Genomic DNA, 72,089 nt, shown 5'->3' with positions numbered 1-72,089 from the left:
TCCATAATTTTGCGGGTTTACCTGTAAAATCCCGTTCACCTTCAATTTTTCTTCCCAAGACTTTAGATCACAAGAGATTGGAAGCAAACATGTGGATCAAGCTCCGACGCGGTTTCGTCCAGCGATTATCAAACACTTGCAGTCAGCTCAAAGCTTCAGATTTTCGCAAGTCTCCCAAACCACAGCAGCTTTCAAACCCCAAACTCCTGTCTTCAGCTGACTCCGTCTTGACAGTTGCGGCAAGATCTAAACTCGCAGCTCATTCGACCAAACCCAGGACTGACCGAAGTTCGCCTCAAATCCGACACTGCCACCCAACTCCCGAATCCTCACACTCACACACCCCGATCAAAGCCTGCCCTCACCTTCCTCCCGGCTCTTATTCACAAACTCAAAACAACCGAAACCAAGCTGCATATGTTCAAAACCCACACACTCGCGTTCATCTCAACCAAATTCCGATCAGACCTTGCTAAAAGAAACCTTTCGACCCACATTTATTCATTCAAACTCAGCATGCTCCCAGTTTCCTTCCCTCACCTCAACCAGACCGATCAAACCCCAATCAGCGGTCAGTCTTTTCTCTCAAAACCGGCACCATCGACCCAGCCCTACAAGATCCGATTTCTCACTCCCCGAAACCAAAACCCGAGTGCGGAGAGCCTGCCGCAACCTCAAGCTGGTTTCCTTCAAGTTCAGTCTTTTCAGATCATGTCGAAGAAATCGTCTCGAATCCTTGCAGCTGCTCTCAAGCCCAAAACAGTCACCTCACAAACTCTAACGCCTAATCCCTGTACAAACCAATCACATAACTCCCCTCACACTCCTCCAACCTAAGGAGGAAAGAAAATTAACGGAAGAAAACATGGTGGAGATGTAGCAATGGTGCCATCACCAAGACCAGATGAATATAAAGTATTACAGAAAAAACAAGTTGTTGAGAAGAAATGTTCATGAGTGAAGCTTCCAAAGTTGTACAAGGAGCTCACCAAAATGTGGAGATTTGAACATTTTTATTGATGGAGTTGTCAAGATATAATGCAAGAATTGCCAATCAATGGTGATAAAAAGAAGTACTAATGTTGTTGTACTAAATAAGGTGAGTTTTGAGGTTGCACAAGACTTATAGGCATTTTTTAGGGACCGAAATATATACAAAGGTTGTGGATGCAAAATTATTGCTTCATGTAAGGATTTGGCCTTAATTTATATTATTTTTTGTTCCATACTATTGTACATAAGAAAAGTTTATGTAATGGTAGATTTTACTACCATATGACTATGATCATCATATTTGTATTAATAAATATTAGATGTCTAATATTTTTTAAATTTATTTATTTATTCTAAATAATGAATATTTAAAATCAAGAATACCAAATTGCAAATGTCAATTGTGAGCATGACTTAGATGGTTATGTTTCAATAATACATTTTATGAAAAAAAAAACAATGACTAAAGAATCAAAAAAAAATTCACTATTATGTAACATAATTAATCCATATTGTTAACTTTCATCATATTATTAATCATATTACAATCAATAATTTTTTTCACCACCATAAATTTATTAGAAACATCAATGGTTGTGCATAGCATTTCAAGCTTTAAAATATTAGATATCTACATATGCTTTACAAATATATAAATTATCATAAAATACAAAATATATTGATTTTAGTATTTTTTGAGGATTCTTCATGAATAAAAAGCATGGAAATTCTTTCAATGCCATAAATAATCTCTACATTGCAATTGAAGTTATTGCAATTGAAGTTATTGTTGCATCCATTTTATAAAGATTTGGAAGTAAATGCCATGTTGAATAATGCATAAAGATTGAAAAATTAAATATACTCCAATCATATTTTTTTTCTCACCTCAAGGTTTTGGAGATTCATGATGTACTTGGATAAAAGCTTTTATCTTGTATACAGATCCATGTGTCAAGGACAAGAACTTGATGAAAAAACAATCCAGACAAGTGAGCCTTCACTCAAAGAAAGGTAACAAAATATAAATAAATAAGTATGTATATTGAAAGAGAAACTAGAATGACTATTGCCAAAAGACAAGAAAACTAGAGACCCTTGAAACTAGACTAGAAGCAAGAAAGGAGTTGACCAGAGTGAAGAAGGCTTCACTCTTGTTTCTATATATATTATCTAACTAGGGGCTACATGGCGATGTTTTATAGGACCTCGAATATGGGTTGACTTTGTAGGACACATGCCTTGACTTACAAGGCAAGTTTTTCTACGTGTGGGCCACATAGTTAGCTTGATCTTCAAGCTAATAACATGTGTGGCACATGGCCAAGGTGTTGACTACGTTTCTAATCCAAAAAGTCAATTAAAGACACCTATGAAGTCAAAGCAGCATCTATTAAGCTTCTAGGAAGCTTCCATATTAAATACTATAGAATTAACTAATTTTTACCTACTTTTACTTATTTCTACCTATTTGTATATGTAATTACTAGCTTACATGAGTATGTCCGTGACATTACCCCCCCTTTTAGGGACGAGTTCCACGAGGAGCGGTCATCATATGTTGAGGAAATTTATGATGCGACGAATTGTATTCGTCACATACTCTAATCTTTGTTTTCTTCGAAGATGATTGATAGGACCTCTCAACCATCAATAATGTCCCATACCAGGGCGGGAAGACCACCTAGTTATTTGATCATTGTTGAGGCCTTCATAACTTCCTTCGAATAGAACATTTGGAACACCATCAGGAGTTGTTCCTACCTCTAGCAAAATCATCAAACATCGGGAGTCCCTTCCCAAATCGTGATACCAAACACATTGTATCTCGCCATCTATTCGAGGAAGAACATGTCATTCTTGAAGATCTTCATCTCGATAACGTCGTCTTGAAGATTGTGACAATCGTAATGTCTCGTCCGGTAGGTCAGCAAAGGAAGACTCTTGAGTCAAATCCACTGGTTGTTGATTTTCCATCTCCTGAACATCACAACTACAAAGAAGCTACGAATAAGGATTGAAAGTAGAATGTTATCTTACCTAGATGTTGTTTTTTTTATAAAGAAGGTTTTCATCTTGATTTTGATGGATGTCGTCGATGAAAAGCCTCCACCGCCTTTGTTGCATTTACAAGATTCTTTATTGGCTCCCATGTGCGTTCACTAATACCATATCCATACCAATGGGTAAGATATTCTAATTTATTTCGGCATCGCCAAGAATCTAAGACTTCTTCTACTTCAAACTCTTCATTATTATCTACTTCTATAGGAGAAGGTGGAGCTTGTCGTCTTCTTGGTATGTCCACTATCTTGTATGATTCAAGAAGAGACATTTGAAATTCTGGATGGATTATCATTGACTCCGGTAGATGTAAAAGATATGCAACTGGATTGATTTGTGCAGAAATAGAAAATGGTCCTAGCTTTCGATAGTCCCACTTGTCACAAGGACAAGTGGTCTTAATATTGCGACGAAGTAGCCATACCTTATCACCCAAGGTGAATGGTGGTTGTTTCTTTCGATAGACATCCGCATTGACCTTTTGTTGTTCTTGAGCCTCTTTTAATTGCGCCTTCATTGTTGCATGTAGCTCTGATAAATGAATCGCCAAATCTTTCGCAGTAGGATTATCAACTTTTAAAAAGTCAAAAGTATGAAGTCGTGGATGATAACCATAATTAGCAAAGAAAGGTGTTTGTTTTATAGAAGAATGTATTGTGTTATTATAAACAAACTCTGCCAATAGCAAGAGAGTTGTCCAATCATCTTATTGGTAGTTAATAGTACATCTTAAATATTGCTCCAAAACTTGATTAACACGCTCCGTTTGTCCATCACTTTGAGGATGGAATGTCGAAGATAGTTTTACATCCACTTTTAGAATCTTGAAAAGAGTCCGCCAAAATCTTGATACGAATTGAGTTCCCCTATCTCATATAATATCCTTGAATAATCCATGATAGCAATAGATATTGTAAGGAAAGAGCTTAACTGTTTCTTCACCTGTGATAGATTTTATACATGATACAAAATGTGCCATCTTGGTAAAACGATCTACTATCACGAATATAGAATTAAAAGAACCTGAGATTGGAAGATCCATGATGAAGTCCATAAAAACAAAAGACCATGGTTGTTTTGGAATGGGTAATAGCTGAAGAAGTCCAAAAAGTCGATGACGAGGAGTTTTTGATCTTGAGCAAACATCACATGATTGTACAAAATCTTTGACTGTGTTCCACATTTGAGGCCACCAAATATCCCTAGATATCAGCTCCAAAGTCTTATTATATCCAAAATATCCTACTGCTGGTAAGTCGTGACAAGCTTGAAGAACATATAAACGTGCTTCTCTTTCTGGAACATATAGGCGTCCTTCAAAATAGAGTAGGTTGTTCTTGAATTCAAATTTAGAGGAATCATGAGATTAAGAAGAATTATTCTTGATATCATGAAGAAGAGGGTTTGAAGACATACTTAACTGGACTTGCTTAAGAAAAGTTAAATCAATAGTCAATATTGATTTTATTGCTCAAAGATGAAATTACTCTGGCTTCAAGAGAACCATTCTTTGTTGCTCAAAAGTTGCATCTCCTCCTTTTGATGTAAGATAAGAACGTCTAGACAAGGCATCGAACAAACCTTATTGTTTTCCTGGCCGATAAGTGATGATGAACTCGAATCTTGATAAAGACATGCTCCAATGAGCTTGACGACAATTTAATACACATGCTGACATAAAATATTCGAGGTTCTTGTGATTCGTATACATGGTGATTGGACTGGAAGCGCCTTCTAGATAATGATGCCATTGTTGAAAAGAATCCACAATTGCAAGAAGTTCTTTGTCGTGGATCTCATAATTGATTTTTGCTGCTGAGAATTTTCTTGAATGAAAGGCTACTAGATGAAGTTTGTCATCTGTTCTCATTTGTGATAAAATCGCATCCAGAGCAAAGTCTGATGCATCTGTTTCCATAAAGAATGTTTTGAAAAAATCAACACGATACAAGATTGGTGCAGAAACAAATGTTGTCTTCAAAGATTCAAAACCAACTTCTGCTTCTTGATTCCATTGGAGTTTGTCTTTACAAGTCAAACGTGTAAGTGGAGCTGCAACTCGAGAGAAGTCTTTGATGAAGATCTGATAGTAGTTGGCAAATCCCAAAAAATATTGGACATCTCTTACCATTTTTGGGATCTTCCAATCTATAATAGTTTGAACTTTCTTAGGATCCATCATAAGTCCATCATTTGAAATGATGTAACTTAAGAAATCGACTTGAGTAGTGTGGAATACACACTTTTCTATCTTGGCATAGAATCCTGCATCTCTTAATTTTTGTAACACAAGACGAACATGAATTTCATGTTCTTCTGGATTCTTAGAATAGATCAAGATGCCGTCTAGATAACATACCACAAAATTGTCCAAAAACTCTCAAAAAACATCATTCATTAGATGTTGAAAAGCTGCTGGTGCATTTGTAAGTCCAATAGGCATGACGTTGTATTCAAAATATCCATACTTAGTTCGAAACGCTGTCATATTACGTGCTTTCATGCTTGAGAACGCGCCGGGCGTCTGGCTGTAGAAGGTAGTATGGAGATCCGCCGATAGTCAAGCAGTCTATCAGTTTTTACTGCTGGAATATAAACGACTACAAGAATACACCGTAAATATTTACAGATGCCCTTCGACTGCTTGTCGAAGTCCTTTTTTTGCCCCAGCCGGTAGGTCTTTCATTTAAAAATCCCGATTCACCATTACAACACTGACTTCAGCAGCGATTGTCTCAGTTGTCCCAAAACTCTACGAAGAAGAAAAATCCAAATTCTATGTCTTTCCTTCCCCGACCCGAAGCATGAAGCTCCTCTCTCTAATTCCCTTGATCTTCCAAAAACCTCTAATGAAAAACCGAACTAGTAACCTTGCAAAAGCTTGAAAACTCGCTCCCCCCGATTCCCCCCGAAAAAAAAACCTCCCCCCTCAAAACTATATCCCCCCTAACCTTATCCTCTGAATTTCTTCAATCTTCCATCTTAGATCCGGAATTGGCTCCCACCTCAAGCTTGGATCCGAAATTGGCTCTCGCCGTCAAACTTTCTCCTCCGTTTTTACCTTTAAGAAATCCATTTACCGAAAACAACGTTCCTTGAAACGGCACAGAGAACAGGACAGCCTGAAACAGAATCGAACCCCGTAATCGGCACCACATTGAGTCGCCCGACCAATTTAGGTCCTATATTGGGAAAGATGCCCGTAGTAACCTGGATGTTCCCGTAATTGGGTCAAATTGGTCCTCGCGTCAGATTGGCTAAGACCCGTAGTAAGACCTGGATTTCTCGTAATTAGACTACATTGGGTTGCCCCACCAATACAGGTCTCATATTGGATAAGAGGACCCGGATTGGATTCTCGAAATTGGATCCAATTGGCTCCTCAAACCCGTCATGTGAATTGGTCCTTCTCTTCCTGCTGACTCCCGTTATTGGAATCGAATGGAGCATTTCAGTATGCCCCGGCTGACTGTAACAGAGTGACTGAACCTGACCACTCAATATTTGTACTGGAGTTGGTTGATGCTCCCAATATTCGAGGTAACTGAATATTAATAAAATTCCCCTTTCTTTTTATTTTCACTATATACTCGTGTTACAACACGACATCCACCCCCTCTGAACCTGAGCATCCTCCGGTATGCACCAATTTACCCAATTGCTGTTTGATTCAGAATATATCCCCTACGTCTTTGTCCAGTTCGTCTTCGTCACCTTCATTATCCATATCACTTTCATCTTCTTGCTGCGGAATCTTTGTACCTTCATTAAGGTCTTCCATATTCATCTCTGCATGTCTTCGTTTAAATATTTTTACTCGCTTCCCTGCAATTGGTATTTTCAATTTTGTACCATCTAACTCCCGTAATGAGTAAGTCGCATTATCATGAACAGTTGTTATAACATATGGTCCAAACCAACGTTTTGAAAATTTCCGCAAAGTACTATGTTGATTATCCAGATTATTGTCATAAACAAGTACCCAGTCACCTTCCTCGATTGCTTTTGGTCTCAATCGATGTTGCTTATCGAATCGCGCCTTGTTTTGTAACCTTGCTCTTTTTAACCTTTCCAATGCTATCTGGACATCTTCCGAACTTTGCTCCAATTGTCGAATCCTAATAGCCAGAAGTTCTTCTCTTGTCAATCCATCTTCCCATGGTAGCATACTCCAAGTAAGTACCTTTTCTTCAATCGGCATAATTGGTTTTTGACCTGTCATAAGTTCTACTGGCATATATCCTGTCACCGAACTATGTGTTGTTCGATCAGTCCATAATGCAAATGACAAAAGCCGTGGCCACTCTTTAACCTTCCCATTACAAGCTTTAACCAAAGCTTTCACAATCGGCGGGTGACCGCGTTCGCTTTTCGCATTCCCTTCCGGATTATAAGCAGTAGTCAGTGATAGTTTAACTCCACATTTTTCAAAGAACTTACGAGCTTCTTGTGCATTTAATTCTCTACAATCTGCAGTGATTTTTCCTACGCACCCGTAACAGCAAATGACATCTTCAAGCAAAAACCTACAAATCCCCTCTGTAGATTTTGTCCTCAATGCTCTTCCTTCTACTTGATTTGATAAATCTTCACGAGCTAAAACCAAATACCTCATCTGCCATAACCCAACCGGCATAATAACCAAATCAACAACCCATTTAAAATGAATAGCCAGAGGATACGTAGGATGAAGACCATCTCGATGTCGGATATTAGAATACGATTGACAGATTTCACATGACTCTACAAATGAGAGCACATCTCGATACATATTTTTCCACCAATATCGTTCCTTGAGTTTAGCAAAAGTAGCCCAGATTCCTCTATGCCCTGCCCATAAACTATCATGAAACTCCTTTAATAATTTTAGTTTTTCTTCCCTTTTGCCTATCACTCGTTGTGGCATCCCAATTCCTTTCTTCGGTCTCTTCCATAAGAATCCATCTCGAAGTAAAAATCCATATGCTTTTTTTCTTATTTGTTTGAATTTTTCTGTAGACCAATTCCCCTGCTTAGACAAGGTATTCAAATAATGACCAATATCCAATAATTCTCCTTCATAAGATTCTTCAAGAAATAGCTTGTCTTCTCTGTTGAGATTTGATATTGAATAAAATTTCAATCCAACATCATCAATGTCTTCAACCATTTCGTCCTCCCTCTCGTATCTTGCTCGAGATAGCATGTCTGCTACTAAATTGTCCTTTCCAGTGATATGCTTAAATTCTGGATTTAGTGACTTAATATAAGCAATCCATCTCAACATTGCAATATCTGGCGTTGAACAGTTAATAATCATTCCAAGCAATGGCAAGCAATCTGTTTCAATTACTACTACTGCCCCAATCAAATAGTCCTTTTCAGCTTTCATAGCCGAAACGACTCCCCAAAGTTCTCTTTTGACTTGCGAATATGCACGCTGACGAATACTTAAAACTTTAGCCCCAAATCGAACTGCAAATCTACTCCCATTCGAATCATCTTGACCCACCGCCCATCCAATGGCAATTGGACTAGCGTCTACAGTAAGAATCACTGGTCTATTGCACTTATAATCAACCTTCCTCAATATTGGAGGTGACATCAAAAATTTCTTCAATCTTTGCATTGTCTGAATATGCCTTTCTTCCCATTCAAATCGGTAACCCTTGCGTAACAGTTCATATAATGGATCCGCTATGTGAGCAAAATGAGGGATCCAGATTCGATAAAATACACATGCACCCAAAAACCTGCGAACCTCTGTTAAAGAACCACAATCCTCTTTCATCCTTCCAATTACATCAACTTTAGTCGGATCTGGTTTTCTTCCGTAAGATCCGCATAAATGTCCAACAATTACAACCTCTCGCACTCCAAATACGGACTTCATACCCGATAATGTAAGATGAACTTCTCCAAGCCGAGTTAAAATCTTTTCACAATCTTGTATATGATCAACAACATATCTGCGACACCCCCTCGTATCTAAAGTTTCATCCTTGTCTCCTTCTTTGCACCCTTTTATAGGAACATCATCCAGAAAAGGCATAGTCTTTTCCGGGATAAAATCTCTCAATACCTTATTCATCCCATTCATCATATGCGCAACTGAGTTGGTCGCGCCTTGAGGAAGAGTGCACATTCTAACCAATCCAAGCGGTGTCCTCATCGTTGTCATATCTCTACTTCCTTCGGCAAGTTAAAATTGATCATAACCTGAATACAAATCACCCATTGAATAGATCGCCCTTCCAACAAACGCCTCAGCAAATTCATCCACAATAGGTCCAATTCCTGCATTCCTGACAGTTACAGCATTCACCGGCTGCATATCTTGAATAAACCGCAGTGACCCATTCTTCTTAGGTACCGTAAACCATCGACTAGAATACGGTGCAAATGAAGGTTCTAATATTTTCATCTTTATCTTTTCTTTCAATAGTTCCACCAATTTAGGTAAATGTGCCCTCGGTACTGAAATCGGTCTTAGATTCCAAGGTACATGCGGTACAGTGAAGATAACCATAGGTGTTATAATATTTGGATCCACACACCCAATTTCATGAGATTCGAAGGTAAACGATCTACCTTGTTTAGCCAACATCTTTTTGAAGCAAGTAATTTCCTCCGGCAATAAAGAACCATCAGAACCAATCTTCAATTCTTCAAAAGTCTCTTCAGTAAACTGATGTCCAATACTCATTGGATCTTTTAAACTTGCTTCTTTTGATGCTTCTCCCATTTGTTCTTTAGAATCCTCTGGTAATGGTCCGGCAACAGGCTTTACCTTCTTATCTGCCGTTTTATATCTCGTCTCTACTGTGACTTCTGGTGCTTGAAAAGATTCAAGCATGGTATAAACCTCTCTCAAATGAATCTCAACAATCTTATCATTATTTCCTAACCCAATAGATGTAATCAATTCCAATGAATCTTCCAGCCCATTTTCTTCATAAACACCCAAAATCCTCTCATCATCTTGCAATGTACCTATCTTGCGTAACTGTCCTTCAATATCATATAATCTTTTTCTTTCTTTTCTTTTAAAATCTTCAACTTTCTTATACATAATATTTCCATTCTCCAATATACCAATAAAACTCGCATCAAAGATACCTTCATCTCGCAAGAGTACCTCCTCTTTTGTACCTCCATAATCTCGCTTTACAGTGGTACCTCCCCAAAATCCTTAAATCCTTCAACAATCTTTGGCAATGGTTTCTCCCTCAACCTATCTCGATTCCGTTCATGGTTAGGAGGTACTGTTAGAAATTGTACAGCTTTCCTCCCATCTTCGCTCCGTACCCTTGCATAAGCAGAACCATCGTCAAGTACCTTTGTTTCTATCCGTGTTGCCGTGATATAAGGTTGTCCTAAAATCAACGGATAAGACGTTGTATCTTGAACGAAGAAATGTTGCTCCGTAGCAACATCCCCAATCCGAATTTTGACATCTGGACAAGCTCCATATAATTTGCCTCGTGTGTTATTAGCTGCTCGTATTGCCCATCCATGTTCCATATCAATTGGCCATTTTTGCTTCTTATAAAGATCTTTAGACATGAGATTTACTTCAGAACCATAGTCGACTAAAGCAACAATTGGTTCTTCTATATCTCCTATTTTCACCAATACCTCAGTAGTTGCCCTTGCCCAAAGCTTTCGAGTATAATGGCTCAAAGTTTCTATTTCCTTATCAGTATAATCTTCGAAACGTACTTATTGATTATACCCATTCTTTGCATTTGTTGGTTGCTTGTAACTAATATCAACCTCTTCTTCTTCTTTATATATTCTTGCATCAATAGCATGACTCATTTCAGTTTCGCCCATTAATTGCCTCCTTTGCTTAATGCTGTCAATGATAACATCATGAAATTCCTTCTTTGCAATTCCCAAGACTTCTTTCAATGTAAATTCCACCTTAGCGTTTAATATACGTTCTTCCAACACCCCTTTCAAATTTGTTGCCACTTCAATGTCAGAAAGTAGCTTATAAGCAATTGATTTGCCCTTATCTTTTGTCTCCGTTGTTTTTTCTCCCAATGATGCTGAGGTATCCTTTAAAGGCAATTCTTGTGAAGCTGCCTCCCGAGCCTTGTCTCCTCGAGTTTGCCTCTTAAAAGAATTTCCTTCTCTAGTATCATCAAAATTTCCTCGTCTTTTTTCTTCCATCAAAGCTTCATGTTGGCTCTTAGCAATATATGCATGAACTGAAAGAGACTCAACAGGATCCTCCCAACCTGTTCTTCCTCGTATTGTAGCTGCAGTTCTCAATAACGCTTCTCGATGTAATTTCCCTTCTTGTATTGTAGAAACGGCAGAAGCCCAAAACTCACTAGTTTCCGTACTTCCACCAATTTCATCATCTACTCTAGCACCATAACTTGCACTTTCTCGTGCTGCTGTTTCATGCTCTTTTAAGTAATCTTGAACCAATGCTCTCATTCCTCCCTTGCCAAAATTGGTTTGAAGAAGATCCTCCCTATCTTTCAATGCTATCTTCCCATCTTTCCAGCAAATAATTCCCTGCCGTATCATATTATTAAATTCATTGCAATCTTTTCTAGTGTGTGAAGCATCATCACACCAAATGCATCTTTGTACATATCCTTGTTTTGAAACATTCTTCGAATTGTTTATAGAAGTATTCTCTTCAAGTCTTGCCAATTTGATTTGAAGATCTCGCATTCCTCGTATAATTTCTTCCATACCCATATCTTCTTTCTTTGACAAGGATGTGGAAGGTTGAACTGTAGGCATTGTCGGTGGTGTTGTACGTACTGGAGCTTTGGGTGCTTGTACTGTTCTCGGAATATTGCTCCTATCCTTCTTCCTTTCTTTTTTTGTAAGCAATCCCACTGCATCTTCAACGTTCTTCTACTTCGTTGTCAATCCTTCATCTTCTTCTTTGTCTTCAAGAAGGGGTTCTAATTTCTCTTGCAATTCTCCATCAGCAGCTTGAAGAAATAGATCAACTTTGTTCGGCTCCAATGTCAATTTTTCTACCTTCGATAATTGAGAGTACTGCCTCTCAAATTCCCTTAGTAGCTCTGTTGCTTACAAATTCTTATTGGGCCGTTCAATCCATCCTAGAAACAGCTTCTTAGTAACGCGATCAGCATCTTCCAAGATATATTCGTCTTTCAATGCATGTGAAAAAACCTCCCATGAATTCCCATAACGATCCGTATTCGATGTAATGTGGTCCCTTATCTCCGGTATCGTGGCAAGTCCAAATAGTGCAACCATTTTCTTCTCTGAAACCCGATTTAATTCCATTTCACGAACATAACATCTTAAATACCTTGAAATATTCCTCTCATCAAATTGATCAATTTTATTGACCACTGCTTGCAATGCTTTAGTTGCCAAAGCTTCCTTTTGATCATTGCTGTGCTGTTGCTGCATTGACAATGAGAAGGCTTGAAACAAACTAGCAATAGACGGATCCATGTGCATACCTTGTCCTTTAGAAGACTCCCCACCAGAAATTTCTCCCAAAAATCCTTCAAAATTTTTATTTTCGTTTTCCATAAAAAATAAAGATAAAATCAACCGAAATCCAATACCTTCCACCTCAAGCGTTTACGTCGGGTTCACCACTTATGTCGTATTACGTGCTTTCTTGCTCGAGAACGCGTCGGGCGTCTGGCTGTAGAAGGTAGTATGGAGATCCACGGATAGTCAAGCAGTCTATCAATTTTTATATCTGGAATATAAACGACTGCAAGAATACACCGAAAATCTTTATTGATGCCCTTCGACTGCTTGTCGAAGTCCTTTTTTTGCCCCAGCCGGTAGGTCTTTCATTTAAAAATCCCGATTCACCATTACAACACTGACTTCAGCAGCGATTGCCTCAGTCGTCCCAAAACTCTACGAAGAAGAAAAATCCAAATTCTATGTCTTTCCTTCCCCGACCCGAAGCATGAAGCTCCTCTCTCTAATTCCCTTGATCTTCCAAAAACCTCTAATGAAAAACCGAACTAGTAACCTTGCAAAAGCTTGAAAACTCGCTCCCCCCGATTCAACCCGAAAAAAAAACCTCCCCCCTCAAAACTATATCCCCCCTAACCTTATCCTCTGAATTTCTTCAATCTTCCATCTTAGATCCGGAATTGGCTCCCACCTCAAGCTTGGATCCGAAATTTGCTCTCGCCGTCAAGCTTTCTCCTCCGTTTTTACCTTTAAGAAATCCATTTACCGAAAACAACGTTCCTTGAAACGGCACAGAGAACAGGACAGCCTGAAACAGAATCGAACCCCGTAATCGGGACCACATTGAGTCGCCCGACCAATTTAGGTCCTATATTGGGAAAGATGCCCGTAGTAACCTGGATGTTCCCGTAATTGGGTCAAATTGGTCCTCGCGTCAGATTAGCTAAGACCCATAGTAAGACCTGGATTTCCCGTAATTAGACTGCATTGGGTTGACCGACCAATTCAGGTGTCATATTGGATAAGAGGACCCGGATTGGATTCTCGAAATTGGATCCAATTGGCTCCTCAAACCCGTCGTATGAATTGGTCCTTCTCTTCCTGCTGACTCCCGTTATTGGAATCGAATGGAGCATTTCAGTATGCCCCGACTGAGTGTAACGGAGTGACTGAACCTGACCACTCAGTATTTGTACTGGAGTTGGTTGATGCTCCCAATATTCGAGGTAACTGAATATTAATAAAATTCCCCTTTCTTTTTATTTTCACTGTATACTCGTGTTACAACACGACAACGCAGTCTTTCATTCATCTCTTTCTTTGATGCGTACTAGATTGTATGCTCCCCGATGATCTATTTTTGTATAGATCTTAGCTTGATACAGCTGATCAAGAAGTCTAGATATTAAAGGTAGTGGATACCTGTTCTTGATGGTAATCTTGTTGAATCCTCGATAATCAACACACATCTGCAATGATCCATCTTTTTTCTTCACAAATAGAATTGTAGCTCGTGCCGGAGATTTAGAATGGCTTATAAAATTCTTGGCTAGATTTTCTTCAATATACTCCTTGAGTTCAGCCAACTCATTTTGTGATAAACTATAGATTGGTCCGAATGGCGGTTGTGCTCCTTCTTGAAGGTCAATTGAGCAATGATAGGGACGATGTTTTGGAAGTGTATCTACATTCTTTTTTTCAAATACATCTTAAAATTCTTGATATTAGCTTGGAATGCCACTTGAAGTCTTTTAATCAGTAGGAATGGGTGTAGCATAAATAATATATGGTGATTCTTTCATAGCAGCATGCAAGAAAGCTTTTGCACCCATAAATACGGGTTTAATTGAACTGGACTTATGACTCTCTACTTGATTAACTACACTGTTAGTTATACTTTTAGAGAAATGTAAGAATTTGAGAAATCTAATCTATTTCAAGATTATATTTTTTTAACCACGATAAACCTAAAATGATTGGATTAGAGGGAGATCTAATGATATTAAATACTACAAAACTATTATGACCATTGATTATTACTTCTGTAGGAAGGGTTTCATGAGTAATATATCCAAAAGACAATGGACGACCATCTATGACTTCTACATGAATAGGTTTAATTTTCTTTACTAAAGATATGCTATGTCTTTTAATAAATTCTTCATCTAAAAAACACGCTGAGGCTCCAGAATCTAACAAGGCAGAGACTTTATAATATTTGGGTCCTAAAATAATATTTAATGTAAAAAAAAGAGAGGGCTCTGAGGAGAGAATAGGACCTTTACTTGATGTTGTGCAAGGTTCCAGCCGCACGGTCACTATTGTAGTTGGACAAACTCGTTTTCTGACATATTGTCTTCTTTCACAGCCATACTCCTCATTTTGTGATTACGTCGTTTCTTTGGATAATGTTGAGCAGTGTGCTTTGGTTCTCCACAATATAAACATAATCCTTCTTGACGACGACGAGTCTTTTCTTGCTCAGTAAGAGGTTTGAAACATACTGCATCAATTTACATATCCTCTACTTCCAAATGTATGTGTTGAAGAGGTGTTGGTGTTGCTATTGAATTATAGTAACGTTGAGGTATACTTGTACGGTTCTCAGATCGAAATTCATAAAGGTGATTGTCGCACTTCATAGCAAAGTCAATTGCTTGACTCAATGTTTGAGGATCAAGTAAGTTGAGCATTAATTTTTTTACCTCATATTGTAATCCATAGAGTAATTGGCTAATAAGTGCAGCATCATCCCACTTGATATCAATTGTAAGTTGTCAAAATTGTGAAGCATACAATGTTATTGATCAATTGCCTTGTCGTAAAATACAGATCTTATTGGTTACAATACGAATTATGTCATGTTCTTCATACATGGATCGAAACTCCGCTAGAAAAGCCTCTAAATTATCCAATATTGGATCTCGTCGTTCAAGAAAAGATGAAAACCACGATAGTGCTGAACCTGAAAGAAGCGTACCAATGAATCCAACTTGCGATCCTGGAGTTGGATAGCTTTGGGGTTGAAGTTCAATTACAAGTTGGACTTGATTGATAAATCCTTGAAACATAGATCTGGTGCCATCAAACTTCTCGGATAGGATAATTCTTGGTTCTCTAATATTGGAAGGGCGTTCCACCATAGGAAAAAGGACATGGTTTGGTACAGATGTTGAAGCAGCTCCAACCATTTCTATATCTTCACTTCCTGCCAATCTTGTTGCTCCTTGTAGTGGTAAATTGAATTGATGCATCGCAAGCATTAATTCTCTCAATTGCTCTTGCATTTGTGCCATTGCATTCTTCATTTCAACAAGTTCTGCCATGATAACACTTAGAGAAGATGTCTAATATCACTCAAGACAAATAGAAGAGAGGACTTGAGAACAAAGAAAATATTAAGGATAATATTAATTTTAGAAGAGGATAATCTGCAACTTCTAATATGCTTATATCTTATCAAGAAAAAGGGGTAATCCACTCTTAATCAAGATTAGACAAAGCTCTGATATTATAAGTGTACTCTTGTCAATCTGTCAAGGACAAGAACTTGATGAAAAAACAATCCAGATAAGTGAGCCTTCACTCAAAGAAAGCTAACAAAATATAAATAAATAAGTATGTATATTGAAAGAGAAACTAGAATGGCTATTGCCAAAAGACAAGAAAACTAGAGACCCTTGAAATTAGACTAGAAGCAAGAAAAGAGTTGACAAGAGTGAAGCAGGCTTCACTCTTGTCTCTATATATACTATCTAACTAGGGGCTACGTGGCGATGTTCTATAGGACCTCCAATATGTGTTGACTTTGTAGGATACATGCCTTGACTTACAAGGCAAGTTTTTCTACATGTAGGCCACATAGTTAGCTTGATCTTCAAGCTAAGAACAGGTGTGGCACATGGCCAAGTTGTTGACTACGTTTCTAATCCAAAAAGTCAATTAAAGACATCTATGAAGTCAAAGCAACATCTATTAAGCTTCTAGGAAGCTTTCATATTAAATACTATAGAATTAACTTACTTTTATCTACTTTTACTTACTTCTACCTATTTGTATATGTAATTACTAGCTTACATGAGTATGTCCGTGACACCATGTTATATAGAAGCCATATCTTTTGTACAAGTTAAGACTTTTTAAAATTTTTGGATTATATTGAATAAATTTACATTCAACAATTGATAATAATTTCCAATCTTCATTGTTAGTATTCTTAGACTTCATTTATTTTCATAACCAAGGGTTTTACACTAAGCTCTGATTCAAAAGAATCCCATAATGATTTGGTGTATAAGTGACATAGATTTGGAGGAAAATTCTTAGATCCATGTATGGATTTAAGGGTTTTTGAAGAGTGTATTGGTTTTGGAGAATCAACTCTTCTCTTTGGATTCAAGTTCAAAAAACCTTTAAATTGAAGCTATCATGAGATCCAACGACTTTACACTAGGATCCAAGTCCAATAAACATATGAATACTTTAATGAATTTTTTGAGTCCAAAAGGAGGTTTCTTAAATCCAAATAGAAGGATTTTGGAACTTAGTTTTTCTTGGACTGGGACCTTGGTTTAAAGCTGCCTTAACTTTGAGTATTTATTCCTTGAAGGTCTTGAAGGTATCATGTATATGGCACTATATTTGATTCTTAGAATATGAATTATATATTAAAATATGCAAAGATGTACATTAACAGATTAATGGATTGATAATTTGATAATCAACAACTTTCACTTGGATGTCATTCCAAAATCTTACCTTATCATGCTCAAATACAACACCATTCAAATAGAATACATGACAAAAATGTGGCTTCTCAGATCTGTAGGAGGTGCAATTGTGATCTAAATTGGACTTGGTCTGAATACAAACTTTCCTCACTACAAAATACCTCAATAGATGTGCCTTCCATGTTAAATAAGGTGCTAAGCCTCGTTTCGAGGGCTTCTTGGGAAAAAATATATATGGCAAGAGCCCGAGGGCATTTTTTTCCCAGCAAGCCTGAAGATAGAGGTTTAACCTGACGTTAGGCAAAGTAGCAAAATTATTTTTTTGGGTAGCGGTGCTATGCACCATCACGGACTCGCGATTTTATTGCTTCATTTTCTTCCAGAGAAATTCCACTGCGGTGCTTAACATATGCAAGTTTTCTCGCGATTTCATTGCTTCATTTTTTCTCAGAGAAATTCTGCTGCAGTGCTTAACATATGCCAAAAACACCATGCTACAATCCAAATTAGGCTTCTCAGACTTTTAAGGGTTATATTACAAACATATGTTGCTAACAATCGAGCTGCCCTCCGCACTCATCAATCTTTCCTCTCTTTACACCTCAGCTCCTTACGCAGCCTAGCTATATTAGGACTTTTGCAGGGAGTTGGTGTCAAAGTATATTGCTCGTCGGCGATGAATGAGGAGCCATCTCGCATTCTTGGTTTGTCAGTAAGTTTTCGATCCAAGTTGGGGTTTAGGTTTTTTAGCACATCGGTCAGTTTTATCGGTGTGTTCTGTCTCATTGTTGTTCTTATATCATCGCACTAATATCCAAGGCATGGAATTCTAGAATCTGAGTTAAAAGTGGCAAGGATCTCATTTCAAATGCACATAATTCTTCTCCATATTAGCTGACAAGCAGCTGGTGATGTTTTCGAAGTTTGATGCAAGTTGTAATATCTGGCCATATCCATATTACAACGTAGTTAATTAGGTCGTCTTCAGAACTCCTTAAGTCCATGCCTTGCTTGGTTGATGGCATGAAATGATGAGTGGACACCAATAGTTTGCCACTATTGTTCACCCCCGGTTTTTGTGAGAAAACTTGGTGTATTGATTGCACTAGAGTTTCGGCTGGGATTTTAGTTGATGAACTTGGCTCTGTACGTGATGTCCCATTTGAGACATACTTTTTGTTGGTGGTGTAGGTACATTGTAGTGGGTTTCTCTCTTTGAGAATATTGGGTTCATCCATTCTCTTGTACTAATCATACGGGGACCATTCAGAAGCAGTTTGCCGGGCTTTCGGGGTAGCTCATTTCTACCAAGACGTGGTTAGTATCTTCGTCTCTCCATAATGGAGACAAGGAGTTCTTTGAAACTTCATTTTTGTCATGATTGTTCTAAGTAATAGATCGAGTTTGAGGCTTCTCTTAACTAGCAAGATTGAGAACTTCGATATCCTATACTAGGCTCAGATACACAGAGACACTATATTGATTGCCTTACGTCAATAGTAGCTAAAAAACTCAAAATTGTGAAGAGAGAGACCATTAACAATTGCGACAGTGTGAACAAGTATACCATCGTCTCTCAAAGTACACCATCATCTCTCATCCTTGGATGGAAACTTTGACTATTGAAGAATAAGCATTTTGAAGACACAACACTTAGCATCAGCAAGGTTACACTCAAAGAGAGTATGGAATAAGATATCTCTCACTTTCAATACCTATTATTTATAGGTAGTGGTTGTTGCCCTAAAAGATAACTTTCACTCTTTGACTTTTACACACGTGGCCCTAAGATCCTTTTGATATCTCATGAGCCTTAAGGATATCCTATGACACATACTAATGACTCAAATCTAGTTTTTGGATATTCCTTTATTAATACTTTATCCTTTTGACTTTGGCACTTGGTCCATGATTTTGTCCTATATCCATTGGATGCCCTTACCATATACCAAGAGTCAAAACTTTGACCATTAGCAACTTATTTAAGTTAATATCTTCTATAAAGTAACTTATTCTACTTTTATTTTAACACTTCTACTTTACTATTGGTCAAATGGCTTTTAATCATAATGCCTTTGTCAACATGTGGTGTCTATCTTTTACTAATGCCTTTGTCAACAAATCTTCAAGCATTTCCTTCATTGCATAATACTTCATATCAATCACTCATATTTCAACCTTATCTCTTATAAAAAGATGTTAAATGTCAATGTGCTTGGTCCTTGAATGATGTTTTAGATTCTTTGTAAATGTAAGACATCCTTGATTGTCACACTCCATTGGAGTTGCTTCCATTTGCACATCTCCAATGTCCTCCAAAAGTTGTCTCAACCATATTGCCTCCATTGCACCATAGCTTGCTGCCATGTATTTCGTCTCCATTGTTGATATCGCAATTGTTGGTTGTTTCTTGCAATTCCATGAAATTGCTCCGACTCGAACAAAGGATACATATCCCATTATTGACCTTCTATCATTTGCATCTCTAATCCAATCCGCATCACAATAACCATGCAAACTAATTTTATCACCTCCAAGGCATAATTTGAAGTTCAAAGTACCTTTCAAGTACCTCATGATCCTTTTGATGGTTACCAAATGGATTGGTCTAGCCTTTGACATGTGTTGACTCATAACACTCACCGCATATGCAAGATCCACCCTTGTGCTAACCATTGCATACATAAGTGAGCCCACTACTACCTTGTATAGAATACCTTGCATTTCACCTTCAACTTCAGCAAACTCTTCATCCGTGAGCTTCATCAATTTCAAGTTTGCTTCCAATGGTGTTTTAATAGGCTTACACTCTTCCAAGTTGAATCATTTTAACATTCCTTTAATGTACTTGCTTTGGCTCATTGTAATGGCCTTCTTAGCACGATCTCTTACAAATTCTATTCCTAAACAATAATGAAGCTCTCCCAAATCACTCATTTCATACTCCTTTTCTAACTTTACCTTCAACCAATCCATCATCTTCAATGTATTGGTTAAGATGATCAAATCATTAACATAGAGGATGACAATCAATATGAACCTATTTGATTGCATTACATATAAGGAATGATTAACTTCACTCCTTACAAATCCTTCACTTACAAAGAATGTATCAATGCATTGGTATCATGTCCTTGGTGATTGCTTTAGCCCATACGAGGATTTCTTCAACTTACAAACAAAGTGTTGTTTGCCTTCTTCAACAAATCCTTGAGGTTGCTCCATGTACATGTCTTCTTCCAAACTTCCATTCAAGAAAGCTATCTTCACATCCATTTGATGTATCTCCAAGTCCAATGTTGCTTCAATTGTCACAATGGTTCTAATGGTGGTGAATTTGGCCATGGGAACAAATTTGTCATTGAAATCTACACTAGCAACTTGTGAGTAGCCTTTAGCAATCAATCTAGACTTGTATCTCGCAATATTGTCCACTGCATCCCTTTTGGTTCTAAACACCCACTTACAACCAATTGAAGATTGATTTAGTGGAAGTTGAGTCAATTTCCATATTCCATTGTCCATGAGTGATTTGTACTCTTATTCCATAGCATTCTCCTACTTCAACGCATCCGTGGACTTTATTGCATCACATAAACTCAATGGATCAGCAAGAAGTGCAACATTGGCATGTTCTTCACTTACTTGAGAAAAGATGTGGTCCTTCTACCATTCACTATATGGTTTTCTTTCTCTCAAAGGATATCTCCTTTCATTTGAAGAAGACCCTTCTTCTTGTATTCCATCTTCTCTTCCAACCTTCTTCTTCCTCAATGCTTGTCTTTTCTCACTCAAAAGTTGATATTCTTTATCATCATCATCATCACCTTCAATATTTTCATTGTCTTCATTGTTGGTTCTAGCAATTGAAGGCACACTATGATTTATCTTCTTTGGCACTTGATCTTGACTTCTATTTCATCCATCTTCATTGTCAACATCATCTTCTTGTTTTTTCTTTGCTGAACTTGAAGATGTGTCCACAAACACACCTTTACTCCCACTTGGACACTCTTCCAAGTGCTCAAAAGTACTCTTATGCTCCAAAAACTCTACATTACGATTTTTGATGATCTTTTTGGTTTCTAAACACATTAGCCTATAAGCTTTGGTACCTTCACAATATCCAAAAAATACACATTTTGTACTTTTTGCATCAAGTTTGGACCTCATACAATCTGGTACCTTTGCATAAGTAATGCATCCAAAAATCTTCATATATGAAATACAAGGTTTCTTCCAATTCCAAGCTTCTTCTGGAGTCATTGATGTAAGTGTACTTGTAGGGCACCTATTCCTTGTGTATATCGCATTTACCACAGCTTCCGTCCAATACTCATACTCAAGGTTTTGTATATGAAGCATACTCCTTGCCATCTCTATAATGGTCTAATTTGATCTTTCAGCAACTCTATTTTATTGTGGAGTGTAACGAGTAGAAGTTTGTCTTGCAATACCTTGAATCTTTATAAATTCATCAAAATGCTTTGACATGTATTCACCTCCATTGTCCATTCTCAACACTTTGATCTTACACTCACATTGTTTCTCTACAAGAGCCTTAAACTCTTTAAACCTTGAGAAACATTCACTTTTAGCTTTAATGATGTAAATCCACATCTTTCTTGAAAAGCCATCTATGAATGTGACAAAGTACCTTGCTCATCTAATTGATGGTGTCTTAATTGGTCCACAAACATCAGAGTACATAATCTCCAACAATTTAGTTGCACGTGTTGTAAATCCACTTGGAAATGAAGCCCTTTGTTATTTGCCTTGTATATATCCTTCACAAGTAAGTGTCATGGCATTGTGGCTGAATTGACCAAGATCCAAGCCACTTACTATGGATTGGAGCTCCTTCATGCATTTGGCATTCAAATGACTAAGTCATTGATGCCAAATTCTAAACTTATCTTGCTCTTGTGGAAAATCAGCAAATGCTGCCACTTCAACTCTATTCACCTTCTTGTAATTGATGAAGTAGAGATTTCCATCCCTAAGGCCTTTGGCAACATGTTGGCCATCCAATGTCTTGACAAAACATCTATTCATATCAAATTGAACCTTACAACCATGTGATACAAGTTTGCTCACCGAAAAGAGGTTCTTCTTCATTTCTGGCACATGTAGGACTTCCTTCAATGTGATCGTCTTGATTTGGTCCTTCACAACAATCTCTACCACAATGGAGCCAATTTCAATGGCTTGTACTATGCCATTGTCTCCCAACCACACTTTTGTTGCTGAAATTTCTTGATAAGTGTCAAATGAACACTTATATGGTGTCATGTGCTTAGTAATACCTGAATCTACAATCCACTTCGAAATAACAGCTATGGAGGCTTCTTTCCTTGCCATGAAAGAATACTCATCTCCACCAAAACTATCACTAGCATTGTTTGCATTCTCTCTATCTCTTTTCTTAGCCTTGTAGCAATTTCTAGCAAAATGACTTAGTTTTCCACAAATATAGCAATTCCTCATATTACTTTTTGAATTATCACATTGGTGAGAATAGCTACCTTTGTCTTGTCTTGAAAATAGAACTGAATCATCACTTGCAAGCTTCTTTTCTTTCCTCTTAGTCACTTCATGGGCAACTCTTGATGTGACATAGTTCATTGTAAGTTCCTTTATGTTGATGGATTCCAATGCCATAATGAAGTAGTTGTAGGATTCAGAAAGGCTTATGAGCAATGTCAACACAATGTCTTTATCATCAACTGGTTTATCAACAACTGCTAGTTGGTTAGCAAGTGGTTTTACCTTGTTAACATGAGCCATGAGGTCATCTCCTTCTTCCATCTTTACTATCAAAAACTTCTTCTTTGTCCAAAGGATGTTGGCAAGGTTTCTACTCTCATAGATGTTACAAAGAGTCTTCCATGCTTTCAGTGGTTCATTATAAGCTATAACATGTGAAAAGTTGGCATCATCAAGGTTTATTGCAATCATCCCAAAAGCCTTCCTTTTACGACATTTGTACTCTTTCTTCACCTTAATATCAACATTGTTACTTGGAGGGTCTTCACTTTCATCAACAATGTCCCAAAGGTCCAATGAAGCAAACAAAAGCTCCATTTTCTTCTTCTAATGGTAAAAGTTGTCACCTTTAAACTTTTCATTCACTTTCAAGCTCTCACCTTCACTTGAAGCCATATCTAAGGAAGGGATGTGTGAAAGAAAATAAAAAAAAGAAAAGATAGAACTATCAAAATCAACAAGAAGGTGTTACTACCTTAGAAATCCAGAATGCCCTCTTTGTAATTATACAAGTGATTTCACTCTTGTATCACTCTCAAATTCACATATAAGACTTCTTACAAGTCTTATACTCTATCTAAATCTCTTGCATAAGCTTTGCCACTCTTCAATCATCCTTTTTTTTTTTCACAAAATACTTCTAACTACACAAAACACTTCTTATAACAATAGGAGAATCTCTTACGAAGTTAAGTATATGAAAGCACAAAGTTAGAGCACCAATGATGAAACTCAACAAAGAAATACAATACTAAAGTTCTAAAACATCATTATTTGGAGTCTAACAACAACCAAGACTATCAATGCACTCAACAACAAGTAAGAGCAAAAACTACATCAACAATTAGATGCATAAGAAGGATTAGAAGAGAGCAAACTTAAACTTCAGCAACAACCATAAGATCTATTCCTTACAACAAGAAAGACTTCAAAGTACTTCAAAATTCACAAGTAATGGTGAATGGGCCCATAACATATTGAAGAACAAGCACTTTGAAGACACAACACTTAACATCAGCAAGGTTGTACACAAAGAGAGTATGAAGTAAGATATCTCTCACTTCTAATATCTATTACTTATAGGTAGTGGTTGCTACCCTAAAAGACAACTTCCACTCTTTGACTTTTACACACATGGCCCTAGGATCCATTTGGCATCTCATGAGCTTCAAGGATATCCTATAACATACACTAATGACTCATACGTAGTCTTTGGATATTCCCTTGTTAATACTTTATCCTTTTGACTTTGACTCTTAGTCCATGACTTCGTCCTATATCCATTCGATACCCTTTTTATATACCAAGAGTCAAATCTTTGACCACTAGCAACTTACTTAAGTTAATATCCTCTATAAGGTAACTTATTCTACTTTTACATTAACACTAACAGATCTAGTCGGGGAAACTAAGGTGTTGTGTAGGAATGATGATGGTTCTGGCAGCGATGGAGAAAGCTACTTGCACAAGAATTTCTGAGGGTTGCGGAGGGAGCATTCTCTAAGCTATGACTCAGTTGGTACAATGTACAATGTCCTTGGGAGTGCTCTACATGTGGGTCGATTCCATTTGTCTCGACCAGTGCAATGCTGAAAGCATGGCCTTCGAGATCGGGCGGATGTACTCCTATTACAAGAATTCTTATTGCAAAATTGTGTGCCTAAATGGGTTCGGCAAGCAGACCAACCTTGGGGAGATCGGGCGGATGTACTCCTATTACAAGAATTCTTATTGCAAAATTGTGTGCCTAAATGGGTTCGGCAAGCAGACCAACCTTGGGGAGTGGCCAAGGACTGTGGCAACATGGTTCAGTCGTATGTGGACTTTGCAGGAGGGACTCGCTTGCCATAAGGTTTACTTCATAGCGGCCCTTGTCACCAGCATTCTCGCAAGAGTAGTGACAGAAGTGATGGCAAGTCTGAAACAGGATGATACCATCCATCACTTATTAACAACTTCGCTGATTCAGCAGGTTCATAGTACCGGAGATATTCACCAAGTGACTTCTAACGTTCCTAAACGAGCCAAATTATACGAGCAGCTGTGCGCTCGCCTTCCATGTTGCTGCTGCTCAGTGCAGCGTTCCGCGTACTACAATGTGGATGAGAGGGACCTATGCATGCAACAGATGCACTTTCAGAGTCACTTGTACAGTTGGCAGCAGGTCCTTCTTATATCTAGGTGGGCTGTGCTCATCACATGCACGACAGATGTGAAGGACGCCTCGATTGCCTTCGAATCCCTAGAAGCTGCTTACAATTTCGGATTGTGCCGTCGGGCTGAGCGGTCGCTTGAAGTGATCGAGGTCCTCGAGGAAGTGTGTAAGAGGAGCTGCTCTTATCCAGAAGATCGAGTGTTGGCAGTGCTTGGAATGCTGGGCATTGGGGTTACCACGACACTGCGCTCTGGTTTATCATTGTATGACCAAATAAAGTGGCTCTGTGGTGTTGCCCCGCCCAAAATGAGACATGCTCTTATTGTCAAAAACTGTATCGACATGTATCCGAGCATGCCGGGGTCATCTTGGATGCCGGATTTATGTCGTCCTGGAACAGGATGGATGAGTCAGACTTTAGAATCACCCATAGGCGAGTGGGCCTATGATGTCGAGACTAACAGAGTCACTGGCAAAGCGCAGAATCCTTTCTCAGTGATCATAAACAAGGTTGAGGAAAAGGATGCTGGGCAAATACAGTCGGAGATGCTTTTGGAGTTGCAAGAGCAGCGTTTGGAACACGAATTCGATGTTTCATGGTGGACCATAACGTTGTCCTTTGTGCCTCCTGTAGATCCACCTGACAATGTGGTCACTGTTGAGGTGTTGTGTGCAGTGAATACAAACAAGTCCGGAGAAGTCTGGGGTACTGAATGTTGTTGGGTGAATGGCTACAATGGGGGAGCCCTCGATATTGCCGACATAGTTGGTAGCAGTAATCTGGAAAACTGGCAGGCCGCCATTGCGAACCAATCCCTTGTAGGTTTGCCTGTTATAGAGGACCTCGTGGAGAGGGAGGGGCAGCCATCTGCATACGATGTAGGTGTCCTGCTGTGCACTGGGACTGAAGAACTGTTGCACAAAGTAGGAGGATTACTGATATATTCTAGCACGGCAAGAGAGGTGGCAAGCCTCATGTACAGGCACAGGCAAGCCAACCCTGGGGATCAACTCGTTCAGTTGAACTGAGCTAGCTGAGAGGGTTGGCTTGCCTGTGCCTGTACATGAGACTGAGCCGAGATTAAACCCTAGGGATCGACTCGTTCAGGTAAACCCCAGTAGACACTTGTTGTGCACACTTGAACTAACTAATAGTTTGTTTGGGTGTATGGGCATAGATTAGGCTGGTCCTTCACAAGATATCTCTATTCACTAATCAAACCCATTGTGATCCTTGCTTAAAATGAGATGGGAGTCACTAGGTGTTTCCCTGCAATTAAACATTCACACTCCTGATGGTGATTACCAGACTGGTAGCCAAGTTCTGGCCATATATGCAGAGTAACTGAGCTCATTACTTTCCTCTGGGCAAGTTCACTGGCATTGGGCTGCATACACAGGAGATAGTCGATTGCTGCAGACAGGAGCAGCAAGAGTGTCAAGGACGGCTGTAGACAGGAACAGTGTGAAGGATAAGAGCATCCGACATCCAAGTGAACGTCACGCAAGGGTGGATCAGGTCCTAGGTTGCCGCTTTTGGACGATATGGCGGTGCTGTAGACACCTTGCGTACGTTGCATAACTGACTTTTGTCTGTTGTGGTAACATGGGTGCAGATGAGGCACGCCTCCTCAGGAATATGAATACAATGGATCACGACATACACAATGCTCTTCATCTACCCTTATTTCGAGGGTATCAAGAACTAGCACTACTGGTTACTTTGTGTAACAACAGATATGTATAGAGCAGATCTTTGTTTCAGGCAATACCAATCAGCTATGTCATATAACTGCGTTTTTCTATTCTATCACTTGCTCAGAAGCATATAAAACATGACTTGATCATGCTTGTACCCACCCACCCTACCTGACAAGTATCACTCAAACTGGTAGAATCAGGTTGTGTCGTGATGCTTTGTGTTGTTATTTTTGAGCTGACATGAACTTGCAAGATGAGAATAAACCAAGCACAGTAAGTAAGAGCCCAGTAATGGGGTGTAATGTGCTACGCTATCTCTCTCTCCAATGCTGCCAAGCGGGAGGAAAATCGGGGTGTCAAGCAAGTAGATGTAAGGATTAGTCTTTGCAAGGATTATATTGACTTCTTGCTCTAAACTTTACTAAGATTTGACCTTCTGCGGAAATGACTACTTGAGTACGGAAAGAAGTGTGCTTCTGTTTGCGCTAAGGTGCGAAGGACCTCATCTCATGGCGCTGTATTTTTAGGTTGTGAATGATCGTAATTTACGTTTCACTGAGTACGCATTTTCAATGATTCAGTCTGTAGTGGTGCTGAGTTCGGGAGGTAATGCTGCCGTAACAAGCAAGCGTGAGGCATATGAGAGATTTGAAGAAGTAGGACTTCAAGTTTAGTGTTCTAGTTATGTTACAATCTTTGTGTGTTCACTGAATTCTGTATCCAAGTGCATGCTTGCATACATATTAATACCTTACTCCTATGACCAAGCTTATTTAGGGTTCCTGTATTTCTAATGTTGCATTGGAGAACTTCAGAACTCGAGGATGATCATTAGGAGCCCGTCTGACAGAGGCGAACTCGATTCTTTTGTAGCATGTGCAGTGAAGGCGGATGATTGAAGTGGTTTTTTGGCCAATAAATGTATCAAGAAGAAAGGTGATGGCCCTAATGGGCCGTTTTCGGCACTATCTCTCACACGGATGTGGGAGTTCGCCGAGCCGGGCGAGGCTAGGTAGCTTCCCACTGGGCCCCCACTCTGCTCCCTGCCCAGACTCCGCCCCTAATACATCCTCCGTCCAGCTAGCTCCTCCCCCCGCCTAGCTGGCTCCCTCAAACCTCTTCTTCTTTTTCACACCTTCCTGTTCCAACCTTTTTCTTCTTCGTCCTCCAAGTGCTGCCATACAGAGTTTGAGAGTGTATACATGTTATGGTTAGGTTTCATTCTATTTATTTATTTTCTTCCCTTTTATTTCAGCTAATGGAATAGAATTTCATTGTAAGAAAAAGAATATATTTTAAGATTAAATATCAATGTATGAATATGAAAATTGCACTTGGAAGTGAAAATAATGCAATGGTCATTTTTCATTTGAAAAAGCAATTTGAGTACTCTTATCAATAATAAATAAATAATATTAAAGCATAATCAATAACAAGGCATTCAATACAAAATTGTACACACCACTCTTTATTGCAAAGGCAATTGGTGATTACAATTGCAGCAAGATACAAATTTATCCTCTTTTTTTTATTAAGGTTTTTGTAACACATGTATCACAAGTGACCTAATGGATTTTGGGGAAGATTACTCTCTTCTGTTTTGAGATAGCCACTAACACATGAGGACGTATTGGTGGTGGCCTTGGAACACTTGATCTTTGTCAAAAAGGAGATGACATTGCTACTGAATTGCTACCTCAATCGCTCCCAGGCAAGGGATTTTAACTTCAGCAGTACGCTATGATCAGTCTATACAATTCCCCTCTTCCTAGGTCGTGCAAGAAAGTTCAATGATCCAGTGCCCGAATCTGACCCTGTGATGATTAAAAACACAGGCTCTGATTTTCCCTCGACCATAAAGACGATCAACAGACTCTTCAACCAGGACCTATCAGTTTCCTGCCACCTCCCGCAGCGCACAGAGCGATGGCTAACGAATCGCACGCTGAATCTTTTGGCATTCACTCTCTTGTGACAAATTCGTGATGTGAAGACAAGGTCAGACTCTTGTCACTCCGACGAGTCTCTCCCTGCTCCTCTTGCTGCAAAGCAGCTAAGGAATTACAGAAGGTGAGCAGGCGATGAAAAGAACACATCCGCTTCTAAACTCTCCTCCTAGTCGCTTTTCTCAAAGCTCAACCCTCTCCCCGGAATCAAACTGTCACATACCGGGCGATAACATTTTTCAAGACGCCAGACGGAATACCTACGCTTATGTGTCGACGAAAGATACCGGCTGTGTCTGCGCACTACTCCGAATGAGCCTCACAAGAATGCAGATCAACGCTCTCGGAGCTCCAAAACATCCGCCACTCACAAAACCGCGAAGATCAGCGGCAGATGCACAGCAGGAAGCACAGCCAGCGTCCCAATCACGTGATGCTTCGTATCTCCCTGCAAACAAGGTGGCAAAACCTCGAACTGCTGTGTTCTCATCGACGGGGCCGCAGTGCTGTCGTCCTATTGAAGACGAAATCCCTTGCCATTTGCCACTTGCAAAAGCCCACATTGCATGTAATTTATAATTTCAGAGTAATAATTTGTAATATCAGTTTGGCGATTTCCTAACGGGACTGAATCCAGTATGACAAGTACCCTTTCACAGATCACATTGTATGGAAATTTTACTGGAATTTTCCAAGGGGACTAAGTTCGTCAGTATGACAACTTACTTTCTCTGCTGAATGAACGTCGCAAGAAGCCGTACGATGTAAATCATACCATCATTCTCGTTCTGAATATATCAACGACCAAGAGGACTTCCAATGGAGACATGGACGGGCTAGTGAACATAATTCAAAACAAGTCACAAACCTGAAGAAATCTTTGCACCGATCGAGATGAACTACAAACTACACAGAACAATGCTCCCTCAAATGCTGCCACATGCAAACAAATCGGCAACGGAAAAACTCGCACTCACCGAACACTCTGAGATGCCTCACCGCCACCGTAGATCGAAGGTGTCGTGATCGCTGATGGGTCCCGGTATATCCAGTCAGCGAGCAATCTGTCGGGGCAGCTCGCCCTGTAGGCAGCCCCTCCGCCTCGTTCCCTAGCTCCGCACATCCCCGATTACCCTGTTCCCTTTTCCGCCTAAACCCTAAAGCCCTAAAAACTTAGTGGGCTATTCAGTTGACGGGAATTTTGGGTTTGAAATGTCCTCGATACCCCAGGTACTGTGTAGCTTGCAACCTTATCTTTGCCTTTTTGGCTCTTCCCAGCTTGGTCGTGATGATTTGACCTTGAGAGGCTCCCTCCAGTCATTGAGCCCTTTCGTTCTTCGGCAGCGGAGGAATCAGCGCTTGCATCTCGATCTTGTAGAGTTTGCGTTGATCTCATGCCCTTGAGCTCTCTTTGGCGACCGTCCCCTGGCAACTTTTTCTCTGAAGCGAAGTTGTTGTAGTTGTTTGACTTGTGCGTAAAGCTTCGAAGATCCTTGGTTTTAATTCTTCTAGGATCTTTCAGACGCCGTGCGCACAACAGGGCAACTGACAGGCTAGTATTTGAGTGGGATCAAGTCTGAGCGAGCGCTGTAGAGCGAATTGCTGGTAAATCTGACTTCAGGCTTCAATTGTTGGCCATGATGTCCGGTTGGTCCGTCGGCGGGCCACGAGAGGCGAAGCAAGTCGCCATCCGTGTTCCCTGAGAGGATTAGCTGTCGAGGGGAGTATGATTGTGCGTCGCAGCATGTTGTGAATTTGTCTGACCAGGGCCCCAGGGATTGCTGTGGGGACATCGAGAATTAGGTTGCGAGGTGGTGGCTAGGTTGTAGCGGAAGTTCTCCGTCCCTCTCTCTCTCAGGTAGTTTCCCCACTTTGCGGAGCGAGAAGCATTGTTTGTTCGGAAGGCTGGAAATTGTGGCGCTCCATGCAGTTGGAAGATTGAGTCGTTCACACGGGGGCCGGCATCTCTAGATTTGCGGAGGGTGTTTAGGATCTGCCCGGGATGTTTGGGTGCGAGTCTGTGCATCGGAAGCGAGTGCATAATTTCGTGCCCGAGCCATCACAGTTGAAAAGGTGCATTATGGAGGTGCACAGATATCGCAAGCGTACATCAGATTGCAGCAATTACATCAGCAGTTACATTGCTGTTGATAGCGAGCTGCACAATACTGTTGAAAGTACACGACTGGACGTACCTTTTGACATTGATGAATTGGAGGGGGATGACCAATGTACTATGAGAACGTATTGTGTGCAGCTGCTTCAAATACCTGTAATCGGTGAATATCGCAACAATATACATGTAGAGACTGCGAACACAGATTTAAACCGCAATGTAGAATGTGGTACGCCGACTTTTGTGGTGGATATATGGTCGAGTTGTGCGAAGGGGTTAATTGAAATAGTTAGAATAACAGACAAAGCTTACATTGCTGTCTCTTATTGTTGGGAACCGTGGGGAGAGCAATTTCGCATTGATGCAGAGAGATGTGCAGAAAGCAGGGCCTTGCACAAAGCACCGTCGTCCACGGTGCTTGAAGAACATCCTGGCTTAATATCGTCGCTTTCTAGAACATGTGACATATCAGGTTACATGAAGTTCCTAGGTCTGCTACTACGCACATGTACTGAACGATACGCTTGGATAGATGCCTTGTGCATACCACAATATAACTGGGGAGTGTTGACATCAGAATTAGGGCGCATGGGTCTTTATTATTCAAATTGTAACCTCTGCTTTGTTCTTATGGGAACGGAACAACACATAATTGCAGATGTAAAGACGGGGAGCATGCCTAAATGGTTTAGTCGAGCATGGACTTACCAAGAGCACATGCTTAGCAGCAGATGCTTTTATGCAATTGAACAACATCATGGCACATTTTTAGTGTCAGAGAATGCAGCATCTTTGTATGGTCACTTGATGCAGATATGTATATTGCAGAGAGATGCATGCTACGACCTGACGAATATTGAGATGACATGCATTGTGCACGCACTCCTCCTTGTGCATTACCAGCTAACATGCATGGAGCAAGGGCGTGGATGGGAGGTGACGGGTGTATTCTCTGAGATAGGGAACAGGAAATGTAAATTGATAAATGATAAGCTCAACTGCATATACGGGCTATTCGGCATCAGTGACATTTCTAGCTTGCCAGACGAATCCCTAGAGATAGCTGTTCAGAGATTTGTATATTCACTTCCTGCCACCACTGCAGCGAAACTGATCAACATCGATCCAAGGAGCAATAACTTCAAGGGCCTGTGCTGGTTTCCTCTGATTAGCAATGAGATGGACTTTTATGTAGCTGGACAGCTGCTAGATGATCTCACACTCCTGAGACACGTGAGTGTAACAGAAAAGGGCCTATCAGCCAGTGCCCCGTCCCTCATGTACATCGGGTATTCCAATGAAACAGAGGTGGATATCTTGGCAGACTACGGACCGCAATACGAACTTGTACCTGACAGATTGCAGCAGCTTATTCATGTAAAATCTTGCACAGGCGACTACTTTGGGGCCATCACTTACGATGTGGTGAAAATGCCCTGCACAATGTTTGGGATCATAACTGGAAAGACCCGCATTCAACCAGAAGATGACAAGAAGTGCGGGTATGTCATCACGGTGGTCGCTGAGCAAGTGCAGTGTCTGCCGCTTGACCTACAAACAGAAGCTGACTGCAAGTATGTGCGTAAGGTAGGCACACTAATGTTAGAACTAGATACATGTGTTGTTGGCTCATACTCAAGAGTGACGTTCATTTAGTCAGCCACTCATGATAATGCTTTACAAGAATGTCCAGATTTGGGAACCTTGTACTGTGCTCTCCGTTGTTTGCAAATTTGAAGCAAAGTAGTACATGCATTACAACAATCTTATAAAGTTTGTTTAATTTCTATGCTAAGTTCTAGCCATTTGTACGATATTCCTCTAAATTTGGTGCACGCAATATGTGATGGAACCTCAACGAAGTATCCACTAGCGAATTGTACCAACACATATCCTCCTCTTGCAGATATTCCACACCCTGGCAATATACCAGCACAAGGCGTCTCCATGGTTGTCCCAGATGCCATCATCATTTGGTACTAGGATATTGCAACTAATCTCACACACTTTGACGCCCAAAGTAAGCTTGTAGAAGAGACCATAAATATTACAGGTCTGTACTGAAGAAGGCATGCTGTTCAGGACAAGGCCGAATTTCTTTTTGTACACTAATATTGCATCACGGTCACGCAATGGCAGTGCCCCATATGCACTGTTGTCTTCTGACACTAAGATACTACATTGTAGTATGTGTGTTACCATCTGCCATACAGTAAAAGGTTGTGTGTTCATGTACCATTTAATATTTGGTGCAACAAGGACAAACTCCTCCAAGATCTTGCAACTGCCTTTGACAGGGAACGATTCAGTGCCTTCTGGTGCAGTCACAATTCTGAAAGGCTCCTTCATTTGCATATGATTGTACACCGAAAGTATCAAGGATTCTACATTCATCGTAGTGGCTGCATATCATTTCCGCGGTTTCTGTACATCCATAGCACCACGCAGGTGATTGAAAGCAAAACAGGGTCTTGAATGGTGCCAGCATCAAAATTCTTTCCCCAAAGCACAGCCTTCACAAAAGCTTGCAACGTCTTCTTAATGGCCGTCATGCTTGTGCGGAGATTATAAGGATTCTGTATCTGGATCAATCTACCCTTTGCAAATACACGATCTCCCTTGCACAGCATATTGTGGTATGAATCTTGTTCTTCATTCAGCACACAACTAGATTTAACGGTCTTCCATGCATCTTTACGATCTATATGCTCCAAGCTTGGGAGCCAAGTCTGTCCATGGACCAATTGAGGCCTCAGCGGGAGGACACAGATTCCACGCTTCACAAGGTCCTTCACGGCCTCCAGGAACACATCTTTGAATTTTCTTTTGTAACCCACATGAGCCATCTCTATACCCAAGAGAGCGCACACACCATAAACTCGATCGTTCATGTATTTGCAATTACGTTTGTTACGTCCCAACTGCTTAAAAACCGTATCTGCAGTGTAATCCAGGGTTTTTATCTGATATCTTCCCTTCATGTTATTATACCATTGCACATTAACAGGCCTCATAGAATCCACAATGTTGCCAACATTCTTGCACAGTCGTAGGGTGTCCATAACAGATGAAGTGCAGGGATGCGTAATTGTCACGTCAATCTCCATTGTCTCACCTTCAAACCCTAAAGTTAAAAATAACGGTAATATGGCCTCTTGCAACGTCGACACCCGCTTAAACCATGGCATTTTGCTCACAGTACGTGCCGCATCCTTTATCCCCTCCATAGTTTCAACGAATGGACAATTACGGGATGACGTACATTCCTGGCCCAATGTCCTCAAGTGAATAAGCAACTGAGTGAGACGACGCAGGGCAGTCAACTGCGCACGATAGTCTCCAGTCAACACTACGACAACATATTCTGCGGCTCCAAACATCTTATGCATGTTTCTGATTTGTGCATCCTTATCCGGTTCATCTTCAGGCCTTTGCTTGATGCACAAGCTATCTATCCACACATTGTCGTAAGCTCCTACTAGAGCTCTACATGTTTCAAGGGACCCGAAGCTAGATGTACAATCCAAACACACACGGAGATTGCTTGATCCGCTACAACTCCTGTTCCGAGCAATAGTTGCCAGAGGAGGATCACCAAGGAATCGAAGACAACGAGACTAGATCGACGCACTCCTTGCGCTCAGATAGAGAGGCAAGCGCTGCTCCTCCGCTACCGAAGAAGAATGGAAGGGAGTCTCAAGCTCAACCCATCAAGACGAATTCGTTGGAGCCAGCATTCCAGAGATGAGCTTGCAGGTGATAATGCAGTACTTACAGACTTATTTGCGACTGGTTATAAAATAATTAGTTATATGAGTTTGGAGCTAATGTCGATTTTGCACCTTGATGGAATGACCCTGCCTGGGGGGCAGAGCCCAACAAACTGGGCGGTGGTGGTAGAGAATTGTGGCCGGTGTAGAACGAAGGTAAAGACTAGTGATGGGTCAACACTATTTCAATGTAAACTACTATTGGATTTTGAGAGCAATACCCCCATCATTGGCAAAGACATGATGGTGTGGTGTAGTCTCCATGTACTGGACACCCATAAGAGCATTCCCAATGGTGATTGTTAATTTCCCTCATCTTTATTTTTGAAGAGAAATTCAAAGAAGCACTTCTTCAATGGCAAATTCCTTTCATGCCTTCTATACCTCTCATAAGCCACCTTTTGTATCACCATGTATTACCACAAGACAAACATGGCTGAAGTTAGCACAAGACAAAAATCCACATGATAGGGTTTACTTAATTTGGTCCAGTGCAAAAATAAGAAGAGTCTACAAGCCTTGAAGACTTGCTCTTTGTTTGGAGGGCTTCTTCTTCATTTTTCAAGTTTTCATCTATTTCCAAGTTTGAGAGGTATTCTGAGAGTTCCATTGGAGATGCTCAAAAGGATATATGAGAGGCATTGCATTTCCATGCGATGCCCCCTTGCTTCCATATCATGCTATGCCTAGGATTCATGAATATCTTGTTTATAAATCCAAGGTTAATATTTATAAATCTTAGAATTCTTTATCCATCTTGCAACATCCAATTGGTTTGAATATGTTTATAAGCTTCAATTTTTCAATTGATTTAAAGATGTTTTTTTTATAGATGCATATATGGACACTACTTGGCTGCCTTCAAAGAACCCAAATTCTTATTCTCTAAACTACTCTAACATGACATGAATGGAGAAAATTGGTATATTAATTGAATTACCTCTAATTTAACATTGAATTCAGAATGCATTTGTAGATAGCATTTATTTATTATCTTTATGAACTAATTAGAGACTCTTCTAATATTGTGGATTCTTGATGGTATTGTCTATACAATTGGCTAAAAATTGCATGTGAGTTTCTACATGCAGGTCATGACACAAATGCATCAATCAAGCATATTACAATGTAGTCACGAAAGGACATACAATTAATTATAAAAACATATATTGATTCATAATTCTTCATATTTGAGTGCTTGAAAGTGGTGCTTTAGTTTGTAATTGATTTTAATACTACCTTTGTCTAGTAATAAGTGACCACCTTTTTATTTTTATTAGATTAAAGAAATAAAACTACTTATTATAAAATAAAACCCATGAAGCTACAAATTACAACTTACAGAAACTTTATAAAGTTGGATCCAATTGAATAATCTTTCCAAGTCTAATCTATAAACATTGAGTTTTTGAACAATAAACTTTGGAGCACCAATTTGATATTAATAATAGAGATTTGAAGAATATTTTATAACTTTCTTGTAGTCATGTGAAAGGAGATTCCACCACATCAAAGAATGCATTATTTAGATAACATATGCAAAAGTTATGAAGGTTCAAAGTTTGAACTATGTTGGTAAATTTTAGAGGTAAATGTACTACTTTATGAGATGGACACTTCTTCCCAGTCACATCAATTACACTACATGGGTCACTTATTCCTTGACGGAGGTAGTAAGTGATATTTGACTATTCTACATATTCATTTGTCATTACTATGAAATGCTAAAGAACAAGAATTTTGGTTCTTCTAAGGCAGTTGCACAATCTCCATGCATGCATCTATGTGAAGTAGCTATAAATCAATTGAAAAATTGAAGTTTACATGCATCCTCGAGTGATGTGGATGCTGCAAGGTGACAAACGGACCTGTAGGATTCATGAAATACCTTGATATATTGGTCCAAGCTTAGCATAATATGTTGCCTGTAGTGAAGGTAATAGTTTATTTTTATTTTTCAAAATGGCACAATGAAAAACATTGCAGCAGAAAGAAAGAAAAAGTTCACACCAGAATTCCAATAGAACAAACACCAAACTAGCTTTCAACACCAAGAGGTTAAGCTCCCATTTAATAAAATGACCATCTTTGGTACAGAAAATATGTTTATTAGTCCATTGTTTGTCAAAACTATGGTCTTTCATTAATTTAGAGAGGATCCATCCTATTTCAAGGATCTTGTAGTTACATGCTTATTAGTGCATTTGAAAAAATGAGTGTTAACCCCTAAAATTCCTTGTGTTTTTTTGACAAAAGTATGTAGTTATTAATATAGTTGAAGAAAGCATTTTTCCAGAAAATAAAAACTCAAAAATTTACGAAATCAAGTGTAAGATCTTGAAGTTACCTTCTTAGACATCAACCTCAAAAAGTTACAGCTCTTCATTGTATGGGATCTACAAGATTATAACGTTTGAATGACAAAGTTTTTTCTTTTTGAATTTTTTTGACAGTAAACTTCTTCATTCCAAAATTCATAACAATTGGATATTGTGTCCAATTTTTTGAAGGTTTCGGATACCACTTCTAAATCTAGTTAATTATGCATTAATCAAATTTAGACATTTGATCAACATGTACGAGGGAGATATGAATATTTTACTAAATGTAGGTCTTACTAAAAAATTCCAACACTATAAAATTTGTAACTTTTTTGAAAAATATTCAAGATTTTAGTTTTGAATTTAAGTGGTCATATTGAAGTTTACATAATGTACAACCATGTGCAAAAAAAAGGTTTTGAAAAAGAGTGAAAATCCAAGATTTTATAGATGAAACAAACTTATTATTTGGATCCTTGCACACCAGCCCTTGGGCAATATTTGCCACATGGCTGCATCTAAGAACTCTTGAAGAAAATACAAAAAATTCAATAATCGAACATTGAATTATTCCCTCTTCATACAATATCGGATCTGGGCGTGCTTGGTGTTGCCAGAAAGTTAAAAAAAAAATGTAGTTCAATTGTGGTGGCGGAATTATTTTTTTAATCAAACTTCATTTTTGTACTTCAAGGTACCCAAACAACAAATGACCTTGGTGTCAAGGAATTTTAGGAATTAAGGTGGGAGCACTCATTCCCAATGGTGTACAAGAATCCAATGCAATTGGTTTCAAAATGCATTTTTCATGTTTTTTTTATCAAACAATGGTTGGTTGGTTTTGAGAAGGTAATGTATACTTTGTTGTGGATTGTTTGGAGGCCAAGCTTGTTGGTTTTAGGTGCATATTTACTTTTCAGTTTGACCATTAATTAGATCCAATTGATAATTGTGTTCACCAAATGTTGCACATCATTCCTCATCATTTTCATTTCCCTATTAAGTTTTTAAATAAACTTAAAAATCATAGGTCCAAATGTGAGAATTTCCTTGAAGTGTTGGTTATAGGTGAGGCCACCTTACATTCTCCTAGGTTTAGCGAGAAAAACTAATTGGCATGGAATTTATCCCAAGCAAGTGTGAATTGTCCATGATATTTAAAAGTCAAACGCCTATGCCTGGTCCTCTTTAATGATTAGCAACTCTTGCCACGAGGTTTTCAAGGCGCTCTGAAGATAACAAGAAAGCTGAATGTCCGTCATCTTTGGATTGATTCCCTTTGTCTAATTCAAGATTCTTCGAAAGATTGGGAACAATAGTCTACTCGAATGGGCAAGTACTATGCGAATGCATGGCTCACAATCTCTGCAGACTCGGCGCAGGACAGTCATGGCGGCATACTCAATAAGAGGAATGTTTTAGAGATCCGCCTATGCAGATATCCAAGGCTTCTCATATCTGAAAGGGATTTTGAGGATTTTGAGGAAGGAAAAGTTCTCCTCCCAAATATTGGCTCTTTCACCGAGAATGTGGATGAGGGGATCTTGAGTGAGCGTGGATGGATCCTCCAGGAGCAGGTTCTGTCCCGGCGTATCTTGCACTGGTGTCGGCATGAGCTATACTAGGAATGCATCGAACTTCAAGCCTCCGAGCGTAGTGGACGACAGCTTTGGAAAGGCTATCATATCGAGCAATTGCTCCTTGCTTCACAGCTCTCCCGCTCTCTTGTTGCAGCTTTGGCGAATCTAGACTAGCCCAGGCTTGGAGAGTCAAAGCACTGACTTGTCACTACCTATCCAACCCTCTAAAGCCGTACACAAGCTTCGTCTTCAGCTCCTTGAGAATGCTCACAAATTCTGGTATGAATTACTTCGAGATTTCTGCAAGCGGAATCTGACTGTGGCAGGGGACAAACTACCTGCCATCTCTGGTCTTGCCAGTTCTTTTGAGAGTCTATTCCTTTTGGACACTGCACCTATCTATGGCTATGTTGCAGGTCTGTGGGCTACAGACTTTCCGGTCGGGTTGGCCTGGCGATCATATTTATTTGAATGGGCACCCCGCCTACTTCAGAATACTCGAGCCCACGTTCATCAAAGTGTAAATAGGAACCATCGTGTCCCATTTTACCGAGCACCATCATTTTCATAGGCCTGTGTTGATGGACCGATAGAACATCCTTACCTTGACGCTATAATAGAAGGTCAAACCTCAGTTCCAGGTTTTGAGCCTGACGTTCTAGATGTCCAAATCACTCCAATGCCAAACGCAGATCCGTTTGGACGTGTAATTAGCGGAAGAGTGAAGTTGAGTGGCTTCATCAAGGCATTCGAGGATCCACCAAAGGGCACAATACTTTGCCTTGATGAAAGTTAAGAAGTAAACCATATCAGCACTTCAGGATACAGAGATGGATACTTTTGGTCTGCGTTCGAACGATGGTCGCACTTGCATTGTCTCTGTTTGGGTGTTGTCGAAGACAAGGATTATCCAACGACAAGTGCATTCTGTCTCCTCTTGGAAGCTACTAGTCATGAGCAAGAGGGATATCGCTGAGTAGGATTTCTTGAGAAGGTAAATAGCAAGTGGTTGAAAGGCTGTGTAAGTGCAATATTCTCAGTATAATAACACGCACGCCTGGGAAATTTTCTGGCTACCAAGCCTGCTACTAAGATAATTAGCTAATGGCTTGGCCCTTTTATGGCTAATATTGGTGTGCAAACTCCTTTATTCGAAACAACTACAGCAGTGTGAATGATGCATAATTATTTTTGTACTGGAGGAGTTGCTATTAATTTACCTTCTGGTTGGATAGATACATGTTTAGATTTTTGTAAAAATCAATTGCTCTAAACTATTACTGGGGGCTGCGCATCTATGTTCATAAAAACCTTGTAAAGATTCGCACTAGAATCAAGAAATTCAACCCACAACTCTTTCATATATTTAGTAAAATAATAAGAGTTAATTGTAAATTCATCTGTTTTATTGAAATATATAGATGAATGAGCCATACTTGGATGAGTTGGTCAAAGCTTGTTAAAATCCTTTCTTTCACAAGCATAAATCATGGTTGAATCCTTCTTTAACAAGGATTGACCATCCTTGTTCATGGATTGGTGAAGTTTATTGTCTACAAACTAGATGACTTGTTAAACAACAAGCTTTTCTAAGCTTTTTTAAGTTTGTCATTTATGAAGACTAATTTCTAATTTCAACATACTATAATTTGGGAAGATTGAGAGATCATAACATTGTATAGCCAATTCATAGGCATCTATCTATGTAGGAATCATTCATCATGGATCTATAGCTCTTAAATATAGTTGAGCATGATTCCTACATTGATTCCTAGGTTTAAGAGTGTTATGAATTTGGTGACAATATTATGAATCATAGAAATTTGTGAATATTTATCCTCTCTACCACTTCACTTTTAAAAATGTTTAGAGCAATCAAATATATCATGGCCAACTCTCAAATCATAGGTAGGTCCAAATCTAAAGAATCATTGTACATTACTTGTAAATAAAGATATGTACAACTTTATTTGCTTCTTGAAGAATAGTGAATTTTTCTAATCATATAGCCATTCTATTCAATATACAATCAATATTATATTTTTATATGTAATTTCACTTTGTCAAGCCAAATTTTATTTTTCAAAAATAAGGATCATTTATGGTAAATTTTTTCATTCATTTTCTATTAATTTACAAAAAAAATAATTAATAAATTTATTGATGATGAATTTTTAAAATCCAATTGCATAAACATGTAGAAACATGAATGTATACATCTTGCTTCAAGAAGAACTTCCCAAAAAGTAGAAAAATTCATCTTATAGAAAGTTTAATATTAATATAATATCAAATCAAATTTTGTAAAATATAAATCTTGCAATAGTAATCAAATTTTATCAATTGACTTATAGTACCAATGTAATTGAGTGCTTTTGAACATGATGGTGCAACCTCAACTTCTAGAGCTTCCAATTTGTCTCTCATAAAAAATACCTATATCTCAACATGAGCTTTTATAATTTTTGAAAGTACAAAAGAGCTTTCTATATAAAATCTTTCCATATAAGGGCTACTTTACATGAGGAAGTTAGGCCAAAGCCATTTCAACCAAGATTTTAGCCAAAGTGGCTTAGTCAGCTATATGAAGCACTTATTAAAATAATATTAGAATGGAAGTCATTTCTCTCATGTCTAACAACCTTGAAGCCATGTGTATGAGGTTTGAAAAATTTCAGCTTATCTTTCTCTTTCTTCCTTTGCATTTGGTGAATAAGAATGAACATAGACACAAGGCATGAATGCTCTTTAAAGCTAACTCTTACAAGACCTTGAGTTTTTTCACTCTAAAAACATAGTTTCTTTTGAAGTGTCATGGGTTGAAAGATTTATAATTAAAAATTGATTCTAAAACCTATTTGTACTAAATAAATATGAAAAAATATTAATGCATCCAAAAAATGACCTTGCAATAAAAAATTTTAAAAAGCCAAAATATTCTAAAATTAGATCCTTTGTACTAAAATACTTACCAAATCTTCATAGCTATTTGGGTTGAGCTGAGATTTTTACTATAGAAACTAAACTTAAATTGCAATCTAATCCAATAGATTTTACAGCAATAGAAATCAGATGAAGGGCAAGCAATATAAAGCGCGCCTAAGTGTAGTGCAAGTTGCAGATGACACACTTCCAAATGAGCTACCAAGCTACCAAACTTAGGCCTTGCCTATACCAAATTAGTAGTGCAATTATGTTATAGAATAATTAAGAAGAGTTAAGTAGTATAATACTGAGTAATAGCCACAAGTCCACAAAGGTAAGTTATGTTACCCTCTAACTAGCTCCAAGCAGCAATCACCACATTCTTTCTTTTCATTATTATAGCACACAAATTAGAGGAACCACTAATTAGTGTATCTTGTACTAATTAAAATTTAAATGTCAAATACTATATGTTTGAGGTTTTATGTGAATTGTGGACACTGGTGGTTTGGAGAGAGTGTTGCAGTAATTCAATTCATTGTCAGGCATTAGAAATAGAAAGTCTGTACCACACCTTGTACCATACTATAGAGACTACACAGTAGTTTTGGATTGAATATGCAACAAATGTTGTAAAAATAGGTCGTTTGTTTGACTATTCATCAATACAATATATGAACAATCAATAACAAAACCTTCCCTCCCATATTAAATCCACATTGACAACATGGGTTGATAAAACATTCATAAGATAATGTTCATGTCCTTTTGAAAACTAATAAAAGATTTCACTATTTGAAAATGTGATATACTAAAATCTATTTTTTCTTCTCTCTATTTTACTATTTTCTACAAAATAGTGTCTTCATTTGTTCTAGAAAGAGAGACATTATTTCATGAAATATTAATTTGAATAAAATGTATGAAACAGTATTGAAGTTTTCATCATATAAAATCATGAACAAAAAAGTGGTTTTAAAAGAATAAAAATCCAAAATTTCATAGATAAAAAAAACTTATTTATGGGTTCCATGTCCATCTGCTCTTGGGCAATATTTGCTACATGGCTGCATTTAAGAGCTCCTCAATAAAATAAAGAAAAATTTAATAAATACATGTTTTGAATAAACCCTTATAACTTCTTGATATGGTATAAGAATAGGTGTGTTTAGTATTGCTGGAAAGAAGTAGTTCACATGCATTAGAAATTTTTGTACCAAAATTCCAATTTTTTTTCTACAAGCTATTTAAATAGTGAAAAATCAAATTTTGGTTTCAAAATTTTTTTAGGGTTAATTGCTTGTAATATTTTACAAGCAAATTTCTCCATAATTTAATCCAATTTATTGTTATAGGCCTACTTTTAAAAATCTAATTGTCATACAACATGGCATCGAGTGCGTTGTGTCAAGGACAAGAACATGATAAAAATAAATAAATAAGTGAGACTTCTCTCAAAGAAAGATGAAAAAATAGAAATGACTTGATATGTATATTAAGAAAGAAATTGGAATGGCTATTGCCAAAAGTCAAGAAAACTAGAAACCCTTGAAACTAGACTAGAAACAAGAAAAGAGTTGACAAGAGTGAAGAAGGCTTCACTCTTGTCTCTATATATTCTATCTAACTAGGAGCTATGTGGCAACATTCTATAGGACCTCCAATATGTATTGACTTTGTAGGACACATGCCTTGACTTACAAGGCAAGTTTTTCTACGTGTCGACCACATAGTTAGCTTGGTTTTCAAAATAACAACATGTGTGGCACATGACCAACTTGTTGAGCACATTTCTAATCCAAAAAATCAATTAAAGACACCTATAAAGTCAAAGCAGCATCTATGAATAGCTATCATATCAAATACTATAGAATTAACTTACTTTTATCAACTTTTATTTACTTCTACCTATTTATATATATAATTATTGGCTTATATGAGTATGTCCATGATATTACTCGCCCTTCTAGGAACAAGTTCCACAAAGAGTGGTTATCATATGTTGAGGAAATCTATGATGTGATGAATTATATTCGCCACATACTCTGATCTTTGTTCTCTTTAAAGATGATTGATAGGGCCTCTCAATCATCGGTAGTGCTCTATACTAGGACGAAAAGACCACCTAGTTATTTGATCATTGTTGAGGCCTTCATAACTTCCTTCGAATAAAATATTTGGAACACCATCAGGAGTTGTTCCTACCTCTAGTAAAATCACCAAACATTGGGAGTCCCTTCCAAGGTCATGATACCAAACGTGTTGTATCTCGCCATCTATTCGAGGAAGAATATGTTGTTCTTGAAGAACTTCATCTTGATTGTGTTGTCTTGAAGGTTGCGACAATCGTAATGTCTCATCCGATAGGTCAGCAAACCAAGGCTCTTGAGTCAAATTCGCTGGTTGTTGGTTCTCTATCTCCTGAGTGTCACAACTATAAAGAAGCTACAAACAAGGATTGAAAGTAAAATGTTATCGTACCTAGATCTTGTTTCTTTTATAAAGAAGGTTTTCATCTTGATTTTGATGGATATCTTTGATAAAAAGCCTCCACCACCTTTATTGCATTTGTAAGATTCTTTACTGGCTCTCATGTGTGTTCACTAATATCACATCCACACCAATAGACAAGATATTCAAATTTATTTTGGCACCACCTTGAATCTAAGACTTCTTCTACTTCAAACTCTTCATTATTGTCCATTTCTATAGGAGGACATAGAGCTTGTCTTCTTCTTGGTATGTCCATTGTCTTGTATGGTTCAAGAAGAGACACGTGGTATACTAGATGGATTTTCATTAACTACGGTAGATATAAATAATATACAATTAGATTGATTTGTGCAGAAATAGAAAATGGTCCAAGCCTTCGATAGTCTAACTTGTCACAAGGACAAGTGGTCTTGATATTGTGATAAAGTAACCATACCTTATCATCCATGTGGAATGGTAGTTATTCCTTTCGATAGACATCCACATTGACCTTTTGTTATTTTTGAGCTTCTTTTAACTGCACCTTTATCATTGCATGTAGCTCTGACAAATAAATTGCCAAATCTTTCACAACAAGATTATCAACTTTTGAAAAGTCAAAAGTATCAAGTCGTAGATGATAACCATAATTAGCAAAGAGAGGTGTTTATTTTGTAGAAGAATATATCATATTATTGTAAGAAAAATCTACCAATGGCAAAAGAGTTGTCTAATCATCTTGTTGGTAGTTAATGGTACATCTTAAATACTATTCCAAAACTTGATTAACATGCTTTGTTTGTCCATCATTTTGAGGATGGAATATTGAAGATAGTTTTATATCCACTTTTAGAATCTTAAAAAGAGTCTACCAATATCTTGATACAAATTGAGTTTCCCTATCTGATATAATATCCTTGGATAATCCATGATAGTGATAGATATTGTCAAGAAAGAGCTTAGTTGTTTCTTTACTTGTGATAGATTTTGTACATAGTACAAAATGTGCCATCTTGATATAACAATCCACTATCACAAATATAGAGTCATAAGAACGTGAGATTGGAAGATCCGTGATGAAATCCATAGAAATAGAAGACCATGGTTGTTCTATAATGGATAATGGCTGAAGAAGTCCGCAAGGTCGATGACGAGGAGTTTTTGATCTCGAGCAAACATCATAAGATTGTACAAAATCTTTAACTACTTTCTACATTTGTAGCCACCAAAAGTCCTTGGATATTAGTTCCAAAGTTTTATTGTATCCAAAATTTCCTGCTATTGGAAAGTCATGACAAGCTTGAAGAATATGTAATCAAGCTTCACCTTCTAGAACATATAGGCATCTTACAAAATATAGTAGATTGTTCTTGAATTCAAACTTTGAAGTATCATGAGACTTTGAAAGATTTTCCTTACTATCACAATTAAGAGGATTAGAAGACATACTTGACTGATCTTGCTTAATGAAAGTTGAATCAACACTTAGTGTTGATTTCATTGCTCAAAGATGAAGATGCTCTGGCTTCAAGAGAATTGTTCATTGTTGATCAAAAGTAGCATCTCCTTCCTTTGGTGAAAGATAAGATTATCTAGAGAGTGCATCTAATAAACCTTGTTGTTTTCCTAGTCGATAAGTGATCTTGAATTTGAATCTTGACAAAGACATACTCCAACGGACTTGGCGATGATTCAAAGTACATGTTGACATAAAATATTAAAGATTCTTGTCATTCGTATATACTGTGACTAGGCTAGAAGCACCTTTTAGATAATAGCGCCATTCTTGAAACGAATTCACGATTGCAAGAAGTTCTTTGTCGTAAATCTCGTAGTTGATTTTGGCTGTTGAAAATTTTCTGGAATGAAAAGCTATTGGGTGAAGTTTATCATCTGTTCCCATTTGTGACAATACGGCACCCAAAGCAAAATCTGATGCGTCTGTTTCCATAAAAAATGGCTTAAAAAAATCGATGCGACACAAGATTGGTGCATAAACAAAGGTTGTCTTCAAAGCTTCAAATGCTACTTCTGCTTCTTGATTCTATTGAAGTTTGTCTTTGCAAGTCAAACGTATAAGTGAAGCTGCAACTTGAGAGAAGTCTTTGATGAAGATCCAATAGTAGTTGACAAATCCCAAAAAGCATTGGACATCTCTTACCGTTTTTGGGATCTTCCAATCCATATTTGTTTGAACTTTCTTAGGATCCATCATAAGTCCATCATTTGAAATGTTATATATGTAGAATAGGTAAATAAACTTTGTGATAAGTTACTAGTTGATTAATGACAACCTTGAGAATTAGACTGATGGCTAGGCAGTTTAGCTAGTAACAGTGGATTGTTAGTGGAATAAATGGTTAAGAATTCAAAGGATCATAACCTTTGGAATTCACTAGTCAATGGATCATCTTTTTGGTAGCATAAATAGGTTGAAGAAAATAAGCCGAGAGCCAGATTGTGAAAGTCGTAAGCCGAGGTAAGCTTGGTGCTATCTCTTTGTTTTTTTTATTATTTGCTTATGAAGAACTGTGATTGAGAGAAGTATTGTTGAATTGATAATCGTAGAATGGATTATGGATTGAATTGAGACGAAAGTAGCAAGCCTTGATGTTTTGTAGTTTGATATTTGATTTCAGATAGCCAAAATATAGTCAATTGTGACACTAACAGACCCAATTCATATAATCAGTCTTTCTCCATGTTCAAATCCACTTCTATTAGTTCAATTGCTTTGGTATATCAAAGCTTGAACACAACGAGAACAATATTTTGGTATCGGTGCCAAAGAAATGATAACAATATGAAATGTTAGAAATTGATTGTATGGGACATGGAGTTATATGTTGAATGAGAACGTGAGAAGAAGAAGTTTTAGGATTACAAATATGTGAGTTATAATTCAAGACAGTATTGATTTTTTTGGAAAGAATGAAAGATTATGAGTGATAATAATGAAAGGGAGGATTATCAAAGAATTATTTGATAAGCAAAAGAAAGACAAGAGCGATTACGCATAAGAAATATCCTACGAGAATGACAAAAAGGAATTGCAGGTCCAAGAAAAATCAAAGAAAGAAAAATTCAGATTCAAATAGTAAGGAGACCAGTGATAACACCATTGGCTACAGGAGTGCAAGAAGTACCAATTGCAGTACAAATGGGAGCAGTAGGAGACTAAACTACAAGTGTGGCACTATTGTCTACTTTTAGTGGTTGGCCGGGCTTTGATTCCGATCACCATATATCTCAATTCTTGATAGCTTGCGTGACTAATAATGGTAGAACTGAAGACATTTGGTTGAGATGGTTGTCAGTAATTTTAAAAGATACAACTTTTGAATGGTATATTTAGCAACCAGTAGATAGATTTTCCAATTGGAAGGCCTTGAGGAATGCCTTCTTAATCCATTTTAGACCAATTGGATTTGAAGTTTGGCTTCGAGAAAGTTTTATGAATAGTAGGATATTTGTGGGAGAATCCGTAGAATCCTATTATGGCCGGATTGCAGATATACTTCATAAATGGTCAAATAATCAAATACCAGATGCGTTTATATTGTCGATATTAATCAATGGTTTGCATCCACCAGAATTGAAAATGTTTATAAAAGAGGCTTAACCAGCTACGGTAGAGGCATCATTGGCACGAGCAAAGATATGGAAAGAATGTCATTATGACCAATTATTAACAGTGGGGGCCATGATGATTCCAAGTTTAGGAAGCCAACAAATACAACCAGAAAATGTGTCAATGGATAATTATCCACAAATGGCTGCCTTCAATGTGAAGAATATTATGTTGCAACAACCAATTAATGCTACACCATTCCAATCAATAGTGCCAATAATGATGACACCTTATTTTATATTGCCAACGTATCAATAACCAGAGTTGTTTACAAATACGACTGTTAAAGATCCAAATGAAGCCTTGTTATTAAATCTAACAAAGATGGAAGAATTGGCCATGAATTTGGCTAAAGATAAGAAGAAATGACATAAGCCTTCTAATACGAGATCTAATGTATGGTGTAATAATTGTAAAGGACAAGGTCATTTTGATATGGAATGTCCATCACTCAGACAAACAAGTGTTCAATGTATATTTTGCGAAAGAAAGCACCCTATCCAAATCTGCTGGCATTTACAAAGGCAACAATAATTCGGTAATCAGACCATGATTCCACCAACTCAATGAAAAGTCAATCAAGTTCAAATGCAAAATATGTATGGATGGAATGGAAATCGATCTAATCGACAAAATTGAATATTCAATAATTTCAAAGTTCCAATTTTAATCAGGGGTCTGCATAAAACCATCATAACTATGGGAAGGAGCAGTAGAGGTATCAGCAATATGCTCCACCATCGTTATTGAACCAAGTACCCTCTGTACAAATGGGACAACTAAGATCATTTTCTAACCCTACATGGAACAAGCCTAGTAGGTATATATCAGTGGAGACACCCAATATGCCAGATTGAGGTACAAAAAGACCACTTCATTATTTTTGTTGTAGACAAATTAGTCATTATGCTAGTGAATATCCCAATCTCAGAGCTAGTGATGATTATGCACTAGTATGTACAAATTACAAGCAGTTGGGACATACTTATCACCAATGTAATGCTCCATTCAATTTCAATAATTGAGATCAGCAGATCCAAAGCTAAGGAACAATGGAGGAGATAAATCAAGGTCCTCAAGATCCACCAGTTCATCGGATAGAAGTAATCCAAGCTGTCCATATAAGAAGTCAGCAAAAAGAGAAAGGACAAATTCAACATTTGGGTGATCCTGAAGCGAAGGGCCAATTGGACCTAGTTACGAGGACATTCAATCCAGGTCCTGACATGGGCCCCTTACTCAGTATAAGACGTGAATCGGTTGTACACTCTATTGAGGTACCAATTACGGAGGCTTCGGTTCCGTGTCAAGCTGTTCAGTTCTCTACACAGTTTCAGGAAACATCCTTTCCGTTAGAAGATCCTCTAAGAGGCGTGAATTCCAAGGAACCAATATCAGCCCAATTGAGAGAACAATCTTATCCGTTGAAAGAACCAATTTTACAGGCTCTGTCAAATTCAGTTCCAGTAGCTCTACCAATTTCCAATATAGAAAAAATCAATTTACCTACGTCGGTGTTTAGGACTGGAAAGAAGAAACAAACATTGGGAATTACCACTAATATAGAACTATATGATATTCTAAAAGATTTGGGTACCATATAGTCCACGATCTCTATGAAGCAACTATTGGCGGTAGCACTTGAGTGCCGAACTATCTTAAATTCTTCATTAATTCATCGCAAATCTCGAAATAAAGAAATCCAAGAAGTAAGTTTGAATCCCAATCCGGGTGCACCAACGATTGATGTGTCAATTAATGGAATGTTACTATCGGAAGTGCAAGTAGATTGAAGATCTAGTGTAAATCTTATGAATGTCGCTACAATAAAAGAGTTGGGTTTGGATCACTTATTGCCTACTACAGTAGTTTTGAGAATGGTTGACTCCAGTCGAGTTAAACCTATAGATATTTTACGAAGTATTGATACAGTAATTATAGAGATTACCTACAAAATTGATTATATTATTTTTTGATTGTGAAGCTCTATATTATCATACCTAATTTTATTGGGGCGATGGTGGTTGTATCAAGCTAAAGCTCAAAATGACTAGGGCCATGGTACATTGATAATTAGGAAAGGTAATGATAAAATTGTGCTTCAAAAGTACCCTGTCCAATATCACAGAGAAACTCAAGTTATTAGTTTAGAATTCACGTCAGATTGTGAAGATAAGTCTACAGAAGAAGAAATTGGTGCACTTGTCCCAATTTATGCTGATACAAGGCAAGTTGTGGAGCACACTATAATGAACTACCAGTGTAAGGGACCAAGAGAGTACTTAATTTTTCTAGATATTATTGACGATTCTCATCATATGATTACATATCGGATGAATAGACAGGATGTTAATGATGTTAATACTATTGAACTGGAGTTGGAAAGTTCTAATGTGTCAGATTTTATGAAAGATTCTGAAATTGAGTAGAACATTATTCTAGAAACTTTTGAAATTCCTTAATGTCAACCAATTAATTTAGGTACAATAGAGGCTCTCCAAATCATTCAGATTTATGACAATATAAAATATAAGGAGAAAAAAATTTGGGTAGATTACTTTTTACGGCATAAAATTACTTTTGCATGATTGTATATGGATTTGAAAGGAATTCTAGCTGAAGTTTGTGAGCATCAAATTATATTGGAGGAGAACGCTATACCAGTACGCCAAAGACAACATCGACTTAATCTAAAATACTCACTTATGATAAAAGAAGAACTGGATAAATTCTTGGAGGTTGGATTTATCTATCCAGTTCTTTTCAGTGAATGGGTTTCACCAATTGTTATGGTACCGAAAAAGAATGAAAAAGTTCGCATCTGTGAAGATTTCTAAAAATTAAATGCGGCTACCAAGAAGGATTATTTTCCTTTACCATTCACGGATAGTATATTAGATGTTGTCGCTGGTCATGAATGTTATTTATTTCTTGATGGATTCTCCGGTTATAATCAAGTTAAGATTGTAAAAGAAGACTAGTTAAAAACTACTTTTACTACAGATTGGAGGACCTTTGCCTATAAGGTTATGCCGTTTGGGCTTTATAATGCACCAGCTACATTTCAAAGGGTAATGATGCAAGCATTCTAAGATTATCTATGAATTTCAATGGAAATATTTTTAGATGATTTCTATACATTTAATATGAGAGCTAGACATTTAAAATATCTAGGTCAATGTTTGAATCAATGTACTAAATATGGAATTTCTTTAAATTCATAAAAGTACCAATTTGGTATGCTTTCTGTTAAACTGTTGGATCATATAGTTTTGATGGCAGGCATTGCTACAAATTTGGATAAAATAAAGATTATAGTAGAACCAAAGTAACTAGATACTATTACAGATGTTCGAGCATTTGTCGGCCATGTCAATTATTATCAGCAATTTATCTATCTATTTGTTATTATATGTCTTCCCTTGACAAATCTCTTGAAGAAACCACCAAGCGATGGGACCAGTCCATTTTGGACAAACGAATGTACAATTGCATTCGAAACATTGAAATAAAAATTGATTTCAATACTAATATTGGTAGCACCTTGTTAGACAAAACCATTCCAAATTTATATGAATGCATCTAATGTCGCGATTGGTTCTGTGCTAAGCTAGAAAGATGATCGAGGTTTTGATCATCCTATTTATTATGCAGGTCGTCAATTGGTAGCAGCTGAAAGAAATTATACAACAACTGAATAAGAAGCATTGGGGATGATTTATTCCATACAAAAGTTTCGACATTATCTTCTTGGTTATAAATTTATTTTCCATGTCGACCATGATGCTTTAAAATATATGATTAATAAGCCTCAATTGAGTGGTCATATTGCACGATGGGTTTTACTCTTACAGGAATTTGACTTTACTATTCAGGTAAGACTAAAAAAATCACATTCCAATGCGAACCATTTATCTCGATTATCCAATATATTGGATAATGAACCCATTAACAATGCACTACTTGATGTGGAATTGTTTGTGATAGATGTAATTACTCCGGAGTATAGTGAAATAATTCAACACTTGACATTTCAAACCTTCTCACTTAATTTCAATGAAAAGCTTAAACGACGCTTAATATTAAAATGTGCATCTTATACGATGATTGGTAAAGCTTTATATAAATAAGGCAAGGATGGAGTTTTGTGACACTGTATTTATCAGACTGAAGTGTGTATTATATTGGAAGGTTGCCACTTGGATAGTTGTGGTGGACATTTTGCGGCTGACAGCATGGCTCATAAAGCTTTACAAGCTAGTTATTGGTGGCCAACAATGTTTGTAGATGCTCACCAATTCGTCCGTCATTGTGACCCATGTCAAAGAATGGGTCGACCTACTAAAACTTCAGCAATGCCATTGGTACCAATTTTGGCTCAAGTGCCTTTTGAAAAATGGAGAATTGATTTTGTGGGACCAATTATACCAACCTCGAGAAATGAATAAAAATGGTATATACTAGTAGCAACGGATTATGTAACAAAATGGACTAAAGCCGTAGCTATGAAAACCGATAGTACAAGTACAATAGCAACCTTTTTGTATGAAAATAATATTACATGGTTTGATTGTCTACGAGAATTAATTAGTGATCGAGGAACTCATTTTATAAATAGTACAATCGAAGCACTCACAGTTAAATATGAGATAAAACATCGGAAGACTACAGCATATGATCCTAGAGTCAATGGACAAACGAAAAAGACTAATCGAATTTTATGTAAAAACTTAACAAAAATAGTTTCAAGAGTGGGAACAAATTGGGACACTAAGTTGTTCGCAACTTTATGGACATACCGGACTATGTATAAAGTTAGTACCAATGCTACTCCTTTCTAATTGATTTATGGCTAGAAAGTAATATTATCTATTGAATTGGAAGTCCAAAGTTTACAAATTGCTATAGATAATAGATTGAGAGATCAGAATTCATTATGGCACCGTTTAGAAGAATTGAAAAATTTGAATGAAACTAGAGCCAATGTATTAATGATAATGGAAACTATACAAAAACAAAAGAAAACTTATTATAATAGTAAGCTTAGACCAAAAGCTTTTATGCCAAATGATTTGGTACTTCTTTATGATAGCCGATTTAAAATTTTTTCAAGAAAATTTCAAGTTCAATGGCATAGGCCATATCGAGTTATTGACGGATTTCTAAATGATTAAGTACAATTGGAAGAATTGATAGATACTAAATTTACAACATGGATCAATGGTAATTGGCTTAAATTTTACTATATATAAATTCGGGACGGGTTTTTTTTTACAAAAGAGGGAGTCGACTCAATTGATTGGACTATAGTAAGAAGTAGGAGGGGAGCTCTTGATAAGCATCATATTTTTTTTTTGTGATTAAGAAGAAGATGGTGAACATGATATCTGAGAAAGTAAGGATGGAGATCGATTGGAAAGAACGGCAAGAATGATTGCAGGTAGAGGTTGCGATATTGTAGACTGAACTAGCCACATTAGCGGAGGCCAATAATTTAGTGTGGACCAATATGCCAATTTCAGTGACAACTCCTTTGGAGATACCTTTGAAATCGACAAAAGAATGGTAGAAGATATTGGAGGAGTGTGACGACCAAATCGCTTGACTTGACTCTCAAGTATGGGAATTGGATTTGTTGAATGAAAATCTGACGGTGCGTCCGGATAGAGAACCATCGAACATCGAGGCAGACAATGAAGATGTAAAGAGGAGAAGGTCACTAATTCAAAGGGTGGTAAGCCAACGCCATTAACTGAAGAAGCCAACGTTACTACGTCTTTATAAGTTGAGGCTAAATAATGTTTGTGAAGATGCTACACAATTAGGAGTGGGACTATGTAGAATAGGTAAATAAACTTTGTGGTAAGGTACTGGTTGATTATTGACAACCTCAAGAATTAGACTAATGGCTACGCAGTTTAGCCGGTAATAGTAGGTTGTTAGTAGAATAAATGGTTAAGAATTCAAAGGGTCATAACCTTTGGAATCCATTGGTCTATGGATCATCTTTTTGGTAAGATAAATAGGTTGAGGAAAGTAAGCCAAGAGCCAGAAGTAAGCTTGGTGCTACCTCTTTATTTTCTTTATTATTTGCTTATGAAGAATTGTGATTGAGAGAAGTATTGTTGAATTGATAATCATAGAATGGATTATGGGTTGAATTAAGATGGAAGTAGTAAGCCTCGGTGTTTTGTAGTTTGATACTTGATTTCAGATAGCCAAAATACAGTCAATTGTGACACTAGCAGACCCAATTTATATAACCAGTCTTTCTTCGTGTTCGAACCCACTTTTATTAGTTCAATTGCTTTAGTATATCGAAGCTTGAACACAACGAGAACAATAGTATCCTAAGAAATCGACTTGAGTAGTGTGAAATATATACTTTTTTATGTTGGCATAGAATCTTACATCTCTTTATTTTTGTAATACTTGGCGAACATGAAGTTCATATTCTTCTGGGTTCTTAGAATAGATTAAGATGTCGTCTAGGTAACAGACAACAAAATCATCTAAAAACTCCCGAAAGACATCATTCATTAGATGTTGGAAGGCTGCTGGTGTATTTGTAAGTCCATAAGGCATGATGTTGTATTCAAAATTTCCATACCTTGTTCGAAACACAATCTTCTATTCATCTCTTACTTTGATATGTACCAAATTATAAATCTATTTTTGTATAGATCCTAACTTGATTCAACTGATCAAGAAGTCCAGATATCAAAGGTAGCGGGTACCTATTTTTCATAGTGATTTTGTTGAGTCCTCGATAATCAATACACATGCAATGATCCATCTTTTTTCTTCACAAATAAAATTAGAGCTTGTGCTGGAGATTTGGAATGGCGTATGAAGTTCTTCGCTAAATTCTCTTCAATATACTCCTTGAGTTCAGCCAATTTATTTTGAGATAAATTGTAGATTGGTCCAAATGGCAGTTGTGCTCTTTCTTGAACGTCATTTGAACAGTCATAGGAATAATGTTTTACAAGAGTATCCGCATTTTTTTTTCAAATATATCTTGAAAAGCTTGATATTGGCTTGGAATGCCACTTGAAGTCTTTCCACCAGTAGAAACAGGTGTGGCATAAATGACATAAGGTGATCTTTCTTTTGCAGCATGCAAGAAAGTACTTGCACGTAAAAATATAGATTTAATTATACTAAATTCATGAATTTCTACTTGATTAACTACATTCTTAGTTATACTTTCGGAAAAGTCAAGATTATGAAAAATCCAATCTATTATAGGGTTATATTTTTTTAGCCATGATAAACCTAAAATAATTGGATTAGAAGGAGATTTAATGAAATTAAATATTACAAAGCTACTATGACCATTAATTGTTATTTCTATAGGAAGGGTTTCATTAGTAACATCTCCTCAAGACAACGGACGACCATCTATGACTTCTACATAAACAGGTTTAGTTTTCTTTACTAAAAAAATACTATGTCTTTTAGTAAATTTTTCATCTAAAAAACATGCTGAGGCTCTTAAATCTACTAAGGCAGAGGCTTTGAGATATTTAGGTCCTAAAATAGCATTTATCGTAAAACATGGAGAACGTTCTGAGGAGAGGATAGGACCTTCACTAGGCATTGTACAAGGTTCTAGTCGCACGGTCCCTATTGTAGCTGGATAAATTTTTTTTTCTGACATGCTATCTCCTTTGATTGTTGTACTCCTTATTTTATGGTTGCGTCGCTTCTTTGAGTAATGTTGAACAGTGTGCTTAGGTTCTCCATAATATAAGCACAATCTTTCTTGATGACGACAAGTCTTTTTTTGCTAAGTAAGAAGTTTAAAACATACTGTATCAATTTGTATGTCCTCTACTTCTAAATATATGTGTTAAAGAGATATTGGTGTTGTCATTGAATTATAGTTATGTTGAGGTCCACTTGTACGGTTCTCAGATTGAAATTCAAAAAGGTGATTATCGCACTTCACAGCAAAGTCAATTGCTTGACTCAATGTTTGAGGATCAGGAAAGATGAGTATTAATTTTTTTTACCTCATATTATAATCCATAGAGAAATTGGCTAATAAATGCAGCATCATCCCACTTAATATCAGTTGTAAGTTGTCGAAATTATAAAGCATTCAACGTTACTGATCGATTGCCTTGTCACAAAATATGGATCCTATTGGTTGCAACATGAATTGCATTATATTTTCCATACATGTATCAAAATTCTATCAAAAAAGTCTCTAGATTATTCAATATTGGATCTCATCATTCAAGAAAAGATGAAAATCATGATAATGTTGAACCTAAAAGAAGCGTACCAATGAATCTAACTTGTGATCTTGAAGTTGGATAGCTTTGAGATTGAAGTTCAATCACAAGTTGTACTTGATTGATAAATCCTCTAAACTATGATCTAGTGCCATCAAACTTCTCTAGTAGGACAATTCTTGGTTCTCTAACATTAGAAGGGCGTTCCACCATAGGAGAAGATACATGATTTGGTGCAAATATTGAAGCAGCTCCAATCATTTCTATATCTTCACTTTCTGCCAATCTTGTTGCTATTTGTGGTGGTAAATTGAGTTGAAGCATCGCAAGCATTAACTCTCTCAATTGTTCTTATATTTGTACCATTGCACTCTTCATTTCACCAAGTTCTTCCATGATAACACTTAGAAAAGAGAAGATGTCTAATATTGCTCAAATAGAAGAGAGGACTTGAGAACAAAGAAAATACTAAAGACAATATGAGTTTAGAAGAGGGTAATCCGCAACATCTAATATGCTTATGTCTTATCAAGAAAAATGGGTAATCCATTCTTAATCAAGATTAGACAAAGCTCTAATATTGTAAGTATACTCTTGTCAATCTGTCAAGGATAAGAACATGATAAAAATTAATAAATAAGTGAGACTTCTCTCAAAGAAAGATGAAAAAATAGAAATAACTTGATATTTATATTAAAAAATAAATTGGAATGGCTATTGCCAAAAGCCAAGAAAACTAGAGATCCTTGAAACTAGACTAGAAGCAAGAAAGGAATTGACAAGAGTGAAGAAAGCTTCACTCTTGTCTCTATATATACTATCTAACTAGGAGCTATGTGGCAATATTCTATAGGACTTCTAATATGTGTTGACTTTATAGGACACATACCTTGACTTACAAGGCAAGTTTTTTTTACGTATAGGCCACATAGTTAGCTTGGTCTTCAAACTAACAACATGTGTGGCATATGGCCAACTTATTGACCATGTTTTTAATCCAAAAAGTCAATTAAAGACACCTATAAAGTCAAAGTAGTATCTATAAAGCTTCTAAGAAGCTATCATATCAAATACTATAGAATTAACTTATTTTTATTTACTTTTACTTACTTCTACTTATTTATATATGTAATTACTAGCTTATATGAGTATGTCTGTAACACCTTGTCATATCAAATGAATGTAGTCCTTAGAGCCTATATTAGTGTAGGAGTGTAATTCATCCATTGAGCCGTTATTTATTGACTTTAAAGTAAAGATTAGCTTTTGTGTTAGGATTGATCTTCCTTGAGTTGACCTCAAATTAAGATTTGATGGAGTTTAGGGTAGAAATCCTCCTTGGCTTTGCATTCTCGCCAAGTCAAGCTTTGTGAATGTATTTTGAGAAAGGAGAGATCTTGTGTGAAGTTAGCATGTATGTTGTAGATTATCAATTCGTAAAGCCATTGATTTCTTCTAACACCTTATACTCTTGGATTCTCTCTTTGTGAAGTGAGAGATAACTTGACTTGTTGTAGTGGTGAGATCTTATATGTATTCTGTAATGGTGTATTGATCATGCATTATGTGCATGTGGTAATTTATATTTAATGTAGAATCTATGACTCTTGATGTATTATGGTATACAATGGCTATTTATATAATATAACAGATATCATGGTCTTCTTTATTTATAAAGCTATAAAATATATTTCCATCCTTATAAGACTTATACATATTCTATAATCCATCAAAAATATTGTTATCTTGTAAAAATACATGACTAGCATGTGAATCAAGCATTTGCTATAGTTTGGCCAAGCTAATACTTTTAATCATATCAAATTGTTTGTGAAGAATGTATATCATTGATTTGATTGTATTCATACATCTATCATCATCTTTTGGATTAAAAGAATTAGGACATTTGTAAAACTCATAAATTTTTCTTATTTTTTCCAGCTCATTATAAAGAGTACCATATATTTTATGTTTAAAAAATTCTTCATTTAGCTCTAAAGACATGGCAACATACATTGCATCTTCATTATAAAATATCATATTTACTTTTCTTTCACTAAATATTGTCTAAAACTCCAGTTGTGATATTTCACCACTTGTGAACTTGTTTGCTAGAATTTTACATGCTTGTACAATATATTGGCCATCTTTAGGTTTCTACTTCAATGAATTTAGAAATGAACTTATTGGTTTATCATTCATTATTTTCTTGTTATTTGAAAAAATAATGGAAAAATTGTTGGTAGATGGAAAAAATCCAATATCATCAAAGTCATCCTTCTTAATGCCAATTAATTTTAATATAAGTAGTGAAATTAAAGTTCCACCACTTTTTAATAAGTTAAAAATTATGTTTGCATAAATTATATCATATTCTCTTTGATTGGTCAAAATAGATGGTTTTAAAATATAATTGATAGGAACTTGGAACATATAATTATATCCAAATATCAAAACTCCATGAAGATCATGATTATATAGTATAATAGTAATTTCTTCATTGTTAATATTTTATAAATTATTATATAGTCTAGGTTTTTTTGAAGGACTTCTATCATAAGGTGAATCACTATTATTTTTTGAAGATGGGGTGAGTAAACTAGGTGTATTGAGCCATGTAAGTATAGAATAGTAATGTGACCCTATCCATGCAATGTTAATAGATTCAACATTTGCAAGGAGCTTTTGACAAAAAATCCAAATTGGGTCTTTTTTAACTCTTATTTTTAAAATCATGTGTATTGCACATGTCAATAGGCCTTTGTAAATAAATAGATTATAATTTTATCGTGATAGCATCTCCTCAATTTCCACCAAGTGAAACAGGTTGTGATTGTAGTTGTAGGTATTGATCAAAAGTGGTTTCCATTAATCTATGTTCATCAGCTAAATTTGTGCATATGAATGTTGTCCAATAATCTTTTTTACGGCCATCCTCACAAATATATTTCCTTGATAAATTTTTTCATGAACTTTAGGTAGATCAAAAAATATATATTGTTCCACTGTGGTTGTTTGTCTTCCATGAAAGTGAAGAAAACTTATAGCATCAAATAGATAGTTTCCATGGCTATAATTATAATTTCTCATAAAAAGAATTTTTAAAGGCTTCTAGTGTTTATTAAACATATTGAAGTCATTATCATCAAAAAGTTTCTTGGAAGTTTGTACTACTATGGTGCTAAAACACATGAAAGCACTGAATATCAGTTCCAACCCAAATAACAATGATATGATATAGAAGAGTAAAAAACCAAGGACTTGAATTAATTTGATCTCTACTAAATGAAATACAAATATATTTTTAGGATGGTACTTTATAATGTTTTCAGTTAATAAAGAAAAAAATAAATTATCATCTAAAAATTAAAAATATCATATATTTTATTCATAATATTTTAAAGATACAATTGAACTTATGAATTGTTATAATTTACTCATTTCCTAGTATGTAATTTATTTATTTTAAAAAAATATTAAAAAATTTTATTATTAAATTTTTTTTGAAGGCGTAGTTGCACCTCCACAACCATGTGGTTTTTGATGTTACAAAGAAACTTATAGCTACCTTATGTTTATAGTTGAGTGGCAATTTTCAAGCTTAAATGTCTCCATCACCATACCTCTACAATCAACATAAGTTTTGAAAGTTAGTTACTATATGTACAAATTTAAAAATTAGAAGTTCAATATGGTCTTATTTCAAAGATTTACAATATTAAGACCTTCAATTTGATATCAAAGATGAATTTAAGCTCTTTGCAAAGCTATCAAGATGTTATATAAGATAAATTGGTCATAAACTTTGATTGGTAAAGAAATGTATAAGATATTGAGAGTTGAAATATGAAGACTTGCATGCTTAATTTTATTAGGATTTAGAAGAAGTAGCTTTAGAAGAAGAGCTTGAAAGTCTCCTATAGATACCTTATTCATTGCTACTACCTTTTCAATTGAAGTTAAATAATTAATAATTTTTAAATATCATATAAATATTTTAAATATTTAATGTAGCATATATTATTAATCTACATTTAAAATGGATATTTCTATATATTGTAACCATCTCCTCTAAGTATCTTACACACCTATCATAAAAAAATGCTCAATGATTCATTGCTTTTAGATTGAGATCATTGTATCATATTCATCTTTGGAAATAGAATTTAAAATGGAATCATGGAGTGATCATATAAAACTCTAAAAATTAGAACTCATCGATTTGGAGTTTGAAGCTTTGGATTGGAATATATAGAAATTGATATCATGTCTTGATTCAATTGCCTTTGAGCCTTCTTTCAAGTATTCAATCCTCTTTTTCCAAGCCCTCGGTCCTTCATCCCAAGCCCTGAGCCTCTCCTCTCAAGCACTCAATCATTTCCCTCAACATGTCCCCCTTTCAATGGAGTACTTAGCCTTCCTCCTAACGCTCGGCCCCCACATTAGGGTGATCGAACCAAGAAATGGTTTTTAATTATCCATAAAATCTTGGATTTTCACTCCTTTTCAAAAGATGTTTTTGCACAGTTGTGTATGACTACTTAGACTCAAGATTGCAATCTAAAAATTTAAAGATTAAATTATGGATTAGAAGAGTGATGTAAAAATTTGATTGAAGCTTATTATTATAGTCCATGAAACTTTGCAGAAGAGTAGATTAATTGATATTTATTTTAGTTTTACTAGTTCTACTTTGGTTTTAGAAGATTCTATTAAGATTAGATATTTGGTAGAATGACTATGCAAATAAGTTGTATTTCTTATTTGTAGAACCTCCTGGAAGTACTAATTTTTCATTGGACTCTAAGATTATACCAGTTGCTTAGTTATATGTGGTTATTATTTTGTATATTTCCTTTGGAGTGTTGTATATTCTTTCATGAGTTCAGATTGCACCAATCTTTACTACAATGGCTATAAGGCCGAAGTTGATTGTTTTTGTTGATGATATTACTGAGGATACAAGAGATGTTACTTTTGAGGGTAAGATTCTCAATCAATATGGAAATTAGAATTCTATCAAAGTTATTGAGTATAAATACTTACACTATGATTTGATTGATAGAGAACACTATACTACCATCATTGTTAATATACACGAGAATGAAATTCCATACTACAAATCAAAAATTTGTATCAAAACCTTTATTTGTATAGAGAATTTGGTGTAGCTAAAAAGTCTAAGAAGTCTCATGAGAAAGGTAATATGTCATTTGTATTAAAGGTACAATCTACTACAATTGTTACAGTCATAGAAGGTAGTGCCAAGAATGAGTTCATACCAAAGTTCTATCATTTTGATAGTATTGCCGAGTTCTACAAACATTCACATGAAGTATGGACATCTGGAACTATTGCAGCTTTTGTCATTGATATTAGAGGCACATATTTAGGTTTACATGGGAAACTTCATCAAATAGTCCTTGTTGATGGATGCACAAAATATAACCATGATACCTTAGTCTTTAGTGATAATTTTCAGGGTGAGTACAATCAGATTGTTGAAGCATTTAATAGTAGGCAATGTGTAATGGCTTTGTTCAAAAATATTTCTACAATTCAAATAGGAGATTGGTATTTTGTTATGAGGTGTTATAATATCATATCAACTATCGTTGATGACTTTTTTCATATGCAACTACAAGTTATTCACAAGAAGATAAGCAACAAGGCTCCTACTTCGAGAGAGAGGTATTTTTTTCATAATTGATTTCAGAATTGTTGAATATTTTGTGATTTTAGCTTTCTTATATTTTTGCTTATTAAATCTTCCTCTTTATACTGTACAGGTTTATGGAACAATGTCTACTGAAAGGCCATTAGTGACACCTTATAAACATATTTGCAAGAAATGCAAGTTTTCAAATTTTATTGTTATAGAAGGTGGTTACTATTACAATGTATGTCACATTGTTCAAGATGTTATAAAAAATAATTTTTTTGAAGGGAAGATTATTAACTCCAATCAAAAGGTTTATATCTCTCTGAAAGATCAATGCTCGAAGCACTTTTTTGGATGTCAAAAAATAATTTTTAAATCTTCCATGATCACAACAACTCAAATTGTTTATTGCTTTTCATGTCAAAGGCACATTTTCATTGATGAATATGCCTTTTTTGAGTATTTTTGAAGAAGATATGGAGACCACTATAGATAGAAATATTATATCTAGTAGTTATATATAAAATAGTGCAACGATAGCATATATAGGTACTTCATCTAGTCAAAGATTAAAAAGAAAACTTATTGATGTCAATATAATGGCATTTCTTGGAACGACTTCTACTAGTAAACCAAAATAGTAGTTGAATTGATATTTTTGAACATAATTCTATATATAAGCGGTTCTTTTTCATAAATAAAATATATCTTTTTACCATGAAGGAGCCTTGCATCCAACTCATTTATTCATTTACTCATTCACTAATATATACATTATGTACTTGAAACTATTCATATAATTATTGTATAATATGACACTTTTAGATAGAAAATTATAATAATGTAATTTGTACTGTAATGCTACTCATAAATATATTGTTGGTGATTGTTTACTTGATTCTATTTTATATCTTTTGCAATATGAGATTTCATCTACTTCATTAAGAATGAATACTTTGAATCACCTTGTGCATTATTTGCCTTTGAACACACCGAAATCACAAAAAACATGTGAATAATAATTGGATCCCCAATGTTTTATCAAGAAAAAATAGAGATATTGAAATAATTGATTTAGAATCAAACATTTCACATTTAACATGAATTTTTAAAATGCAATCATAAAGAAAATGGACACAACAAATAGTATTCCAATCATTATCAACATGGAAATCAAATTTCAATATGCAATATATAGAATTAGATACTCAAACAAAAATAAATAACTCTAATTCAATAGAAATATCAACAAATTGTAACAATAATTATATTTTAACTCAACAAAGTAATATTTATGAAAAAATTGGAGACAATAACCATTCTCATAAGATTGTGGAATCTAAAACAATAGGAAATATGAAGCAAAATATCAAAACAAATTTTTTGGATTATAGAACTCAATAAGATTTTAAAAAATTTAATGTTGCAATATACAACTAATTTAGAGATTGATTCGAGATTTTTGTTGTAAAAAAAAGAACTTAATTTAACAACTGACGAAATAATCTGACACATTAAAAATTTAAAAACCTAGCAAATAAAAATTAAAAAAAATGTAATTGAAAAACCAATTGGAGAAGAAAAAGTTGCAACTTGTAATGAAATTTTAAATATTAATGAATGTCATTCATCAAACAAGAACCGATTGTATACCAAATGGAAAGAAATGGATAAATCATTAAAAAAAATACTATTGAATGATTAAATAAGTGCATTACAAATAGTTAAGCAAATGAAACTTATATCATCTGGAATGAAAATTATTTCTATCAAAAATAAATAAAAAAAAAAAATCGCAAATAAAGGTTCAAATGGATATTAAGTTAAATATGAAAAGAAATTAAAAGATATACCAATATTTGCATGCATTTTATGTGAAAGATATAATTTTTATAAAAAAATCTACTTTAATTGATGAAAGAATTATAAATAAAATTAATGATTTATTAAAGGATAATTTATAAGAAAGAAAAGAGATAAATACGTATATATGTAATATTTGTTCAAATTCTATTAAAATTGGTTCAATCTCTCTTAATTGTGTTCCAAATAATATTTAAAAAAATTCCATCATCGAATCTTTGATGAGACTTATAGCACTAAAAGAGAGATTAATCTTTGCATGCCTAACATTTGCATAGATTCAAAAATTACACAATTATGGTCAATACTAATTACATGGAAGTATTATAATTGTGCTTGCAAATATTAACCTAACATAATCCATTCTTCCATGTTTACCTAAAACTCCATATTTGTTATATTGGGACATTTTTTGAATTTTGGCACAAAAAATGGATTGATACAAAAGAAAATGGCATCAAAAATCCACCACAATTATGCAAAATCCAAGTGCAAAATCACCTCCACTCGAGGTGATTTCAAAGCATAGGTTACTATATATGTATAATTACAGCTATATAATAGTATATAATATAATAAAATAAATATTATATATAATATAATCCATATAATATATAATATAATATTTAATATATAAAATAAAATAAAATAAATTATATTATATTATATTATATACTATTATAATAAAAATTATATTATAGAAAATATATATTCTCCTTGATTTGAGGTGAATTTCATTCATGAGTCAGTTGGTATCAAAACTATTTTGGGACTGTCCAAAAGTCCCAATATAATGAATATGGGGTTCTAAAGATGGAACAACAATTGAAATACTACTCAAAGATTGTTTAGAAAACAAATCTCCATACATAGTAGGAAATTTATGACCAAATATTACAATATTAGCTTTACAAGTTTTAATTAGAATGTCTCTATATAAAGAGTGTAATATTTGTATTTGTCCTTAATGGAATAGCTTATTTGTTCTACACTTCTAATGAAGCTCAAATCTAGATGTACAATGCAATATTGAAGATAATTTAAATGCAGATAATTTTGAAGATGATAGTGACGATCTACAAAGTGAAACCTTGGTTTATAATTTTTTAGACTCTAAAAAGATTTATGATTTTGACAATATGTTTTCTATTGTTCCAGATCGAGAATGTTCTTCTATAGATATTTTTAAAGACGAGCATTGTGAAGAGTTGAATTATCCAATATTATTTTATAGACATCCTCAAAATGATAGCATTATTGAAAAAATTTCTTGTCATCAAATAGCGATTTGGAAAATTTTGTACAAAAATCATAATTCTACAATAAACATTCAAAATATATATTTTTTAAAAAATAGAATTTATATTTAAAAAGTTAAAAAAAATCTATTTGGATTCAAATCCAAAAGGATAAACTTTTGGAAAAGAATCAATAGTTAAGCAAGTTGTAGAAGAATCTAATCTTGATAAATTTTTATAATCATACATAAGTTTTCAAGATTTACAAAAATTACAGATGTCACTTGATTATGTTGAGGTGTTGAGGAATTTTTTTTTTGCTATGATAAGGCAATTAGGGCCTCCGACCTTTTTTATCACTTTAATTAGTACAGAACATTTATAGACACTGTTGATTGAAGCTTTGTACAGGTTAAATTTTACTCAATTGAAATTGCTAGATTTAAATCCTTTAGAACTCATTCATATTGCAAAATAAATAAGACCTGACCTGGTCACTTGTGCATTATATTACAATCACCAAATAATTTTTTTTGGAGAATTGCTTCAAAAAGAGTCATCTATTTTAGGTGAAGTCATAGACCTTTTTTTTTATAATTGAGTTCCAATATCAAAGAAGTGAGCATGAACATACTTTAATTTCGATAAAAAATACATCTTGATTTAGAATAAATTCTAACAAAAAGATTGAAGAGTTTGTTGATAGATATATAACAACTGATAAAAGCTTAGTACTTGTAGCTTTACAGGAAATTCAAACTCATAAGCATTCAAAAATATGTATAAAAAAAGATCAATCTCTATGTAGATTTCACTATTCACCTCTCTCAATGAATCAAACAAAGATTTTGGAATCTCTAAGAGATACAGATGCAACAGAATTATAACTTTTAAAAATAAAGCTACAAAAATACATGTTTTCTTGAAGGATCTAGGCATTGGAATTCAAATGGAATTTCATGAGTTCATTTCAAAAATTCATTTAACTTGTGATCTCTTAAGTTTTCTATATAATGATATTTAATGTATTTAATATCATGAATGATATTTAATGTATTTAATATCATGAATGATATTTAATGTATTTAATATCATGAATGATATTCAATGTATTTAATATCATGAATGATATTCAATGTATTTAATATCATGAATGATATTCAATGTATTTAATATCATGAATGATATTCAATGTATTTAATATCATGAATGATATTTAATGTCCATTAAATATCTTACATAACAATGCATTCAATAAAAATATTATCCCCATTTGGTATGCAAATATGAATATTCAATTTTTACTAGATTTGTATGCTACAATTACTCATTGTATGTTATACATGAAAAAAGTCGATAAAATAATAAAAAAGAATTAAAATCAATCTTAAATAAATATATTATAGATAAAGTTCATACAAATTTAAAGATTCTAAAATTAGAAATTTTCTTTTTAAATACTCAACAAATGTTAGCTCAATCAACAATTTATCTCATTTTATTGATACCATTATATCATTGTTCTTATTCATTCACATTTATAAATACATCACTTTTTCAAGAACAAGTATTTTTGTTAAAATCTCAACATCAACTTGATAAATTAGATAAAGAATGTACAACAAGTCCATAGTAGACAAGTACATGGATAGGCCAAATGACTTAAAGACATTTTTTTAGTTTAATTTTGTAGCAAATTACAACAACAATAAAACCAAAATTTATATTCAAAAGAAATCAAAGATAATAAGATTTGTTTACTACAACAAATTTTAAGATTTAGAATATTAATTGTCAAAACAATTATTGTTATATGTTCTTCTTATCTAATTAGAAGAATCTCAAAAAAATAGCAAAAAAACTTGGAAAGAAGTTTTTGATGAACAAATAGAAAGAATTGTAAATAAAAAAATAAATTTCAACTATCAAATTTAAACAACTTTTGTAAAAAATTGTGGTGATGAGTGGATAAATCTACAAGAATATGTAAGTGAATTTGCATCATCAAAGGATTTTAGCATTTGAAAAGACTCATTCATAGAAGATATAGAATCAATTGTCAAAAGTATGAACATTGACAAATATGACTTAGCTATAAATATTTATATTAGATCGCAATCCACTAGCATATATAAAAATATATAAAAAAAAAATTAATAATATTCTAGAATTGATGAATAATGAGGAATATTTCAAGATATTGAGATTATTTAATAAAGAACAAAGAGTAATATATGATAACATCATGTATAGAAAAAATAATTTATCTTAGCAAGCCATTAAATCTATTTCTTACAAGAAGGGTAGGATCTAAAAAAACATATGTACTTCATGCTATAATTCATGGATTATTATATATAAATTATAAATAATTAAATTCAAATCTTTTGAAGTCAAAAGCATTGCTCATGGCATTTATTGGAAAGGTAACATTTAATATTAATGGAACTACTATACACTTTGCTTTACACTTTCCCATAAATCAATCACTTGAAAAACTTGGTACCTTATCATTAAATATGCTTAATAAATTAATAAATCAATATGAACAATTGAAATTTATTGTGCTTGATGAAATATCACTATTGGGTGCCAAAATATTACATGCTATAGATCAAAGGCTTTGTTCAATCATGCATATAAAAAATAGTTTTTTAAAGGTTTTGAAGGATCTTTGGGAGGAGTTTCTGGTGGAAGTTCTTCTAAACGACAAGGTATGCACATGGATCCGTCTATTGCTAGTATGTTTCAAGCCTTCTCATTATCAATGCAGCAACAGCAAAGCAATGATCGAAAGAAAGCTTTGGCAACCAAAGCATTGCAAGCAGTGGTCAATAAAATTGATCAATTTGATGGAAGGAATATTTTAAGGTATTTAAGATGTTATGTTTGTGAAATAGAATTAAATCGAGTTTCTGAGAAGAAAATGGTTGAATTATTTGGACTTGCTATGATATCGGAGATAAGAGACCATATTACATCGATTACGGATCGTTATGGGAATTCATGGGAGGTTTTTTCACATGCATTGAAAGACGAATATTTCTTGGAAGATGTTGATCGCATTACTAAGAAGTTATTTTTGGAATGGATTGAACGGCCTAATAAGAATTTACAAGCAATAGAGCTACTAAGGGAATTTGAGAGGCAGTACTCTCAATTATCGAAGGTAGAAAAATTGACATTGGAGCCGAACAAAGTTGATCTATTTCTTCAAGCTGCTGATAGAGAATTGCAAGGGAAATTAGAACTCCTTCTTGAAGACAAAGAAGAAGATGAAGGATTGACAACAAAGTGGAAGAACGTTGAAGATGCGGTGGGATTGCTTACAAAAAGAAAAAAGAAGAAGGATAGAAGTAATATTCTGAAAATAGTACAAGCACCTAAAGCTCTAGTACGTACAACACCACCAACAATGCCTACAGTTCAACCTTCGACATCCTTATCAAAGAAAGCAGATATAGAGATGGAAGAAATTATACGAGGAATGCAAGATCTTCAAATCAAATTGGCAAGACTTGAAGAGAATACTTCTACAAACAATTCGAAGAATATTTCAAAACAAGGATATGTACAAAGATGCATTTGGTGTGATGACGCTTCACACACTAGAAAAGATTGCAATGAATTTAATAATATGATACGGCAAGGTATTATTTGCTGGAGAGATGGGAAGATAGCATTAAAAGATAGGGAGAATCTTCTTCAAACCAATTTTGGCAAGGGAAGAATGAGAACATAGGTTCAAGATTACCTAAAAGAACATGAAACAGCAGCACGAGAAAGTGCAAGTTATGGTGCTAGAGTAGATGATGACCTTGGTGGAAGTACGAAAACTAGTGAGTTTTGGGCATCTGCCATTTTTACAATACAAGAAGGGAAATTACCTCGAGAAGCATTATTGAGGACTGCAGCTACAATATGTGGTACAATAGGTTTGGAGGATCCTGTTGAGTCTCTTTCAGTTCATGCATATATTGCTAAGAGCCAATATGAAGCTTTGATGGAAGAAAAGAGACTAGAAAATTTTGATGATACGAGAGAAGGAAATTCTTCTAAGAGGCAAAGTCAAGGAGACAAGGCTCGGGAGGCAGCTTCACAAGAATTGCATGTAAAGGATACCTCAGCATCATTGGAAGAAAAAACAAAGGAGACAAAAGATAAGGGAAAATCAACTGCTTATAAGCTACTTTCTGATATTGAATTGGCAACAAATTTGAAAGGGGTGTTGGAAGAACGTATATTAAACATAAAGGTGGAATTCACATTGAAAGAAGTTTTGGGAATTGCAAAGAAGGAGTTTCATGATGTTATCATTGACAACATTAAGCGAAAGAGGCAATTAATGGGCAAAACTGGAATGAGTCATGCTATTAATGCAAGAATATATAAAGATAAAGAAGAGGTTGATATTGGTTACAAGCAATCAACAAATGAAAAGAATGGGTATAATCAACGAGTACATTTCGAAGATTATAGTGATAAGGAAATAGAAACTTTGAGCCATTATACTCGAAAGCATTGGGCAAGGGCAACTATTGAGGTATTGGTGAAAGTAGGAGATATAGAAGAACCAATTGTTGCTTTAGTCGACCATGGTTCTGAAATAAATCTCATGTCTAAAGATCTTTATAAGAAGCATAAATAGCCAATTGATATGAAACATGGATGGACAATACGAGCAGCTAATAACACACGGGGCGAATTATATGGAGCTTGTCCAGATGTCAAAATTCGGATTGGGGATGTTGCGACGGAGCAACATGTCTTTGTTCAAGATACAATGTCTTATCCGTTAATTTTAGGACAACCTTATATTACGGCAACACGGATAGAAATAAAAGTACTTGATAATGGTTCTGCTTATGCAAGGATACGTAGCGAAGATGGGAGGAAAGCTATACAATTTCTAACAGTACCTCCTAACCATGAACAGAATCGAGATAGGTTGAGGAAAAAACCATTGCCAAAGATTGTTGAAGGATTTAAGGATTTTGGAGAGGTACCACTGTAAAGCGAGATTATGGAGGTACAAAAGAGGACGTACTCTCGCGAGATGAAGGTGCCTTTGATGCGAGTTTTATTGGTATTTTGAAAAATGGAAATATTATGTATAAGAAAGTTGATGATTTTAAAAGAAAAGAAAGAAAAAGATTATATAATATTGAAGGAGAATTACGCAAGTTAGATACATTGCAAGATGATGAGAGGATTTTAGGTATTTATGAAGAAAATGGACTAGAAGATTCATTGGAATTGCTTACATCTATTGGGTTAAGGGATAATGATAAGATTGTTGAGATTCATTCAAGAGAGGTTTATATCATACTTGAATCTTTTCAAGCACCAGAAGTCACTGTAGAGACGAGATATAAAATGGCAAATAAGAAGGTAAAGCCTGTTGCCGGACCATTACCAGAAGATTCTAAGGAACAAATGAGAGAAGCATCAAAAGAAGCAAGTTTAAGAGATCCAATGAGTATTGCACATCAGTTTATTAAAGAGACTTTTGAAGAATTGAAGATTGGTTTTGATGGTTCTTTATTGCCAGAGGAAATTACTTGCTTCAAAAAGATGTTGACTAAACAAGGTAGATCGTTTGCCTTCGAATCTCATGAAATTGGGTGTGTGGATCTGAATATTATAACACCTATGGTTATCTTCACTGTACCGCATGAACCTTGGAATCTAAGACCAATTCCAGTACCGAGGACACATTTACCTAAATTGATGGAACTATTAAAAGAAAAGATGAAGATGAAAATATTGGAACCCTTATTTGTGCCATATTCTAGTCAATGGTTTACGATACCTAAGAAGAATGGGTCACTACGGTTTATTCAAGTTATGCAACCGGTGAATGCAGTAACTGTCAAGAATGCAAGAATTGGACCTATTGTGGATGAATTTGCTGAGGCGTTTGCAAGAAGGATGATCTATTCAATGGGTGATTTGTATTCAGGTTATGATCAATTTTAACTTGCCGAAGGAAGTAGAGATATGACGATGATGAGGACACCACTTGAATTGGTTAGAATGTGCACTCTTCCTCAAGGCGCGCCCAACTCAATTGCACATATGATGAATGGGATGAATAAGGTATTGCGAGATTTTATTTCAGAGAAGACTATGCCTTTTTAAGATGATGTTCCTATAAAAGGATGCAAAAAAGGAGACAAGGATGAAACTTTAGATAAGAGGGGTTGTCGCAAATATGTTGTTGATCATATACAAGATTGTGAAAAGATTTTAACTCGGCTTGGAGAAGTTCATCTTACATTATCAAGTATGAAGTCCGTATTTGGAGTACAAGAGGTTGTGATTGTTGGACATTTATGTGGATCTTATAGAAGAAAATCAGATCCGACTAAAGTTGATGCAATTGGAAGGATGAAAGAGGATTGTGGTTCTTTAACAGAGGTTCGCAGGTTTTTGGGTGCATGTATATTTTATCGAGTCTGGATCCCTCATTTTGCTCACATAGCGGATCCATTATATGAACTGTTACGCAAGGGTTACCGATTTGAATGGAAAGAAAGGCATATTCAGGCAATGCAAAGATTGAAGAAATTATTGATGTCACCTCCAATATTGAGGAAGGTTGATTATAAGTACAATAGACCAGTGATTCTTACTGTAGACGCTAGTCCAATTACCGTTGGATGGGCGGTGGGTCAAGATGATTCGAATGGAAATAGATTTGTAGTTCGATTTGGGGCTAAAGTTTTAAGTATTCATCAGCGTGCATATTCGCAAGTCAAAAGAGAACTTTGGGGAGTCGTTTCGGCTATGAAAGCTGAAAAGGACTATTTGATTGGGACAGTAGTAGTAATTGAAACAGATTGCTTGCCATTGCTTGGAATGATTATTAACTGTTTAACGCTAGATATTGCAATGTTGAGATGGATTGCTTATATTAAGTCACTAAATCCAGAATTTAAGCATATCACTGGAAAGGACAATTTAGTAGCAGACATGCTATCTCGAGCAAGATACGAGAGGGAGGACGAAATGGTCGAAGATATTGATGATGTCGAATTGAAATTCTATTCAATATCAAATCTCAACAGAGAAGACAAGCTATTTCTTGAAGAATCTTATGAAGGAGAATTATTGGATATTGGTCATTACTTGAATACCTTGACTAAGCAGGAGAATTGGTCTACAGAAAAATTCAAACAAATAAGAAAAAAAGCATATGGATTTTTGCTTCGAGATGGATTCTTATGGAAGAGACCGAAGAAAAGAATTGAGATGCCACAACGAGTGATAGGCAAAAAAGAAGAAAAACTAAAATTATTAAAGGAGTTTCATAATAGTTTATGGGTAGGGCATAGAGTAATCTGGGCTACTTTCGCTAAACTCAAGAAACGATATTGGTGGAAAAATATGTATCGAGATGTGCTCTCATTTGTAGAGTCATGTGAGATCTGTCAATCATATTCTAATATCCGACATCGAGATGGTCTTCATCCTACGTATCCTCTGGC

At 35.8% G+C, this 72,089-nt stretch overlaps 3 protein-coding genes across 3 annotated transcripts; 2 read left to right on the top strand and 1 right to left on the bottom strand.

Annotated features, from left to right (window-relative positions):
• The first annotated feature begins 24,863 nt into the window (after positions 1-24,863).
• Positions 24,864-26,992, top strand: LOC112278445 (uncharacterized). Its single transcript, XM_090247642.1, has 2 exons — positions 24,864-26,239; positions 26,748-26,992. Exon 1 carries the CDS (start codon positions 24,886-24,888, stop codon positions 26,158-26,160), a length of 1,275 nt encoding a protein of 424 aa, XP_090103768.1. The 5' UTR covers positions 24,864-24,885; the 3' UTR covers positions 26,161-26,239; positions 26,748-26,992.
• A 1,280-nt stretch (positions 26,993-28,272) lies between these two features.
• Positions 28,273-29,736, bottom strand: LOC112278446 (uncharacterized). The gene is made up of 2 exons (XM_090247538.1): positions 29,505-29,736; positions 28,273-29,324 (listed from the first exon to the last, which is right to left on the bottom strand). Exons 1-2 carry the CDS (start codon positions 29,549-29,551, stop codon positions 29,045-29,047), a joined length of 327 nt encoding a protein of 108 aa, XP_090103664.1. The 5' UTR covers positions 29,552-29,736; the 3' UTR covers positions 28,273-29,044.
• A 1,044-nt stretch (positions 29,737-30,780) lies between these two features.
• On the top strand, positions 30,781-33,137 carry LOC112278444 (uncharacterized). Its single transcript, XM_024511960.3, has 2 exons — positions 30,781-32,481; positions 32,801-33,137. The coding sequence occupies exons 1-2, from the start codon at positions 30,781-30,783 to the stop codon at positions 32,924-32,926; spliced, it is 1,827 nt and encodes a 608-aa protein (XP_024367728.1). The 3' UTR covers positions 32,927-33,137.
• Positions 33,138-72,089: the final 38,952 nt, after the last annotated feature.

The sequence above is a fragment of the Physcomitrium patens genome, chromosome 25, assembly GCF_059467195.1.
Source record: "Physcomitrium patens ecotype Gransden chromosome 25, ASM5946719v1, whole genome shotgun sequence".
Classification (NCBI taxonomy): Eukaryota; Viridiplantae; Streptophyta; class Bryopsida; order Funariales; family Funariaceae; genus Physcomitrium; species Physcomitrium patens.
The sequence above is the reverse complement of the archived record's forward strand: the minus strand, read 5'-3'. Positions and strand labels throughout refer to the sequence as shown.

Excerpts from the sequence above, each read along its gene's own strand:
- LOC112278445 (XM_090247642.1), top strand. The coding sequence starts at position 24,886 with ATGGCAAGTCTGAAACAGGATGATACCATCCATCACTTATTAACAACT.
- LOC112278446 (XM_090247538.1), bottom strand. The coding sequence starts at position 29,551 with ATGATTTACATCGTACGGCTTCTTGCGACGTTCATTCAGCAGAGAAA. Across the intron at positions 29,325-29,504 it reads ACGTTCATTCAGCAGAGAAA|TGGCAAATGGCAAGGGATTT; the intron begins GTAAGTTGTCAT and ends GGCTTTTGCAAG.
- LOC112278444 (XM_024511960.3), top strand. The coding sequence starts at position 30,781 with ATGTTTGGGTGCGAGTCTGTGCATCGGAAGCGAGTGCATAATTTCGTG. Across the intron at positions 32,482-32,800 it reads ACTGCAAGTATGTGCGTAAG|ATATTCCACACCCTGGCAAT; the intron begins GTAGGCACACTA and ends CTCCTCTTGCAG.